This window comes from Mytilus galloprovincialis, chromosome 3 (genome assembly GCF_965363235.1).
Source record: "Mytilus galloprovincialis chromosome 3, xbMytGall1.hap1.1, whole genome shotgun sequence".
In the NCBI taxonomy this organism is placed as follows: Eukaryota; Metazoa; Mollusca; class Bivalvia; order Mytilida; family Mytilidae; genus Mytilus; species Mytilus galloprovincialis.
In genome coordinates, this window is record NC_134840.1 from 10,686,707 (window position 1) to 10,758,795 (window position 72,089).

The 72,089-nt window shown below is 34.3% G+C and overlaps 2 protein-coding genes across 2 annotated transcripts; one reads left to right on the plus strand and one right to left on the minus strand.

Moving 5' to 3' along the window:
• The first annotated feature begins 11,119 nt into the window (after positions 1–11,119).
• LOC143069866 (uncharacterized) lies at positions 11,120–27,511 on the plus strand. Its single transcript, XM_076244670.1, has 6 exons — positions 11,120–11,390; positions 15,435–15,670; positions 17,336–18,221; positions 21,189–21,436; positions 23,639–23,668; positions 27,003–27,511. Exons 1-6 carry the CDS (start codon positions 11,320–11,322, stop codon positions 27,326–27,328), a joined length of 1,797 nt encoding a protein of 598 aa, XP_076100785.1. The 5' UTR covers positions 11,120–11,319; the 3' UTR covers positions 27,329–27,511.
• Positions 27,512–29,723: 2,212 nt separating this feature from the next.
• LOC143067170 (cytochrome P450 4F1-like) lies at positions 29,724–50,775 on the minus strand. Its single transcript, XM_076240264.1, has 11 exons — positions 50,419–50,775; positions 46,745–46,892; positions 45,904–46,085; positions 44,307–44,431; positions 39,349–39,417; positions 37,946–38,069; positions 37,096–37,225; positions 34,454–34,577; positions 32,811–33,095; positions 31,715–31,780; positions 29,724–30,133 (listed from the first exon to the last, which is right to left on the minus strand). The coding sequence occupies exons 1-11, from the start codon at positions 50,611–50,613 to the stop codon at positions 30,034–30,036; spliced, it is 1,548 nt and encodes a 515-aa protein (XP_076096379.1). The 5' UTR covers positions 50,614–50,775; the 3' UTR covers positions 29,724–30,033.
• Positions 50,776–72,089: the final 21,314 nt, after the last annotated feature.

Genomic DNA, 72,089 nt, shown 5'->3' on the forward strand with positions numbered 1-72,089 from the left:
ATCATCCCTCGACCCATATCGGCCCTCGGCTAAAGCCTCGAGGCCGATATGGGAGTCTCGGGATGATACCAGGGCCAATATGGAAAAGGGCATGTTATAATCTATACATATTCACAATAAACATTTTATATAGATATTAATGAAAAAAAACCATATTAATTTCCCTATTCATGAAAATTGTAACATTTTGTTTTAAAAGATACAAGTGTACATTTATTACTCATTCTTATTTCATTTAGTGAACTGTTCCATATTTGAGAACCATTATGACCTTAAAAAAATGTCCATCGAATTAAGGATTGAATTGCAAAATTTATACATTCTCACCCTTTTTATAGTCGTTTTGCAAATTATGATATAGATCTACATATATGTCCCTCAGTCCTTTGGAACTAAAGGAGGATTCCAGCGTATTAGAAATTAACATGCAATCAGTTTTACAACGCTCTTTTTTTCTTTCTTTCAAATATAAGTATATATGGTCATCTGTCTGTCCCAGTAAGTTATTGCACTTTTATGATGATGTAGACAAATTGTATAGTGACCTTTTCATTGATAAAGACTGTACAATGTCATCAACATGTTTTGTTATGTTTGTATAGTGACCTTTTCATTGATAAAGACTGTACAATGTCATCAACCTTTTCATTGATAAAGACTGTACAATGTCATCAACATGTTTTGTTATGTTTGTATAGTGACCTTTTCATTGATAAAGACTGTACAATGTCATCAACATGTTTTGTTATGTTTGTATAGTGACCTTTTCATTGATAAAGACTGTACAATGTCATCAACCTTTTCATTGATAAAGACTGTACAATGTCATCAACATGTTTTGTTATGTTTGTATAGTGACCTTTTCATTGATAAAGACTGTACAATGTCATCAACCTTTTCATTGATAAAGACTGTACAATGTCATCAACATGTTTTGTTATGTTTGTATAGTGACCTTTTCATTGATAAAGACTGTACAATGTCATCAACATGTTTTGTTATGTTTGTATAGTGACCTTTTCATTGATAAAGACTGTACAATGTCATCAACATGTTTTGTTATGTTTGTATAGTGACCTTTTCATTGATAAAGACTGTACAATGTCATCAACCTTTTCATTGATAAAGACTGTACAATGTCATCAACATGTTTTGTTATGTTTGTATAGTGACCTTTTCATTGATAAAGACTGTACAATTTCATCAACATGTTTTGTTATGTTTGTATAGTGACCTTTTCATTGATAAAGACTGTACAATGTCATCAACCTTTTCATTGATAAAGACTGTACAATGTCATCAACATGTTTTGTTATGTTTGTATAGTGACCTTTTCATTGATAAAGACTGTACAATGTCATCAACCTTTTCATTGATAAAGACTGTACAATGTCATCAACCTTTTCATTGATAAAGACTGTACAATGTCATCAACATGTTTTGTTATGTTTGTATAGTGACCTTTTCATTGATAAAGACTGTACAATGTCATCAACATGTTTTGTTATGTTTGTATAGTGACCTTTTCATTGATAAAGACTGTACAATGTCATCAACATGTTTTGTTATGTTTGTATAGTGACCTTTTCATTGATAAAGACTGTACAATGTCATCAACCTTTTCATTGATAAAGACTGTACAATGTCATCAACATGTTTTGTTATGTTTGTATAGTGACCTTTTCATTGATAAAGACTGTACAATGTCATCAACCTTTTCATTGATAAAGACTGTACAATGTCATCAACATGTTTTGTTATGTTTGTATAGTGACCTTTTCATTGATAAAGACTGTACAATGTCATCAACCTTTTCATTGATAAAGACTGTACAATGTCATCAACATGTTTTGTTATGTTTGTATAGTGACCTTTTCATTGATAAAGACTGTACAATGTCATCAACCTTTTCATTGATAAAGACTGTACAATGTCATCAACATGTTTTGTTATGTTTGTATAGTGACCTTTTCATTGATAAAGACTGTACAATGTCATCAACATGTTTTGTTATGTTTGTATAGTGACCTTTTCATTGATAAAGACTGTACAATGTCATCAACCTTTTCATTGATAAAGACTGTACAATGTCATCAACATGTTTTGTTATGTTTGTATAGTGACCTTTTCATTGATAAAGACTGTACAATGTCATCAACCTTTTCATTGATAAAGACTGTACAATGTCATCAACCTTTTCATTGATAAAGACTGTACAATGTCATCAACATGTTTTGTTATGTTTGTATAGTGACCTTTTCATTGATAAAGACTGTACAATGTCATCAACATGTTTTGTTATGTTTGTATAGTGACCTTTTCATTGATAAAGACTGTACAATGTCATCAACATGTTTTGTTATGTTTGTATAGTGACCTTTTCATTGATAAAGACTGTACAATGTCATCAACCTTTTCATTGATAAAGACTGTACAATGTCATCAACATGTTTTGTTATGTTTGTATAGTGACCTTTTCATTGATAAAGACTGTACAATGTCATCAACATGTTTTGTTATGTTTGTATAGTGACCTTTTCATTGATAAAGACTGTACAATGTCATCAACATGTTTTTTTATGTTTGTATAGTGACCTTTTCATTGATAAAGACTGTACAATGTCATCAACATGTTTTGTTATGTTTGTATAGTGACCTTTTCATTGATAAAGACTGTACAATGTCATCAACATGTTTTGTTATGTTTGTATAGTGACCTTTTCATTGATAAAGACTGTACAATGTCATCAACCTTTTCATTGATAAAGACTGTACAATGTCATCAACATGTTTTGTTATGTTTGTATAGTGACCTTTTCATTGATAAAGACTGTACAATGTCATCAACATGTTTTGTTATGTTTGTATAGTGACCTTTTCATTGATAAAGACTGTACAATGTCATCAACCTTTTCATTGATAAAGACTGTACAATGTCATCAACATGTTTTGTTATGTTTGTATAGTGACCTTTTCATTGATAAAGACTGTACAATGTCATCAACATGTTTTGTTATGTTTGTATAGTGACCTTTTCATTGATAAAGACTGTACAATGTCATCAACATGTTTTGTTATGTTTGTATAGTGACCTTTTCATTGATAAAGACTGTACAATGTCATCAACCTTTTCATTGATAAAGACTGTACAATGTCATCAACATGTTTTGTTATGTTTGTATAGTGACCTTTTCATTGATAAAGACTGTACAATGTCATCAACCTTTTCATTGATAAAGACTGTACAATGTCATCAACATGTTTTGTTATGTTTGTATAGTGACCTTTTCATTGATAAAGACTGTACAATGTCATCAACATGTTTTGTTATGTTTGTATAGTGACCTTTTCATTGATAAAGACTGTACAATGTCATCAACCTTTTCATTGATAAAGACTGTACAATGTCATCAACATGTTTTGTTATGTTTGTATAGTGACCTTTTCATTGATAAAGACTGTACAATGTCATCAACATGTTTTGTTATGTTTGTATAGTGACCTTTTCATTGATAAAGACTGTACAATGTCATCAACCTTTTCATTGATAAAGACTGTACAATGTCATCAACATGTTTTGTTATGTTTGTATAGTGACCTTTTCATTGATAAAGACTGTACAACGTCATCAACCTTTTCATTGATAAAGACTGTACAATGTCATCAACCTTTTCATTGATAAAGACTGTACAATGTCATCAACATGTTTTGTTATGTTTGTATAGTGACCTTTTCATTGATAAAGACTGTACAATGTCATCAACCTTTTCATTGATAAAGACTGTACAATGTCATCAACATGTTTTGTTATGTTTGTATAGTGACTTTTTCATTGATAAAGACTGTACAATGTCATCAACATGTTTTGTTATGTTTGTATAGTGACCTTTTCATTGATAAAGACTGTACAATGTCATCAACATGTTTTGTTATGTTTGTATAGTGACCTTTTCATTGATAAAGACTGTACAATGTCATCAACATGTTTTGTTATGTTTGTATAGTGACCTTTTCATTGATAAAGACTGTACAATGTCATCAACCTTTTCATTGATAAAGACTGTACAATGTCATCAACCTTTTCATTGATAAAGACTGTACAATGTCATCAACATGTTTTGTTATGTTTGTATAGTGACCTTTTCATTGATAAAGACTGTACAATGTCATCAACCTTTTAATTGATAAAGACTGTACAATGTCATCAACATGTTTTGTTATGTTTGTATAGTGACCTTTTCATTGATAAAGACTGTACAATGTCATCAACATGTTTTGTTATGTTTGTATAGTGACCTTTTCATTGATAAAGACTGTACAATGTCATCAACATGTTTTGTTATGTTTGTATAGTGACCTTTTCATTGATAAAGACTGTACAATGTCATCAACCTTTTCATTGATAAAGACTGTACAATGTCATCAACATGTTTTGTTATGTTTGTATAGTGACCTTTTCATTGATAAAGACTGTACAATTTCATCAACATGTTTTGTTATGTTTGTATAGTGACCTTTTCATTGATAAAGACTGTACAATGTCATCAACCTTTTCATTGATAAAGACTGTACAATGTCATCAACATGTTTTGTTATGTTTGTATAGTGACCTTTTCATTGATAAAGACTGTACAATGTCATCAACATGTTTTGTTATGTTTGTATAGTGACCTTTTCATTGATAAAGACTGTACAATGTCATCAACATGTTTTGTTATGTTTGTATAGTGACCTTTTCATTGATAAAGACTGTACAATGTCATCAACATGTTTTGTTATGTTTGTATAGTGACCTTTTCATTGATAAAGACTGTACAATGTCATCAACCTTTTCATTGATAAAGACTGTACAATGTCATCAACATGTTTTGTTATGTTTGTATAGTGACCTTTTCATTGATAAAGACTGTACAACGTCATCAACCTTTTCATTGATAAAGACTGTACAATGTCATCAACCTTTTCATTGATAAAGACTGTACAATGTCATCAACATGTTTTGTTATGTTTGTATAGTGACCTTTTCATTGATAAAGACTGTACAATGTCATCAACCTTTTCATTGATAAAGACTGTACAATGTCATCAACCTTTTCATTGATAAAGACTGTACAATGTCATCAACCTTTTCATTGATAAAGACTGTACAATGTCATCAACATGTTTTGTTATGTTTGTATAGTGACCTTTTCATTGATAAAGACTGTACAATGTCATCAACCTTTTCATTGATAAAGACTGTACAATGTCATCAACATGTTTTGTTATGTTTGTATAGTGACCTTTTCATTGATAAAGACTGTACAATGTCATCAACATGTTTTGTTATGTTTGTATAGTGACCTTTTCATTGATAAAGACTGTACAATGTCATCAACATGTTTTGTTATGTTTGTATAGTGACCTTTTCATTGATAAAGACTGTACAATGTCATCAACCTTTTCATTGATAAAGACTGTACAATGTCATCAACATGTTTTGTTATGTTTGTATAGTGACCTTTTCATTGATAAAGACTGTACAATTTCATCAACATGTTTTGTTATGTTTGTATAGTGACCTTTTCATTGATAAAGACTGTACAATGTCATCAACCTTTTCATTGATAAAGACTGTACAATGTCATCAACATGTTTTGTTATGTTTGTATAGTGACCTTTTCATTGATAAAGACTGTACAATGTCATCAACATGTTTTGTTATGTTTGTATAGTGACCTTTTCATTGATAAAGACTGTACAATGTCATCAACATGTTTTGTTATGTTTGTATAGTGACCTTTTCATTGATAAAGACTGTACAATGTCATCAACATGTTTTGTTATGTTTGTATAGTGACCTTTTCATTGATAAAGACTGTACAATGTCATCAACCTTTTCATTGATAAAGACTGTACAATGTCATCAACATGTTTTGTTATGTTTGTATAGTGACCTTTTCATTGATAACGACTGTACAATGTCATCAACATGTTTTGTTATGTTTGTATAGTGACCTTTTCATTGATAAAGACTGTACAATGTCATCAACATGTTTTGTTATGTTTGTATAGTGACCTTTTCATTGATAAAGACTGTACAATGTCATCAACCTTTTCATTGATAAAGACTGTACAATGTCATCAACATGTTTTGTTATGTTTGTATAGTGACCTTTTCATTGATAAAGACTGTACAATGTCATCAACATGTTTTGTTATGTTTGTATAGTGACCTTTTCATTGATAAAGACTGTACAATGTCATCAACATGTTTTGTTATGTTTGTATAGTGACCTTTTCATTGATAAAGACTGTACAATGTCATCAACATGTTTTGTATAGTGACCTTTTCATTGATAAAGACTGTACAATGTCATCAACATGTTTTGTTATGTTTGTATAGTGACCTTTTCATTGATAAAGACTGTACAATGTCATCAACATGTTTTGTTATGTTTGTATAGTGACCTTTTCATTGATAAAGACTGTACAATGTCATCAACCTTTTCATTGATAAAGACTGTACAATGTCATCAACATGTTTTGTTATGTTTGTATAGTGACCTTTTCATTGATAAAGACTGTACAATGTCATCAACCTTTTCATTGATAAAGACTGTACAATGTCATCAACATGTTTTGTTATGTTTGTATAGTGACCTTTTCATTGATAAAGACTGTACAATGTCGTCAACATGTTTTGTTATGTTTGTATAGTGACCTTTTCATTGATAAAGACTGTACAATGTCATCAACATGTTTTGTTATGTTTGTATAGTGACCTTTTCATTGATAAAGACTGTACAATGTCATCAACATGTTTTGTTATGTTTGTATAGTGACCTTTTCATTGATAAAGACTGTACAATGTCATCAACCTTTTCATTGATAAAGACTGTACAATGTCATCAACATGTTTTGTTATGTTTGTATAGTGACCTTTTCATTGATAAAGACTGTACAATGTCATCAACATGTTTTGTTATGTTTGTATAGTGACCTTTTCATTGATAAAGACTGTACAATGTCATCAACATGTTTTGTTATGTTTGTATAGTGACCTTTTCATTGATAAAGACTGTACAATGTCATCAACATGTTTTGTTATGTTTGTATAGTAACCTTTTCATTGATAAAGACTGTACAATGTCATCAACCTTTTCATTGATAAAGACTGTACAATGTCATCAACATGTTTTGTTATGTTTGTATAGTGACCTTTTCATTGATAAAGACTGTACAATGTCATCAACATGTTTTGTTATGTTTGTATAGTGACCTTTTCATTGATAAAGACTGTACAATGTCATCAACATGTTTTGTTATGTTTGTATAGTGACCTTTTCATTGATAAAGACTGTACAATGTCATCAACCTTTTCATTGATAAAGACTGTACAATGTCATCAACATGTTTTGTTATGTTTGTATAGTGACCTTTTCATTGATAAAGACTGTACAATGTCATCAACATGTTTTGTTATGTTTGTATAGTGACCTTTTCATTGATAAAGACTGTACAATGTCATCAACCTTTTCATTGATAAAGACTGTACAATGTCATCAACATGTTTTGTTATGTTTGTATAGTGACCTTTTCATTGATAAAGACTGTCCAATGTCATCAACATGTTTTGTTATGTTTGTATAGTGACCTTTTCATTGATAAAGACTGTACAATGTCATCAACCTTTTCATTGATAAAGACTGTACAATGTCATCAACATGTTTTGTTATGTTTGTATAGTGACCTTATCATTGATAAAGACTGTACAATGTCATCAACCTTTTCATTGATAAAGACTGTACAATGTCATCAACATGTTTTGTTATGTTTGTATAGTGACCTTTTCATTGATAAAGACTGTACAATGTCATCAACATGTTTTGATGTTTGTATAGTGACCTTTTCATTGATAAAGACTGTACAATGTCATCAACATGTTTTGTTATGTTTGTATAGTGACATTTTCATTGATAAAGACTGTACAATGTCATCAACCTTTTCATTGATAAAGACTGTACAATGTCATCAACATGTTTTGTTATGTTTGTATAGTGACCTTTTCATTGATAAAGACTGTACAATGTCATCAACCTTTTCATTGATAAAGACTGTACAATGTCATCAACATGTTTTGTTATGTTTGTATAGTGACCTTTTCATTGATAAAGACTGTACAATGTCATCAACCTTTTCATTGATAAAGACTGTACAATCTCATCAACCTTTTCATTGATAAAGACTGTACAATGTCATCAACATGTTTTGTTATGTTTGTATAGTGACCTTTTCATTGATAAAGACTGTACAATGTCATCAACATGTTTTGTTATGTTTGTATAGTGACCTTTTCATTGATAAAGACTGTACAATGTCATCAACCTTTTCATTGATAAAGACTGTACAATGTCATCAACATGTTTTGTTATGTTTGTATAGTGACCTTTTCATTGATAAAGACTGTACAATGTCATCAACATGTTTTGTTATGTTTGTATAGTGACCTTTTCATTGATAAAGACTGTACAATGTCATCAACATGTTTTGTTATGTTTGTATAGTGACCTTTTCATTGATAAAGACTGTACAATGTCATCAACATGTTTTGTTATGTTTGTATAGTGACCTTTTCATTGATAAAGACTGTACAATGTCATCAACATGTTTTGTTATGTTTGTATAGTGACCTTTTCATTGATAAAGACTGTACAATGTCATCAACATGTTTTGTTATGTTTGTATAGTGACCTTTTCATTGATAAAGACTGTACAATGTCATCAACATGTTTTGTTATGTTTGTATAGTGACCTTTTCATTGATAAAGACTGTACAATGTCATCAACATGTTTTGTTATGTTTGTATAGTGACCTTTTCATTGATAAAGACTGTACAATGTCATCAACATGTTTTGTTATGTTTGTTGCCGCTGTCTCATTGAGACACATACTTGATCTTGAATGCTTTTGTCATTTGTTGTTAATGGCTATTTTTCGTCTCTGTTAAATTTGTTTACAAGTTTCTTTTACTTTAGACCAACCTGCACTTTGACACTTGTTCTTTTTTATGTATTGCATATCCTACTTTTAGACTTATTAAGTTTATTTTTTGCTTCATCGGGTTGCTGTTTGATTTAATCCCATCCACCTCTATTGATTATCAACTTTTGATATTTAATTAGTAGTGTTTTTAAAGCCTTGTCATTCTCGATTAATGTAGCGTCACAGAGTGTTTATGGATTGGTATGCTATACAGTCCAACTGAAGACGTGTTCAAATGGCTGGATGGTGGAGTTGCAGAAAATATACCGTGGGCTACAAGTGAACCTAATTGTGAAACCGGAAGTGATCGGAACTGTCTGAGGGGAAAAGAACATTGCGTTGCAATGAATCCAACACTGTCTATCAAGTCAAGTTTTCTTACTATCTCTTGCCAGCAGAACTGCATGGGACTTTGCCAGAAACAATGTATGCCTTTACATTAAAGAGATAACTGTATTGTATTTGAAGCTTTAAGGACGTCCATCGGTAGTTTTACTGTCGCAAATTTAGTTTACCTGGCGACGCGTAGCGGAGACAGGTAAACGGGTATTTGCGACATTAAAACTACCGATGGACGTCCTTAAAGCTTCAAATACAATACAGTTATCTCTATTATAATGCAAAACAGGTTCATATTCAAATTTCAATCATTACATTATTTCGGTGTAAAATCTTCATTAAAGAAAATTCCGCGAAAAGATGCTATCTTCTTTGGTCCCTACACTAGGTGTCGTCATAGGTATGCTTCCGGCGTCAAACATCTGGCTTCTGTGCCGCTTCAAAATGTAATAAGATTTGATAGAGAAGATTTTTAGGTGCAACATGTGAGTTTTTGGCTTATTATTGTAGAAATTACATATTTTTTGTTACATCTTCTGACATCAGACTCCGACTTCTCTTGAACTGAATTTTAATGTGCGTATTGTTATGCGTTTACTTTTCTGCATTGGCTAGGGGGTTGAGATCTCATAAACATGTTTAACCCCGCCGCATTTTTGCGCCTGTCCCATGTCAGGAGCCTCTGGCCTTTGTTAGTCTTGTATTATTTTTAATTTTAGTTTCTGGTGTACAATTTGGAGTTTAGTATGGCGTTCATTATTTACTTAACTAGTATATATATTGGTTTAAGGGCCAGCTAAAGGACGCCTCCGGTACGGGAATTTCTCCCTGCATTGAAGACCTGTTGGTGACCTTCTGCTGTTGTCTTCTCTATGGTCGGGCTGTTGTTTCTTTGACACATTCCCCATTTCCATTCTCAATGTTATTACACTAGTAATTTTTGGGGCCCTTTATAGCTTGCTGTTCGGTGTGAGCCTTGACTCCGTGTTGAAGACCGTATTTAGACCTATCATGGTTTACTTTAATTACAATCTAATTAAAATATTGATCTCTGATTACGTTATACTACATATCAGAGATCAATATTTTAATTAGATTGTTTTAATTAATTATGACTTGGATGGAGAGTTGTCTCATTGGCACTCATACCACATCTTCATGTATCTATAGAGCGACGAACGCAGTGCGGACGGTGTTGTATCGATATCTCAATAGCATTAGTTCGAATCCCGGTGAGGGAAAAACTAAAATTTGCTTTTGCAAATTTGCAGATTTAACATTGATGTGCTGTGATGTAGAGTTATTATGAATACAAAATGTTTTTTTCAGCCGTGTACCGTGGTGATCAGATTGCATTCATCGGTCGAACATTGTCACTTGTATTAAGACGTTAATATATATATATAGATTTAACCGCTGGTGCTCCTGTTTGAATTGTTTTACACTAGTAATTGTAGGACTTTTATAGTGTTGTTTGGTGTGAGCCAAGGCTCCGTATTGAAGGCTGTACTTTGACCTATAATTGTTTATTATTCACACATTGTGACTTGGATGGAGAGTTGTCTAATTGGTACTCATACCACATATTCTACCACATCTGCTTATTTCTGTAGTATGTATGACTTATAGTTGCTTACATCCATGTTCTTTAATCTCTGTTTGATTTATGTCTCATTTATAATGATATTATTTCCCTATATTACCTGTATAATACTTTTGACCTGTAAGCTGCTGTAATATTTATTTCTTAAGCAGATGACATTGACAGAGTCAAAATAACAGAACCTTCTGTAACAACCCCTTTGACAGTTGTTCCAGTGACAAGCACGGAAACCATAACCACCACCAAGACGCCTACAACTCTGTTTGAATCAAGCAACACACATCTTTTCTATCATCTTTTCTTGGGAGATGTCAGTTCTAACGAAGCTGCAGATATATGTAACTCATTCGATATGAAGATAGCAACGATAGAATCAGAACTTATCTATAACTTAGTGAAGGATTATCTCGATGGTGTTGACATGTACGTATAGACAATACCTTCATGACATGTAAGTATAGACAATACCTCCATGACATGTAAGTATAGACAATACCTCCGTGACATGTAAGTATAGACAATACCTCCATGACATGTAAGTATAAACAATACCTGTCAATTACATTGTCGCGAATATAATTGTAATCGATCTATTTCATATACACTACATATGTCACATCCCCAATTCACTACAGGTGTAACTCCACCAATTCACTACAGATGTCACACCACCAATTCACTACAGATGTCCCTCCATCAATTCACTACAAGTGGCACACAACCAATTCACTACAGGTGTAACACCATGAATTAGTTGCAGATGTAACACCATCAATTCACTACAAGTGTTACACCACTGATTCACTATCTATGTCACATCACTAATTCACTTCAGATGTTACACCACTGATTCTCTACATATATCACATCACTTATTCACTACAGGTGTTACACCAGTGATTCACTACATATGTCACATCACCAATTCACTACAGGTGTAACACCCCCAATTCACTACATATGTCACATCACCAATTCACGACAGGTGTTACTCCACCAATTCACTGCATATGTCACATCAGCAATTCACTACAGGTGTAACACCACAAATTCACCACAGGTGTCACATCACCAATTCGCTACAGAGATCATTCCATCAATTCACTACAGATGTGTTACAGATGTCCCTCCATCAATTCATTACAAGTGGCACACAACCAGTTCACTACATATGTCACATCGCCAATTCACCCTAGGTGTCACACCACCAATTCACTACAGGTGTTACACCACCAATTCAATACAGATGTCACTCCATCAATTTACTACAAGTGACACACAACCAATTCACTACATATGTCACATCACCAATTCACTACAGGTGTCACACCACCAATTCACTACAGGTGTCACTCCATCAATTCACTACAGGTGTTACATCACAAATTCACCACAGGTGTCAAACCACCAATTCGCTACAGGTGTTACACCGACAATTAACTCCAGATGTCCCTCCATCAATTCACTACAAGTGGCACACAACCAATTCACTACAGGTTTAAATCCTTCAATTCACTACAAGTGGCACACCACCAATTAACAACAGGTGTCACATCACAAATTCACTACAGGTGTCACGCCACCAATCTCTATAGGTGTCACTCCATCAATTCACTACAGATGTCCCTACAGCAATTCACTACAAGTGGCACACCACCAATTCACTACAGGTATAAATCCATCAATTCACTACAAGTGGCATACCACCAATTAACAACAGGTGTCACATTTCAAATTAACAACAGGTGTAACACCACCAATTCACTACAGATGTCCCTCCATTAATTCACTACAAGTGGCACTCCACCAATCAACAACAGGTGTCACATCACCAATTAACAACAGGTGTAACACCACCAAATCACTACAGGTGTCACTTCATCAATTCGCTACAAGTGGCACACCACCAATTAACAACAGGTGTCACATCACCAATTAACTACAGGTGTCACATCACCAATTCACTACAGTTGCAACACCACCAATTCATTACAGGTGTCACATCACTAATTAAATACAGGTGTAACACCATCAATTCACTACAGATGAACTCCACCAATTCATTACAGATGTCACACCACTAATTAACTACAGGTGTAACACCATCAATTCACTACAGGTGTAACTCCACCAATTCATTACAGGTGTCACATCACTAATTAACAACAGGTGTAACACCACCAATTCACTACAGGTGTCACTCCATCAGTTCACTTCAAGTGGCACACCACCAATTAACAACAGGTGTCACATCACCAATTAACTACAGGTGTAACATCACCAATTCACTACAGTTGCAACACCACCAATTCATTACAGGTGGCACACCACCAATTCACTACAGATGTCACACCACCAATTCACTATAGATGTCGTTCCATCCATTCACTACAAGTGTCACACCACCAATTCACTACAGGTGTCACTCCATCAATTCACTACAGATATCCCTCCATCAATTCACTACAAGTGGCACACCACCAATTCACTACAGGTGTCACTCCATCAATTCACTACAAGTTGCACACCACCAATTCACTACAGATGTCGTTCCATCAATTCACTACATGTGTCACTCCATCAATTCACTACAGATATCCCTCTATCAATTCACTACAAGTGGCACACCACTATTTCATTACAGGTGTTTCACCACCAATTCACTAAAACACATAAACAAACGACAACCACTAAATTACAGACTAATGTGGCGGGGTTAAACATGTTAGCGGGATCCCAACCCTCCAACTTACCTGTGACAGTGGTATAACAGTACAACATAAGAGCAAACTATAAAAATCTGTTGAAAAAGGCTCAACTCATCAGATGGACAAAAATACAAGTGGACGTGGCCGGGTACTTGTACAACAAAAAAACACTAGGAACAGATCTGAGAGTACTCGCAGTTATCTGATAGCTAGTTCAAAGCCACTAACAACTAATAAAAAAATAGAAAAAACATGACCTTGTGCAATGCCAAGTTACAGGTATCGACAGATTTTAGATTCATGAAAGTGTACATGTATATGTATATAACATACTAGTAATATTTTAGTTTGCTTTAAATTTACTGATCATAACAAAATCAATATTTATACCAATTAAATAAAACAATATTCAATGATCTTATTACAGTGTTGAATTGGTAACCTTTTAGAATAAGTTTATTTAAAGGAGCGATAAGTTTACAAGGATCATTTCTAAATTTCCGGACACGGTTAACAACATTTCCGTAAAAACGAGGATGTGCTATCCCGTTTGAAGTAAGTTTTCTACAGGTACAACCAAACTTCAAAACCAAATCTTTATATCTATGGAAAACTTTAGTAAAGATTTTAAGTAATTTATGGTAACGATATCCCTGGTTTAATAATTTACCAGTAATACATAGATTGCGTGCGTTAATATAAAAAACGTCACAACAGACAAGGGCATAGCGAACGAGCTGTGAAATATAAACACCGTAAGATGGCGCCAAAGGAAAATCACGATCTGAAAATGGAAATATAACAATAGTGAACGAAAAATTGTCCCTTTTGTCGTAAAATTTAGTGTGGAGTTTCCCGTTCAAAGCCGAAATATTTAAATCCAGGAAAGGACAGTTATTTCCGTATAAATTTGCTTTATTCAGAGTAAGTTCCTTGGGGTAAATTTCAGCAGTATATTGAGAACATTCTTGATTATTTAACGAACAAATATCATCAAGATAAGGGTAAGCGTAGTAGAATTTTCCAATTAATGCAATTTCGACGTGTCTTTACTGAGTTGTAAAAAATAGTCATAAACTGAGATTCGTAACAGTACAAAAACAAGTCTGCTATTAAAGTGGCTCAATTAGTGCCCATGGGGATACCTACAACCTGTCGATAAACTTTGTTGCCGAAACGTACATAAATATTATCAAGGAGAAAATTAACAGCTTCAATAATCTCATAAAGTAGTAATATTCTGATAAAACATATTTAACATGCCAGCCTTCACACAACTACGAACACATGCATCAGACCTTTAGAGGCTATGACTTAATAACTGTGTGAATGTTTTGTAGGGTTACACGTGCAAACAAATAAATTTCCTGAACAGGAACACACATTCCCGACAACCTCATGGTGATAAAACATTTACAAAAACAGAAATATGTAAGAGTTCTGTCAAAATATACGATTGATCACCGATTTATGATCCAATGAAAATACTTCTATCGCCATTTGTAATGTCCAATATAATTGCATCGAACATCGCCTTTACTCTCCCATAAAACTGCAAAACGGGCATTCATTTCTTACCAAAAAAACATGAATGTCGTTGAATTTAATGAAATAAAATAACAACGTAAGTTTCCACAATTCATTTATGAATATATTTGCTTTGTTAAATTTGCAGGTTTTTTTTATTGTTTTTTCTCGAATATGTTTCCCCATTTCAATAGGAATAACAACTTTAACTTGCCATTCATCTTGTTTTAAGGGGAAGTGGATGTATGTGGATCGGACTCTATTGGGAGCTACAAACATTACGTCACGTGTGGGACGATGGTGAACCCCTTACCTGGGCACACTGGTATACTGGTGACCCTTCTTGTACGAATCCAACGTATGATACTCACTGCAATGGTATTGAAAGAAAATGTGTGTCCTTCACTCAGGAATTTAATTTCAGAACTAAGGATTGCAATGGAATGTGTAATATGTTATGTGAAAGCAGTGAGTTTATCTTGTTTATAGTTAAAAACGTTAATATGTACAAATGCAACATATACAATTTTTATTTTACCAGTATTATCGGTATAATTGTTGTAAATATGTAACTCACAAATAGATGAACTATAATATTTTAAACGAAATCTTAACACTGATGAAATGACACAGAAACAAACACAAGAATTACTCTGAAGGTTGGATTCTACTTTCTTAAATCCCTGGCTTTTGGAAGGGTCATGTGAGTTTTTTCATATCCTTTTGCATCAGTCGTCCATAGTTTTTACAACATTTAAAGTTCTGTAACAACCGTACTTCGTTTTCGTCAACCACTAAAGCTTGCGTTAGACGGCTTGTTTATTTGATTTATCTAACAAAATCACAGACTCTCTGTATATTGGGATTCACTGTGGAAATATTTCCAGATCGGATGTATGTCGTGGATTTTTTTTAAGGTTTCTTGTAAACTGCATGTCGATATGATGGATTTAGCCTTATCCTTCTGATTCAGGGGTTGGTTAATACCTAAAACCATACCACATTCATGTGTAGTTCACAGCATAAATTATTAATTAAATGTTCAGAAATACAACATAATATTTATGCTTTGAGCTGGTACACTTTAAATTTTAAAAACGACAGTACTAGATAGTAGATAAGTCTATAAACAGAAGTTACAGTGTAATACCATGTAGTCTAACCTTTTGTGTGAGCGTAATGCTACCGGACCAGTTGAATAGAAAGAGATGTGCTGTGTGCGGTAATGGGGTAACATCCCAACTACACAAATTATCAAAAGACATATAGGGTCAACATATAGTCTACAACAAAACACAAGTCAAATTACAATTTGAAAAGTTATCAAAAGCCCCATAGTCTAACGGAACTTGTAAATAAAATTCAAATATGGTTTTGACAATCTTTTCTTCAGCAACGAATAGTTTCCAGTGCTTTGTTTTTTGACATTTTTGTCAGTTTTTAAGAAAAGACTGTAGTAGAAATATAAATAGAAAACGGAAACATTTACATACAATCGAAATCGGTGAATGAAGGATTTTCAGAAATGATTTTCTTTTCCAAACATTTCCCTGATCATGCAAACAATCCTATATAAAAAGTAGGGATAACAACCTAATCTAGATTGGGCGTGCTATCAGCTTGATACAGAGTCCTCCTGATTTACAAATTATAGAACAGACAAACAAAATCAGGGCCCTCATTTTGTATGGTAGAATTTTATCTACAAACTCTTGTCACATTACTCTTTTAAAGTGATGCAAATTAAAATAAAACACACACACCCAAAATGTGGAGGGTATTAGAATGTGGGAGTAAGGTAATTGATTTTGATGTTCTACTTTGTTGTTTTGATTGTTTAAAAAAAATTGTTCTTAATTTCTCATCGGTCTTTGGGGAACAAAATCTTTTTGCTAATAAGGACCTTGAAAAAGAAAAGTTGTTTAATTCTAAGTGTTGAACTTGAAGCATTTCAATTGTAGAGTTGTGCTCGTGAAAAAAAAATGTCAAAGTAAAAAAACCTGGTTTAAATGTTGGAATAATGTTCGGTTTGGTAGCATGTAAGGTTTGGAAGTCTATTATAAGTTTACAAATTTATTTCTGGAAATATCTGGTGTTATATTTGTTCCTGAAGACATCCTTTTTTCGTTACAGACAGGTCACGTATAGAGATAACAACAAGTAGTAATAACTTGACACTGTCGTCAGCCACACCTACAGAGATAACAACCAGTAGTAATAACTTGACACTGTCGTCAGCCACACCTACAGAGATAACAACAAGTAGTAATAACTTAACACTGTCGTCAGCCCCACCCACAGAGATAAAAGCAAGTAGTAATTTAACACTGTCGTCAGCCCCACCTACAGAGATAACAGCAAGTAGTAATAACTTAACACTGTCGTCAGCCACACCTACAGAGATAACAACAAGTAGTAATAACTTGACACTGTCGTCAGCCACACCCACAGAGAAAACAACAAGTAGTAATAACTTAACACTGTCGTCAGCCACACCTACAGAGATAACAACAAGTAGTAATAACTTGACACTGTCGTCAGCCACACCCACAGAGATAACAACAAGTAGTAATAACTTAACACTGTCGTCAGCCACACCTACAGAGATAACAACAAGTAGTAATAACTTGACACTGTCGTCAGCCACACCCACAGAGATAACAACAATTAGTAATAACTTAACACTATCGTCAGCCACACCTACAGAGATAACAACAGCGCCACCTACAGAGATAACAACAAGTAATATTAACTTAAAACTATCATCAGCCACACCTACAGAAGAATTGTCTTCGACAACAGAGATTACAAACGTTATAACAGCATCTCCGGCTTTGAACACTTTATGGAAGGTTGGAGCATGGTCATTCCATTACATTCACCTTGATAATAAAGACGTGAATTTGACCCATGCACGAAAACTATGTAAAGAGAAGAACATGGACATCGTTATGATCAAAGATGAAGGTAGATGGCAGATTATAAAAGATATCATTCAGTATCTACAACTTAATGGGATGTAAGTATTGTAATTATCATCACTGAAATATTTCCTGTTACCATTTTGTTGTTGTAAGGTGTGGTTTATATTTTCTGTAGAAATCAACCAAAGATGAAGAAACGAATCTTTTTCCCTTTACTGGATACTTTGACTATATAAGGGTCTTTCAAAAAAACACTTTAATGGTGGATCTGACAAAGGCTCCAAAAATCCTGTTTCCAATTCATTTACATTTTTTCTATTTTCGCAATTAAGACTACACTGCGGGTGATCAGAGTTGGTAGATTTATTCCAAAAGAAGTTGAGACTTGCGCAGATATGTTAGATATGACTTGTGATATACACAAAGAAATGGAATATACAATGCAAACAATGACAAATACCTTACTGGTATGCTGTACCAACAAAAACAACTCAAAACCCAAGCAACAGTATTCAAAACTGAGCAAATACACCTAAGGTATGTAAATATATCTAGTGGGATATATATTCTCAAGGTACATATGTATAAACTGTACACAATTATCATAGTAGGTATACATGTATAAACTGTACACAATTATCAAGTTAGGAATGTATGTATAAACTGTACACAATTATCAAGGTAGGTATACCATTGATGGCCTTAGGCTGTTGACTGCTCTGTGGTCGGGTTGTTGTCGCTTTGACACATTCCCCATTTCCCTTCTCAATTTTATGTATAAACCAAGAGAAGTATACATGTATAAACTGTACAACTATCGAGATAGATATACATGTATTAACGACCCAACTATCAAGGTAGGAATACATGTATAAACTGTACACAATTATCAAGGTAGGTAAACATGTATAAACTGTACAACTATCAAGAAAGGTATACATTTATAAACTACAATTAGCAATAGAAGTATTCATGTGTAATCTGTACAAACTATCAAGAGAGGTAAACATCTGCAATCTGTACAACTATCAAGTGATGTATACATGTGTAATCTGTACAACTATCAAGAAAGGTATACATTTATAAACTACAATTAGCAAGAGAAGTATTCATGTGTAATCTGTACAACTATCAAGAGAGGTATACATGTGTAATCTGTACAACTTTCAAGTTGTGCATACATGTATAAACTGTACAAATTCAATGTAATGTAGACAGTCAAACGCAGTCAAATTTTATTACTTTTTTGCGGTCGTATATTGGTATCACGTCGTCGTCATCGGCGTCGTCGTTAGCGTCGTCCGAAGACGGATGGTTTCCGGATAATAACTTAAGTATAAGTAAATAGAAATCATTAAAATTTTAACACAATGTTTATTACCACAAAAGGAAGGTTGGGATTAATTTTGGGGGTTATGGTCCCATCATTTTAGGAATTAGGGGCCCAAAACATACATTTATCTAGTTTCAGGATAATAAGTTGTGTATAAGTAATTACTCTGAAATTGTACCATAATGTTCATACCATTAAGTAGAAGGTTTGGATTTATTTTAAGGGTTATGGGGCAAACAGTCTAGGAATTAAGCTCCAAAAAAGGCCAAAAAACAAGCATTTTTGAAGTTTCGCGACAATAACTTATGTTTAAGTGTATGGATCTCTCTGACATTGTACCACAATGTTCCATATAACGAAGGAAATAATTGGTGTCAGTTTGGGGTAAATATCCCTGAACATTTAGGAATAAGGGGCAAAAAAGGGGCCAAAAAAGAAGCATTTTCTCTAGTTTACAGACAATAACTTGTGTTTAAGTGTATGGATCTCTCTGAAATTATACTACAAGGTTTTATACTACAAAGGAAAGGCTGGAATTGAGTTTTGGGGTTCTTGCTCCATGGGGGTTTCAATGAGTGAGGGGCCAAAAAAGGGGCCCAAATAAGCATTTTTGTAGTTTTCAGTCAATAACTTGTGTTTAAGTTAAATCTCTCTGACATTGTACCACAATGTTCCATATAACGAAGGAAATAATTGGTGTCAGTTTGGGGTAAATATCCCTGAACATTTAGGAATAAGGGGCAAAAAAAGGGCCAAAAAAGAAGCATTTTTTCTAGTTTACAGACAATAACTTGTGTTTAAGTGTATGGATCTCTCTGAAATTATACTACAAGGTTTTATACTACAAAGGAAAGGCTGGAATTGAGTTTTGGGGTTCTTGCTCCATGGGGGTTTCAATGAGTGAGGGGCCAAAAAAGGGGCCCAAATAAGCATTTTTGTAGTTTTCAGTCAATAACTTGTGTTTAAGTTAAATCTCTCTGAAATTATACCACAAGTTTCCATACTACAAAGGGATGGTTATAGGGGATAATGGATCAAATCATGAAGCAATTAGGGGCAAAAAAGGAGCAAAACCAGGGTTTTTCTGGTTAAAGGACAATTTAGACAATTTAAAAGCAGTGTAAGAGAGGTAATCCATTTCCAATTAAAATTTCAAGAATACTGTTATATATATGTTTGATTACTTGATTACCTCCCTTACACTGCTTTTAAATTATGTTAACGGAAGTGATAATTGTCTTGAGATGTGTAGCTGTAAATTTATTTTTAGAAGTTACTGATACTTAATATTAATTTTAACCATGACTAAGTTATTTAAATAAGTAGTTATTGTTGCCAACTTAATTAGAAATTTGAATTGAGATTATTTTTGGAATAAGGGATTGGAGGAGGTGAAAAAAAATGGGGAGGGGTGAGGGGTAATATTTTTCTCATTTCAGAAATGAAAAGAATTTTTCATTTTTCTTCAAATTTTTTTTGTTGTTGAGGGGATTCATTTTCGACAGCATAGTTTTAGCAAAACTATTATTAATTTAAGTTCATGAGACCACATTTATTCTGTGTCAGAAACCTTTGCTGTGTTAACTATTTAATCACAATCCAAAATCAGAGCTGTATCAAGCTTGAATGTTGTGTCCATGCTTGCCCCAACTGTTCAGGGTTCGACCTCTGCGGTCGTACAAAGCTGCGCCCTGCGGAGCATCTGGTTCGATAAGTATAATTATTTCAGTAATAACACTGGTTATTGGATTGGTATGGTATGGCACGAAAACCTTCAAAAGCACAAATGGCTAGACAATCACACAGTTACATGGACTAAATGGTCCGATGAAGAACCGAAATGCATGGGAGGAAGGATTACGTTGTGGTCAGCAGTGGGAGTATGTCAAGGAAAAATACAAAATTGTGTTGTTTCTAATGGCTCTTTTGTCAGGACTAGTAACTGTTCTAATCTACATAAAGTCATTTGTCAACAGTGTAAGTTATTTTTAACGTTATTTGAATTGTATGTTGTCCTTCTAGAAATATACGGTGTTCTCAGACTGCTTTAAGGAAGTTTTAACTACCAAACATCTCATCATATTCAAATGATAAAAATAAACCATTTATTATATCGACGGATGGTACATGTACCTCCCTTTTAACAAGTTAAACATGTATATTTTTTATGCCATAAAATGTAACACAATTTCAAGAATGGAATTTCATCTGAGCATAGAGTACACAGTATTGGTTACCTACATGTACCAGAAGATGCGGTTATTTGTGGTTTTGTCCATTCGTTACTAAAACTACTGTATTTTCTGTACTCTCTGGAATTACAATAATTTATGAAGTTGTAGCTCTTCGACTCAGCGAATGATTTATATAAGCGTTCTGAGATTACCAACCACCTAATGATCTCAAATTCATTTTGTGTATACACAGCTACTTTTGCATAGGTACTATTTCTGTACTAAAAATCTGTAGTACTTGAAATTTACTTTTAATATTCAGTACCATTTTGTTACTCTAAAATTATTGTAATATTTAGGTACCTGTATTTTACAGTACTTGATTTGTACTTAAAATTTAGGTACTACAGATTTTTGGTTACTACCGTTACATTTTCAGCATTTTGAAAGTTTTTCTATTTCAGATTTCTTAAAACTATGATTTTCAAACATGGAATATTGTATTATTTCTGTACCAAAATATTTAGTACAAATTAAGTACTGTAAAATACAAGTACCTAAATATTACAATAATTTTTAAAATAAAGAAATAGTACTAAATAATGAAGGTAAATTTCCAGTACTACATAATTTTAGTACAGAAATAGTACCTATGCAAAAGTAGCTGTGTATCAGGGTGTTTAGGAAATGAAGCATCAGTAGTACGTATACCGGTGTTGAAAAGTCACAAATCCGATTTCATACTAAAACCGAGGGAAACACCTCAACTATAAGATGAAGTGCAACAACAAAAAAACGCCGATATAAATAGAAACGAACTATTTGATAACAACTGCCATATTCCTGACTTGGTACAGGACATTTTAAGAAAAAATGGTGGGTTGAAACTGGTTTATGGCTAGGCAAACATCCAGCTTTTTGACAATGTTAAAAAAATATATCGCTTTTATTAAAATGACAACACTACATGACAGAAACACAGCTCAAACACACGCAAGAATATTCATCACAGAGAAAGTTAACGCACAAACAAATAATATAATAGTTGATACAACATGCATATATATAGCAAAAACGTTGAATTTGCCTCATATTAGTGGACGTCATCTTGTATTTTTTAAGTTATAACCTTTTTATCATTTCCCCCTTAACAATAAATAAGCTTTGAATTAAAAAAAAAAAAAACCTTTCAGAGAATCTTTTTACAATTACGCAATGAATAGAATTTACTTTCTTGATTCTTTAAAAAATAATAATTTTGGAGCATCAATTATAATTAAGCAATTTAAGTGTATAAACACCATTTTTCGGTTTAGTGTTCGAGTTTTTTATATCCATGTTACAAAAAAATGTCCAATCACTGAAGATCCATTAATTATAAAATTGGCATCTGATACAGTAAAACTGGTACCGTTAAAGTACTCATCGCGCACACAGACAAACGCTTTCATGTTCGATCAAACTACACAAAAAACACACGCACACACCCAAACTTTGTATCAGCCTCAAACCATAATCCTTCAGTGGATTTGATATTGTCCTATATGATATATTTTCTTTCTGTCTTATTTTACTTTCTTTTTATCTGTAATTATGAAAAAAAGGTGTGCTGTAATTTCCAATGAGACAACTCTTTACAAGAGACCAAATAATACAGAAATTAACTACTATAGGTCACCCTACGGTCTTCAACAATGAGCAATGCCCATACCACATTGCAAAATTTTTACGACGTATACATATATTAAATATCATAACAACATGACAAGGCCGCAAATATAACCAACAACTTAATACATTTTTAATTTTGAACAAAAAACTAACGAACCAGACCATAAAACATATTAAAAAAAACCTGCAAATTGAATTAAACGGCCCTCCACACCAAATAACGAACCAAATGTAACTGTGAAACGTTAGTACCCTTAAATTTATGTATGCGTAAACACATGGTTCAAATGTATATAGAAATTCAAATATAATTCTTGATATTTTAACATTACAGATATACCTTTGGTTGCAGCATCAACTGATGGTAAGAATTCTTTAAAATATATGTAGCTGATATTTCATTGAAATTGGGATTGTTAGAAAAAATGCTAATTTCAGTCATTTAAAAATGTTTTTAAGTCTTGAAATGGAAACGACCGTAAGTGCACAGTTTGTGCAGATTTTTAATATATTTGGTTATTTTTCATATTTAGAATCATATCTTATCTCTCTTCTTTCACGGCTGGTAATCTACACACGCAGAACATTTGGTTCTGCAATGAAAACCGTGAGAGGATTTTCCGGTTGTGCTTGAGTGGAGTAATTGTCACCGCTTCAAAAGGTATGTACATTTCTAAATCGCAATTTTCTTATTCGACTGATCAAAATATTTAAAATCGGAGAATGCTATGCTGTGGTGATTACTTTAACAAAGAGATACATGTATCATTTACTGTTGTACGTGGAGTTGAACTCCTAAAAAATCAGTTGCCGCACGAGAATTTGCCTAAAACAGTGCAATTAGATTTTAAAATGGTTCTATTAACAGACCTACAAGTTCAAATTTACTTTTTATTCGGTCAATGGGTATGCATGTCGTTTTTGGCGGCGTGGACGCTGTCCGGTGTTGATAGACATCTTAATAAATCTAAAAACTCATATTATCAAGTTGTCATGCGTGAGGGAATCGGTTCTGATTGAGGACATCGTGAATGCGTGAGGGGACTTGAAATCATATCTCTATATTCAAGCTATCAGTCGTTGAAAGTTGCCTCAATATGGTTAGATTGTTTATGAAAAAACAAATTTGTGTGCATAAATAAAAATTATGAGATAGAATTTTGAAATAACAATAAATGACCATGTTTTCTTTTTATGAATAAAAGTCTAACCAATAAATTTCAAATATGTGTCCAAATTCGTGGATTTGGGCAAATAATCGATATAGTTTACTACCACAATTTGATATTAATTAATATTGTAATTTTCATTGTTATTGATAAATGTTCTATCAGTATTGCAAATCTAATCCTGAATTCAGTCTATCCTATTTTTGGGATATTGTTTAAGAAATTCACATATTACGCCACTTTGGGCGTTTATGGTTTTGGCTAACTCGGCTGTGAATTTTTATGTGCTGGTTTAGGTAATTTTATGTATCCGTTTTTATTGTGTAGTTAGTCACCACTTCGATTTTATCATGTATATCTATTATATAGTCATTATATAAAACATCACTGGTTGCAAAATTATGAATTATTCGAAATAACAAGGATGTTCTTATTCCAGACAGAAACCCTAGCCGTATTAGACACAACTTTTCGGAACTTTTGGTCCTCAACGTACTTGTCTTGGCTTTCAAACTGTTTTCATCTGAGCGTCACTGGTAAGCCGTGTGTTGACGAAAGACGCGTCTGACATATAAGTGTTTTTTAAACCTGGTACCTTTTGATAGCTATAATTGGAGTGTTTCTCTGTCCTATATGTTCTATCATTTATTTGTATTGTAGTCCTGTCATTTAATGTTGTCTTTAACTGATATATTTACCATTGCCGTAGAAGCGGGAGGTTTGGCATGCCACAAAACCGGGTTCATCCCACCATTTTTTCTTAAAATGTCCTGTGCCAAGTCCGGAAAATGGCCATTGTTAAATTGTAATTCGTTTCTGTGTGTGTTAAAGTTTAAATTTATGTTGTTGTTGTGTCGTAGTTTTCCTCTTATAGTTGATGTGTTTCCCTCAGTTTTAGTTTGTAGTCCGAATTTGTTTTTTCTCAATCAATTTATGAATTTCGACAACGGTTTACTACTGTTGCCTTTATTGGAGACATATTTGCAATTTATTGGTTCTGTTTATTCATATACAGAAAACTTTGTGATGTATTGTTTAAATCAAAATATTCAACTGAATATCAAAATTTGTGTTTTAGCGATCCATTTTTAAAAAAAATACGCAATACAAGGGGAGTTAACTCTTTTCGTAAAAAATATATACTGGGCTGATATGAAATTTTTCAACTTTTATTTGTAGCTAGAAACAAATCGTTGACAAAATATTTCCTTTTATTGCTCCTAAAACCTATCTTCCCACAATGTATTTCAAAATTCTATCTCATTAATTTTGTAAATGCACACAAATGTGTTTTTTCATAAACAATCTGACCACATTTAGGCAACTTTCAAATACTCATAATTTGGATATAATATTATGATTTCACGTCCCCTCACGCATTCACGATGTCCTCAATCAGAACCGATCCCCTCACGCATGTCATAATGCAAATATGAGGTTTTTAGATTTATTAAGATGTCGATCAACACTGGACAGCGTCCACGCCTTCCAAAACGACATCCATACCCATTGACCGAATAAAAAGTAAATTTGAACTTGTGGGTCTGTAATTAGAGCCATTTTAAAATCGAAATGTCACTTTTTAGGCAAATTCTCGTGCGGCAACTGATTTTTTAGGAGTTCAACTCCACGTACAACAGTAAATGATACATGTATCTCTTCGTTAAAGTAATCACCACAGCATAGCATTCTCCGATTTTCAATATTTTGATCAGTCGAATAAGAAAATTGCGATTTAGAAATGTATATACCTTTCAAAACGGGGACAATAATTATTGCTCCACTCAAGCACAACCGAAAAATCCTCTCACGGTTTTCATTGCAGAACCAAATGTTCTGCGTGTGTAGATTACCAGCCGTGTCTTTGATGTTTGGCATTTTACCATCTTCTTATCATGCTTAGGTTGGTGTTATTCTATTAGCTGATTAATAATATAATGCTTAGCTGTAGGTATTAAAGCTGAATTACCTACATATATAAATAATAGCTTAGCATGCATTATAAATCAGCTAACTCTTACCATGTTATAATATATTAAAGTGCTACATCTTTTGTGCTTGCGCCTGCATTTGGAATTATATATTTCACAGACGATACAATATTCAGGAGCTTGCTTTTGCTATTACAATTTCCTTTTTAGAGATACTACCAACGAAGCTATTAAATTAAGAGTTCCAATTGGCGAAGTTGAAATACGAAAACGTTAAGGACACAATCACAACGTTTTATGTTTCACGTTGACAATTGTCGTAAAAATATATCTATTGTCATAATACTAGTTTACACATAATATGTGTAAATAAAAAGGCAATATATTTGTTATTTATATATATTTTCATGCCGTTGTGTTACATAAAAAAACGGCTACCAAGGAAAGACAGCATTTTTTCGCTGTGTTGAAGAACCATTAGTGGCCTTCTGATGTTTTTCTGCTCTTTGATCGGGTTTGTGTCTCTTTGACTCATTCCTTATTTCCATTTCCATTCTCAATTTTAGTTTGTATACCAATAAATTAGCAAATTGTTCAGTTGTAGAGACACGGCCAAAACTTCTCAACTGTAAATGTTCTATGCAGAAAATAAATCAGAAATGGCACTTTCTTGATGGAGCTAACATTTCGGAGACAAAAGTTGAAAACTTGGTTCAGAAAGACTTTGAAGATAATGTAAAGGGAAATATAAGTGTTAACAAGTCATCACTGTCAAGGGTAATTCAGAAAAGGAATTCTATAGATGATAAAAGACCTGAATCTAAAGCAATAGGATGGTCGGCAACACTGTTTGTAGCAATTCCAGTTACCTTTATTATAATAGTTGATGTGATAGACATGATACGATATTTACGTTCGCCATAGATTTTAATATTTAGGAATTCAAACACCATATGACAGTGTGTAGATTTAAATGGTAGGCTAGACATGCGCAAGAGACCACACAGAGAGAGAGTTTATGCTATGTAAACTATTATTTTTAAAAAATGTCATGACTTTCTTAAAAAGTATAAATCTATCTATAAAATCTTATAACAACCAAATGCATTTTGATATGAACGTCATTTGTTATGTCTGTTTAGTTCACACATCATGGCCAGCGCTCAACATGCAGGTATTAAAATTAATTAAATAAACTAAAAGAGTGGGTATACTTGAGTTACATATGTTTGACATGGGATGGGCCAGCGCTCAACATGTCATGTAGAGAGGTATTTTGAAGTAACATATTGTTCTTTGAATTATGCTTCGAGCTCTTGTAAATACTCTCTTTTAAAAGGCTCGCTTTGCTATTAGGTTCACATTGTTTGAGGTTTCATTCAATACTCTACGAGTTATGTTTCTGTTTGATGTATACTAAAGTGGCTCGTGACTTTCTCCTTAAAGTATATGGTGAAAGTTATTTGAAGTCACGGTACCACATCTACACTCTGTCGTCAAGTGCAAGTGCCGCGATAGATGCTCGAATAATGTGAATTTAATTGAGATATGTATTTTATTTTTATTTTTTAAATACATATCAATTGCTAGCATATGTTGCCCGTAACGCCAATTTTATATTATGTATTTTTTTATTATCTTATGTTTTTATTACTTTTGTATATATATTATGTCTTGAATACAAGCCTGTGTAATTATACATAATAAATATTAGTCATTCTTAATTGATTTGATTACTTTAACTTAGGTGGCAATTTGCTATACTTCATCAGTCGTTCTAATTCTGTATCTATGACAGATCTAATCTGTACCGTTACACACATTTAAATCTTGAACAGCTGGAGAAAGTTCATCGCTCGTTCAAATCTTTATCAAAAGAAACACGGCTCATAAATATAAAGGAATTTGATATTTTACATTTGAAAATGCCTGTACTAAGTCAGGAATATGACAGTTCTTGTCCACTCGTTTTTGATGTTTTTTGTCATTCGATTTTGCCATGTGATTATGGACTTTCCGATTTGATTTTCCTCTGAGTTCAGTATTTTTGTGATTTTACTTTTTATCTGACATACTCCCTTCATTAATTTACTTACAGAACAAGTTTGCAGTATTGCATTCTCCACTGAGTATAGTATTTTTACTTACAGAACAAGTTTGCAGTATTGCATTCTCCACTGAGTATAGTATTTTTACTTACAGAACAAGTTTGCAGTATTGCATTCTCCACTGAGTATAGTATTTTTACTTACAGAACAAGTTTGCAGTATTGCATTCTCCACTGAGTATAGTATTTTTACTTACAGAACAAGTTTGCAGTATTGCATTCTCCACTGAGTATAGTATTTTTACTTACAGAACAAGTTTGCAGTATTGCATTCTCCACTGAGTATAGTATTTTTACTTACAGAACAAGTTTGCAGTATTGCATTCTCCACTGAGTATAGTATTTTTACTTACAAAACAAGTTTGCAGCATTGCATTCTCCACTGAGTATAGTATTTTTACTTACAGAACAAGTTTGCAGTATTGCATTCTCCACTGAGTATAGTATTTTTACTTACAGAACAAGTTTGCAGTATTGCATTCTCCACTGAGTATAGCATTTTTACTTACAGAACAAGTTTGCAGCATTGCATTCTCCACTGAGTATAGTATTTTTACTTACAGAACAAGTTTGCAGTATTGCATTCTCCACTGAGTATAGTTGATTATGGTGTAAATGTGACCACCGTTCGACTAGATCAATCTTCAATGGTTTTCTAATATCAGAGAAAAATAAACCATGCATCTCTGATGATACCGAAAACAGTGCAATTTCACACCCAATACATTTGACATACCATAAGTGGTTGCCCATAAACTGACATAAAAATAAACTTTAAAATTCAAAAACTCCATAATATATAAACCATAACTGTGGGGCGGTGCCAAACAATATTCATGTATTTGTAATATGTCAATGATTATGCAAATGCATACCAATTACCATTGACCAACAACTAGTTGTTCTTCTTGACTTACTTATTAACTAATAAATTGCTGACGTTACCGCTGCCGACGCATCTCCTCCTGAAGAGAATGGATCGGATATAACCCTTGGCGTGGCAAAGAAGAGGTAGACAGAGAGTTGCATAGCTTTCTATATAATTTTTAAAACAAAAAAGCAAGAATTCGTTTATAAAAAAAAATCTATTTTAATCAGGCAATGAATCTTGGCACAAACGTGTTCAACAAAAGAGGTGTTATTAGAACTAGAATATAATAATAGTAAATATGAATCAATTAGACCAAAAAAGAACGAATACCACAAGTTTGCTTTCTTTTTTTTACTTGTTTATTAAAAAAAAAATGTCAATAAGATAGGCAAACTACAGATAAAAAAACAACAATGGTATAAAATAGCGGGAAAGAATCCATCAATCTAAAATGATTCTGTTGTTAAATTTTCATTATAGCTATAATAGTTGATGTGATATTTTTGTAATAATCATATAGTAAATGGTCCTTCAATGAATCTTTTAAATACAACTTCAGATTTTGTTCTTAATAAGTTACCATTTTAAACGTTATAATTTACATTGGTTATACAGTTTTTCTGTGTCTTTGAGTTGAATCATTGGATGTCATCATCGCCTTTTGGCAAACATTTTTATCCCATTTTTAGCTCTTCTAACTGCAGCACCTATTCTTTCTACTGTATGATCTGGATCAACTGTCAATTCATACCTTTAATGTAGTGATAATCATTAATAGATGTTTATGAGGAGTAAAACGTAGATATGACAGCAGAATTTAACCAACAACAAACGAAAACAGACATCTGGATGTCACCATATGGTCTGGGTTGTAAAACAAACAAAAACAATTGCATTGCAACATTTAAACCTCTTTATCAGAACTAAACATTTAATGATGAGAAAAAAATATATAACGGGAGGACCATGAAAATAAAATCAAGCTATACGACAATGATCACTTCACCGAAAGATATTCATGAGAAAACAAGCAACGTGACCAGAAAGCCTGTCATTAAACATATAAGAACATTATAAAAAAGAATTATATAAAACAAGTTTAGTTTAACTATAGTAATCCTGCGTATTAATAACATCAAACAACATCAGTTTTGCTTATTGTGTTTGTAACTGTTATGTTGACATTATTCGTTTGAACTTAAACAATTAATATTGATCTGCATGTTGCCATTTATCAAAATATACTTTCAATCTATTGTTGGTATCCTCAAACTATTAAAAAACCGTATTTGCTGCACTTACTTTGGCCAATTTTTATAAATGTGACCTTGGCATAGTATCCTAAGAATAAAAAAAGTGTTCACACGATTTTATATGACAATATGTTCAAACAAACTAAGGTTGTAGAGCTATTATATGACAATCCCCTTTCTCTCAAAGGTTTTATTTTTTGTTACTTTGACTTTTAAAACGATGTGTTATTAAAATCAATGCACATCTTTGTAAATACAACGTCCTGCAAACCATTCTCTTATCAAAGAGAGGCAGAAGATGTGAGTGAAAAAATGGCATGGCAATTGCAAACAAACAAAAAAACGACACAAAGACAACAACAGTTGTTTTCCAACTCTGAAATATGACCGAATGTGAAATACTTAAATTGAAACACGTTTTTCATGACAATGTATTAATAAGAATGTTATCGCTATAAACAACACAGACATTGCAAACGTTCAGTAGCACAAATAACACTTAAAACTATTGCAAGAGCAACAGGATGCTCTTAGATAGTAGGGAGCTAAACAATCGAGCAAATCGAAATCAGTTTAATAAGTAAACACGATCATATCAAAAACTGGATCAGTGAAGTAAAAAAAGAACATATGTGAACATAGAATTCAGAAAGTGTGGATCACGCATAAAAGTAAAATAACCTGTTCATGACCAAGATACCGGACTCCAAGGAAAATTCAAAATGAAAATTCCCTTATCAAATGGCAAAATCAAACGCTCAACCCATATCAAACGAATGGAAAACAACTGTCTTATTCCCAACTTGGTATAGGCATTTTCTTATGTTGAAAATGATGGATTGAACCTGGTTTTAAAGCATAGATTTTCATAACATTTCCTATAATTATTGTTAATCTGTTGGTGCTAGGACAAACTATTAGAACACTCGCTTCATACTGCTCTTTCCCAATAATAAATTCGTGGCACTAAATGTATGTTTTGCTATTTACCCTTTTACATTAAAAGTGTCAAGACTTATTAACTTAATGCCATATCATTTTCAATCTAGTCCCCTCTATTTAGTAGTAAATGGTCTTACCGCTTTAATATTCTTGTAAGAACTGTTTTTTCCTCATTCATAGCAAAGTTCTGTCCTATACAGTTCCTGGTAAATAGATTATCCATATAAATCAAACGATATATAAACAGCAATCCCATACTCTACTTAGTAGTAAATCTATACTTTCAAATACTGTCTGTTGAAAACATACATTGGCAATCATTCCACAACTTCTTGATTTTTTATGTATGCTTGTTGTTTTCTATTTTAGCGATGTTCAAAAAGTAAGTCGAAAATAAACTAACAACGCCATGGCTAAATAAAGGCGACAGTAGTATACCGCTGTTCGAAATTCATAAATCCTGGTTACAAACCAAAAGAGTAATATCACATATCAATTGAGAAAAAGACAAATCAAGGGAGATAATCAAAACAGGGGAAATCGGTTGAACCTCGAGTGCCTTCTTTTATAACCCGCCATGCTATCCCTCTACTAGAAGGTTGTTCCTGATATACAATATGGTTGGGGTTTTATTTCTGTGTGGTAAATTGTGTCCTATATTATGAACTTTATGCAGTCTTTGTCGTATGCTATTGTTTGAATAGATTTTGTTTTGTTATCTATGATGAGTATTAATCACGAACCTGTCTTTAGCGCGATTTGCCATGTTGATGTAACGTTAGATTTTGGTAGAATGTGGCAAACAATTTACGAAGTATGTAGTTGTGCTGTGTTGTAGATGATATTTTTGGTATTATTTGATTTGAGATGTCAAACGAGAATGTATATTTATAAATAATCATAGACTACCACTATACAGATAAACTAACAATGAAACAGTCCCTGATTTCTTTGAATATATCTAATGCGTGTACTTTCAAGAACTGAACTATAGAAATAAGTAGAAGAGAACCAACACGTACATGCTAAATGTATGCACGTTCTAGTAATTATTTATACAAACTTCCCATCAAAAATGAAAAAATACAAAGACTTTATTGGTATCGGAACACCTCTCTTTTATGTACGTCTTAATCTAGAACGTTAACAGTGAAAGCATGGAAACATTTTTTAGATTAGATCACTGACTGGAGCTGTAAACTTTTTTCCAAGTTTCCTTACAGTGACTCTTACCTTGGACCAGCTGAGAAAGGCACAAATGAATAAGTATATCCTTTATTGTTCATAATATTTTCCTTAGAAAATCTCTCTGGGTCATACTTGTTTGGCTCTTTCCAAACTGTTGGATTAATATGTACAGAGCTCAGACTTATAGAGAAGTTTGTCCCAGGTGGAATTCGGTGGCCATCAATTTCAACTTCTTTGGTGCTTCGTCTTTGTATAAACGGTACAGGACTGTGAAGTCTCATCCCTTCCTTGATACACATAGTAAGGTACTCGAACTTGGACAAATCATCCCTTTAAAACATTATCAATAAAAAAGATGTATTTATACTTCTTGTCTACTGAAAATGAACAAGTGGGCTATAGTCGAGACCAAAGAGACATTTAAAATCATACGTCAAACCCAAACTGATATAATTGTTTAGACGACATTGCATCTAACTTGCTGTGGAGGCTCTTACAGCATACTATGAATTTAGCAATTTTTAAGGCTGTTCTGCAAACTGTAGTTGTTGTATGCTTGTCCTTTGGTCTTTGCACTACATATGTTTTCATAGCACCATACATGTCTTTATGTTTAAACTACGTAAGATGGTACGATATGGTGCTTAATCAATATAAATTTATTAGCTCTCATATGCAGAATTCAATATTTAGTTCATGCAAACAAAGCTTTTTTGTTTGAAATATTTTCATTTGGTGAACAGCAATGCAATTACAGTTTTCTGTACTTCAGCGAACATACATTTGTTTCGTGCATTGTAAAACAATAATTTTAAAGCACCTCCATGCCAAAACATGTTGGGCTAACAGAAAATGTATTTTGTGGCTATCTACTCGCTAAAAGAAATACTCGATGCGATGTGCTTGCTCTTTATAAATAATATTTCATACCGGTATCACTTTAACTGCACAACATGCGCAATCACGACAAATGATATCTCTTCAGTTATGATTGAAGCCAAAATAAATAAAAAGAAAAAAATTATACAAAAACAATTTTTATGTATTTTTCTATCCTGAGTGTATTGCATTTATTTGTACTGTATTCCTGTTACGTGATGTTGTAATTTTAACGGTATTTTTAACATTGTCATGTAAGCGGGAGATTTCGCTAATTATAAAACCAGGTTGAACCCACCATTGTTTCTCACCATTTTTTCTTAAAAAGTTCTATACCAAGTCAGGAATATGGCAGATGTTATCAAATAGTTTGTTTCTATGTATGTTGCATTGGCGTTTGATTTTGTTGCACTTCAGTGTTTCTGTTCTTCTGTATGTGTTTCCCTCGGTTTTAGTGTGTAACCTGGATTTGTTATCGTTTAATCAGTTGTGAGCTCAGGTATATCAAGAAAATTGAGTATTGTTGTTACATGTTATGTGTAATTTGTTGATAATGTAAGCCTATATAAATCCAAAAGCTTGGCTTTCAGGATTCATTTCTACATTTTGAAATACAATCATGTTGGCATATAAAAGTCAAGCATGTGAACTTATAGATGGGCATATTCTAGTATTCAATGAAAAAATACCAAGTACCATTCACAACAGGTAAAAAAATTAGTCATATTCATGTATTTACACATCCTTGGACACATATAGTTAAATCAATTACAGTATTCGAATTTTCGTCTGTAATATAAAACACTTACCATTTAACAAAGTTATTATTTCTGAGTACTGAGTCTACTTCTTCTTGACATTTGTTTTGATAATCCTTTTCCTTGGACAATGAGTATAAAATCCAGGATATTGCACTTGCAGTTGTATCATGACCTGATTTAAAAGAAAATAACAAACAATAAGAAAACAATCCCTTTTCTATAAGCAATCACATGTCGACTTGATTTGAAACTAGATACTCAAACTCATAAGTCATAAATCTAAAACAATTTGACAAGTACAATGGCAATAACGAAAAACGATCAAATGACAAACATTAATATAAAACATAAAAAAACATTGAAAACAAAGAACTGCATATGTTGTTGATAAGATTCAAAAGTAAGAGATTTTCAATTCCAAAAATAGAAATATTTTCAATCTGACTGCTTGATTTTGTTTATTATTTTTCGAACTAAATGTTATATAACAAGACAAAAAGTGTCTGAAATTGCGCCTCCTCATACAATTAATTGAGGTAACATATATATATACTAAATAATCATCTGAAAATTGCCTTTCGTTGAAACAAAGTAAACTTTGACGAACATTTCCGTGTGCAATGAGTCGTAAAATTACACGCTATTGGCAAACATGAAGTGACTGCAATGCAGATGTAACAAAAAGAAAACGCTGCAAATCTACATTATTAAGCTGCAAACCCCATAAAAAGGAATTTCTTTTCATCGAAAAAAAATAAATTTCAGACGGATAGACTCGAGCGGTTCATATACCTGCTATCACCGTTAGCGACAAAAGTTAACATGAAACAATATTTCGTTAAACTATTTCAGAATTGAATGCTTAGTACAACTTCATTGGGATGTTAAAGCGTTGCTCGAAGCACAACAACGTTTTTTTTGCCATTCATACTTACAATGTCAAGGCTTTAACAACCCTATAAATTCATAAAAACAAGAATTCAATTCTTATAATGACATTTTGTGGCGACATTCATGCAATTCCGAATTGTTTCAAGCTGTTAGTTTTTTTCTTTGCATTATTTTAGCATTGTAATGGATAGTATGTGCAGTCATAGTTGTATTTTATACGGTAATATAAAAAAAATATTGGAGTGTCTTTACAGATTTTAATAAAAGGTAAAATCACAAAAATACCGAACTCCGAGGAAAATTCAAAATCACAAAAATACCGAACTCCGAGGAAAATTCAAAACTGATAGTTCTTAATCAAATGGCAAAATCAAAAGCTCAAACACACAAAACGAATGGATAACAACTGTCATATTCCTGTCTTGGTTTAGGCATTTGCTTAAGTATCAAGTGGTGGATTAAGGTAGATAGGGTGTCTTCCTCCATATTGGATTTTGAAATACCAGAAACCAAGGATTAGATCTTTAATAGAATGTGCAAATTTTTAGAGTAGTAGTTAATTCATGTGTTAGAACTTCCACTTCTATATAGAAAATGACATGTTTTATCATATGTATGGTTGTATTTTACAAAAAAAACAGAAAACTTTTGTTTGATCAATTTTTTTCCAACTTTGCCACATAAGGGGAGGCAACTCAAATGCAAGGGCAGATAATTCAGATTAAGGTACTTTTACAATAGAATGTGTTAGGAATTTCTCTATTTTATTATGTAGCAAGAAAACGGGTCCGGTGACCCCATTTTTTCTTTTTCTTAACTAAAAGATTACTAATAAAGCTATCTTCTCATATGTTATCTCAAAATTCTATGGTGTAGTTTACGGTTTATTGCAGAAAATTGGGTTTTCCATGCATAATCTATACAAAATTTGTCAATTTTGAACACCGTGTAGCATGAAAATAAATTCGGTGACCCATTCTTTTTATTACTTTTTTTTTAAAAGCATAATATAAACTACATTTTGGCAAATTATAAAAAAGTTCTATGGATTATAATTTAGACACCCCATCTACTTAATTAAACCTGTTTTATAGCTAGCTTAACCTCTCACTTGTATGACAGTTGCATAAATAAAGTCAACAGTAGTATACCGTTGTTCGAAAGTCATACATCTATTAAGAGAAAACAAATCCAGGGCACAAACTAAAACCGAGGGAAACGCATCAACAATATGAGGAAAACACCGAAACAACAGAAACACTGAAGTGGAACAAAAACAAATGACAAAGTAAAACATATTCCATTAAAATGACAACGATGTGTGAACAAAACAAACAGACATAATTGGAAAAAAAGGTTAAAAATAGGGGTACAGAAGTCAACATTGTTCTATAATCTTAAACACTATAAAAACAATTGTTGGCCGTTTCAATGCATTTTGTTTTTATGTTTAATTTCCAAGTGAAGGAATTTAAGAACTCAATAAGCTATTTGAATGCAGTCAAATGTCAGTCGCATCTTTGCTCTAGATCTTTATCTGTTTCGAACCCTTGTTAAACTCTTTTTATAATTGTCTAACTTCCAGGGGTTAGAGCTTGTCGCTGTCTGGTCATTTAGTAATATAGACGCCTATTTGTAGCTCTTACATATTTCCATACTAATCCGTAGCTTTGTATCTGTGCATTAACATACACTTGAGTCCATAAACTTTCGACATAAAGAGCAATAGACATGGAATTTGTTTTTAATGTGTACTTGTAATGGATAAAGTTAAATTCTTCAAATGTTAATATAAATACCTTCGAATAGAAATGTGTCGACTTCATTTCTAATTTCTTGTTCTGTTAGACCTTTGCCGTCATCGTCTTTTGCAGTCAATAAAATATCTAGGAAATCTAAACATTTCTTTTTACTAATATCCTCTGTTTCCTGGTACAAATAAAACGACAAAATTTCATCACTATACATTAAATAGTATTTTAAAATAAGAAGATGTGGTATGAGTACTAATGATACAACTGTCCATCCAAGTTAACAATTATTAATTAAAGTACGGCCTTCAACACGGAGCATTGGCTCATACGGAACAAGAAATTACAAAGGGCCCTAAAATGACTAGTGTAAAAATATGCAAACAGGAAAACCAACGGTCTAATCTATTTATTACTATATAATAAACGAGAAATGAGAAACACTTATGAACCACACCTTCACAATTGACAATCACTTAACAAAAGGCTTCAATAGTTTTAAATATGGTTGGAAATGACCATGATGATTTGAATGCGATCTACCTTAGTTGATTATCCAATAAAAATTCTAAAAACGATTTCACTCAAAAACCTGGCCTATTTAGCATCTTGAATCATCATGGTTACTTAACTACATATCGTGTATAAGAATTATTTATATTCTACCAGTTGATTTATTATAAAATTGTTCGTTTCCTGAATCTATGTGAAGTCTTGAATGATAGTGAAACATTAGCCACTTTCAAAAACAACAAGTGAATAAATGTTAATAATTTGTGTTTCATTTGAATTGTTTTCTTGTTGGGACCATTTGGAATAAATACAGGTCAATATATACATGTGCATGAATTACGTGTCCATTACATGCAACAGCTTACTAAATATCATTAATACTAACCAATACTTTTCTTCTGGCTTTTATAATGTCATCTGCCACTTTATGTACATAATCACAATTCTTTGAAAACTCTCTACCAATGGAAGTCAAGTAAAATATTGTATCTGGAAACAACCATGGTGATCTGTGTAACAAAAAAAATTTCTCAAAACATTAACAAGCTTGGAAAAAAATAACATCACCACTAAAAACATTAAATATTAATACATACTAAATTAACTAAAAAAAAAACATATGAAGTATATTGATACTCGTATATTATCGGCTACAGAAAGGTAAATAAGACAGATAATATGCTTGGATACTAGGTAAAAATTAAGGCCACGGTAATTTAAAATCTGGGTTTAATCAAAAAAAGAAGAAAAAGCAAGGTAAGAAAACAAAAGAATCGAATGGACTCCAATAACACATAGACAAGGTGAGTCGACGTGTTTAAATGTCTACTGTCCAGCATGTATTACAAGGCATACAAATTCACATTCAAGTCAAAACGTCAAAATATCACAGTTAACAAAATAACCACAAGCGGTAACATTACAGGTAGGACGATTATCATGGTTTCTAAAAATCGAAGACTGCAAAAAGTATCTCGCTGGTGAGTTTAGACATACTAGATATATCATATCGGTAAAAAAAATCGTAATTGTGGTCGTTAAACTTATGTAGTGTTGATTACAGTCTTACTCCAGAAGGCTCCTTATTCATAGTGTTGAATTAAGCGATAAAAGTATATGATTTTAAACTCAGAAAATAATGGAAACAACATTCTATGAATTTCATGCGTCCAAAGCGCTCTCCTTGATATACCTTCTTTATCAGGAACAACTTTGATCAAAGCCGAATATTTAAAAGCCAATAATGACCAAAAACAGACCAGATAATTTCAAGGGAGAAATCAGATACCATATTCGAATAAAAACAGACAAAACCGCGAGAAAAAGGACAAGTCATCAAAAAGAATGATCAACAAAACACTTCACAGAAAATTTTAAGTTGATTTTATTTTGCAACAGATCAAATGCCTATAACTGCATTTAAAAATTCTTAATTTGAACAAAATGTATCGTTTAGAAAGACGCCATTTCAATGGTAAATATAAACTGAAACAGCTTTGATATGTTTTAGTTCAGCGTGTAACCCTGGTATCTGTAAAATCTTCTTCAGTTATTTTCACACAGTTAATTTAAATTATCTTACCAATTTATGATAATTTCGACTGCTACTGGAGAGCGGTATCTAAATTATATCTCGATGCAAATTACTTCCACTACATAAGTTCAGATTCCTCTCATACCTCTGTTCTACTTAAATCAAACACAAATAGTTTTAATATAATTCAAACCGCTTTCGTTTTGTTCAAATCGAGAACATTTGTCCTTATATGGGACATATATTTATCATACCTGCTTCTTGCTGCCCAACACTTTGAAATAATACCAACAGCCTTACAATATGGATGAGATTCTCCACTTCTGCAATTTGAAAAGAAAAATTACATTATTCATCATATGCACATACCAGGCATCGGTAATATACAGTAACTACATATTTAACTTTCATAAGTAGTGCATAATACTAACACTTAATTAGAAACATTGTGTCTAGAAAAAGAAATCAGTAAAGTTATTGTATATACATGTATGCTGTAGTGTTTCTAAAAACCTAACGAAGCCATTGACAAAAAAAATGCAAACCATAATATTGCATTCATTACGGATAGGAAACATCCAATTCGATATAATCTGATATCAGCCAAGCTATGTATGTTAAGCTATTTCCTACATTCTGCACCTTAATCTATAATTCCGCTAAATCAGAGTGACAGACGGTCAGAATATAGGATGACATTGATGAAAACATCAGATTTTGTACACGAGTTTGACTTTGGTTACGGATTATCTTTCAAACGTATTGCATAATACAACCATGTTGAACGTGTCTATTCCATCTAACTTGAGATAAAGGATACAACAGATACAGATAAGTCTGTCTCGTTTTAACATTGTCACAAAAGTGAGAGGTTTAGCTTGCCATAAAACCAAGTTCAACACATCATTTTTGTACCAAGTCAGGAATATGACAGTTGGTATCAAATAATTCGTTTCTATGTATGTTGGCGTTTATTTTTTGTTGCACGTTAGTGTTTTTGTTGTTTCTTTAGTTTACTCTAATAGTTGATGTGTTTCCCTATGTTTTAGTTTTTAACCCGGATTTTTTCTCTCTCAATCGATTTATGACTATCGAACAGTGTAATACTACTGTTGCCTTTATTATTCATATATTGACTTACGTCTGGAAACTAACAATAAAGTTCGGTTAAAATAAAAACTTTACAACAAAAGAGATGATTTCAGTTTTCCAATTGCGAGCTTTCCATTTCTATAATATATACGGAGTATTATCTCCTAATTGATACGACATTCTCGGGTTTTTATTTCCTATCATGATTTCGCCGATAGAGCGTTGCTGCTCACAAGAATGTAATTTAAGAACTAAGAGTTCCAATGGTGAAGTTGAAATCATATCTTCGCAAATATTGCGTTATATGGAATATCCGTTTCAGTTGATAGCGGATATGTTTCTAATGTCGTTACTACAACCCCGTCCCCTTTCCACGAAAGTGTACTACCGAATAAAACTTGTTACCGAGTTTGCACTATCATGAGCAACACGATGGGTGCCACGTGTGGAGCAAGATCTGTTTATCCTTTCGGGGATCACCCCAAAGTTTTTGGTGGGGTTCGTGTTTCTTAGTCTTTAGTTTTCTATGATTTTTTGTGTACTATTGTTTGTCTGTTTGTCTTTCCTTTTTTGCATGGGGTTGTCAGTTTATTTTCAATTAATGATTTTCAATGTCCCTCTTGTATTTTTCGCCCAAATTTTAAAGACTTAACCAGAAACATGGGTCGGGATAATTGAAATCAGTGAAGTTATTTTGTATACATGTTGACTTTAATGTTTCTAAAAACCGAACGTAGCCATTGAAAGGGATATGAAACCGTTTTAATGTATGATTTGAAGAAAATGTAAACCATGAACTTTCATTCATAACGGATATGGAATATCCAATTGTATCTAATCTTATATCAGCAAAGATATTTAGCCTACAAGGTTTAGCCACTTCCTACATTCTGCAACTTTATCTATAATACCGCTAAATCAGAGTGACACACTGTCAGAATGTAGGACGACATTGATGATAACTTAGATTATGTACACGAGTTTGGAATACAGGTAAATCTGAGTAACAAACTGGCCCAATGTAAGAAGACAGGCGCTAAATCAGAGAAACAAACCGTCAGAATGTAGGACGACAGGCGCTAAATCAGAGTAACAAACTGTCAGAATGTAGGACGGCAGGCGCTAAATCAGAGTAACAAACTGTCAGAATGTAGGACGACAGGCGCTAAATCAGAGTCACAAACTGTCAGAATGTATAACGACAGGCGCTAAATTAGAGTAATACCCCAGTCCCACTAGGCCACGATCGCACTACGATCTGCGAAAAAAATGCAAATTTTGATGATCGTAGTACGATCGGGTAGATCGCAGTAAGGTCGTAGCACGGTCGTGGTGAGGTCTTCAAGATCGTGATGAGCGTGGTCAACTTTGAATATGTTCAAAACAAGACTGGTGCGGTTGTGATGAAAACAGGTCGTAGTAGAAGCGTAATGAGAGCGCACTTAGGTCGTGGAAAGATCGCAAAGGTCGCTGTGCCATCGTAGCGAGAGCGTAGCGAAAGCGTGATTCTATTCGGAGAGACTGCGCTACGATCTCACAGCGACGTTATAACGACCTCACTACGACCATCACGTTCTCAACGCGACCTAACTACGCTTCCACTACGACCATACCACGTTTACACCACGCTGTTCAAGACCACAGTACGCCGGATTCTAGCACGCCCTTGTCGTTCTCATCACGATCTTCTTACGACCTCACTACTTTCATACTACGACTGTCATTCTTATTGTCATTTTCACATAAAATAAATAAAATCTCTCAAGGTTTTGTTTGTCTGTTTGTAATAAGGACTTCATGTCCATTTTACAAACCATGCTTCTCGTTTTTATATAGATTAGACCGTTGGGTTTCCCGTTTGAATGGTTTTACACTAGTAATTTTGGGGCCCTTTATAGTTTGCTGTTCGATGTGAGCCAATGTTCCGTGTTGAAGGCCGTACCTTGACCTAGAATGGTTTACTTTTATAAACTGTTAAGCTGAGGTCACACATTCACGATTTTTACTGCCGTCCTTGACAGGACCATTCCCGATTAAAATTTATCAAAAGTCTGATCAAGATCCTATGAATCGTGGATGTAAATTCAAACTTTAAAAATTTAATCACGACAACAATCAGATATTGTTCAGGAAGCGTCGATATTCAACCGTTTCCAAGCGAATTTATCCCGATAATCCCGTTCTAAATCCGCTTCTAATCCGATTTTTATCTTTCGCCAGGTAAAATTCGACCGAGTCTGTCACGACTGCGTCCCGATTCTACCGAATATAATCCGACAGAGATCAGATAGTGACAAGACAGTGAACCGACGCTGACGGAAGTTATCCGTTCGAACAAATTTCTCCAGATCATTCCCGTTCCACAGGACACTGTCCCGAATACACAGAACATTGTTAGGAATTCGATCCGATACAGCAGAATCTGTCACGACATAGGCACGATTGTAATACGACTAGAGAAAATCGGCTGAGTTTCCCCGAATGTTACGGGACGCACCTAACTGTCGGGGTGCTTTGCCGAACTATTCGGACCCTTCACGACCAGTAGGAATCTGTTACGAACTAAAACGACTGCGTTCAGACAATAATAGGACATTCCAGATAATTGAGGATACTAATCCGACTTTTTCACTTTTCGTGTCGTATCGCTGTCTGATCTCAAACGGGAGTAATAATCGGCAATGTGTGAACCCCGCATTACTTGGATGGAGAGTTGTCTCATTGACTCATACCATATCTTCCTGTATCTACTAATATTGACACATGTGTGTCATCTCTGCTATCGTTCACTAAAATATCGTCATTTGAGCTTGAAGAACCAACAATAGGTTGTAATTTAGGTTGCATTGATCGGCCCGTCATCTCTGCTGGATCAGGATTCGTTACTATCAGAACTCCCTTTGCCTCTACATCAACCCCTACCACCACGCCCATGTGTTCTAGTAGGTTTTGGTGGCATGACCGTATTGTTTCAGAGAAATCTACGTATTGATCAGAAACAGAAGGAATGGAACTGTATTGATATGGAACACGATGTTGACGTTTTTGCTAAGAACGTAGTAAGATCGCAGTTTGAACGTAGTATAATCGTGGTAAGAACGTGCTATAAGCGCAGTAGAAACGTGGTAAGATCGTGTTGCAATCGGATAACTCGTGGTATGGTCGTAGTGAGAACGTGATGAGCGTAGAAAGATCTTGATAAGCGTAGTAAGGTCGCAGAATAAGCGCGGTCAAAACGTCGTATAATCGTAGCGGGATCGTTGTAGAAGCGTTCTGAGGACGTAGTAGCATCGTGAAAGCAATGGAAATTCACATTTTCATGCCGCTCATACTGCGACCTCACCACGATCTGAATCTATTTTAGATCGCGGTGAGCGTGGTGCGATCGTGGTCTAGTGGGACTGGAGCTTTATAAACTGTCAGAATGTAAGACGACAGGCGCTAAATCAGAGTAACAAACTGTCAGAACGTAGGACGACAGGCGCTAAATCAGAGTGACAAACTGTCAGAATGTAGTATTGCCATAGATGATAACTTCAGATTATGTACATGAGTTTGGCTTTGGATACTAATTATCTTACAAACGTATTACTCATATTTAAAGACTTAATCAGAAACATGTGTCGGGAAGTTGAAATCGGTTTAAAAAAATATTATATACAAGTAAACTGTAATATTTCTAAAAATTTAACGTAGCGATTAAAAGGAACATGAAGCTATGTCAATGCCAGAATTGAAGAAAGTAAAAAACCATGATATGTCATTCATGACGGATGAGAATATCCAGTTCGATATCATCTGATATCTGCGAAGATAATAGGTTAAGCTATTTCCTACATTCTGCTTCTTAATCTATAATACCGCTAAACCAGAGTGACACACTGTCAGAATGTAGGACCACATAAATAATAATATCATATTGTGTGCATGAGTTTGACTTCAGTTACTCTTAATAGTAGACGAACATTACAGTCCCTGAAAGTAACTTTATGATCTCCGGCTGAATATTGCCTTTAACTTAAACAATGTCACCGAAGCCAATGTTAAGTGTGACATATGGTTGGTATACCATTTACTCAAGACGTACAATGACAACACGATAACAAAATTCTATACATACATATTTTTCTGACAGTCTGTTTCATATGAGAAAGCACATCTAAGCATCACATCTAAGGTGTAAGCACTTATCAACTGGAATACTTCAAAACTGTCACCCGTCGCAGCATATTTATCAATATTTGCCTAAAATTACAATACGATAATTTTCAAAGCTTCCACCGTTTGAGCAAAACGTTAAATCACAAAAATACTGAACTCCAAAGAAAATTTAAAACGCAAAGTCCCTAATTAAATGGCAAGATCAAAAGCGCAAACACATCAAACGAATGGAAAACAACTGTCATATTCCTGCCTTGGTACAGCAATTTTTTTCATTTATTTTTTACATCGATTGAGTAATTTCATACTTCCTCATGGCTGGACCATTTATAGCTAACTATACGGTTTGGGTTTTGCCGAGATGTTAAAGATGGTAATGCGATCTATCGTTGCTAACATCAATGTAATGGTGTGTCCTTGTTAATTTCTTATTTACTACTATCATTTGTTAAATACAATTAATATTGTATGATTTTTTAAGAGCCCATTGACGCAAAATGGTAAACACGAAATATTAACGTTTGCGGTTATATTTTCCATGCATAATATAGTTATGAATTTTTAGCAAATGAAACCTAGCGTAATATCAATATGAATAATATATGTACAATGATTTCACTATCAACATCAAGTATCAAGAAAATCAAAACAATAATGTTTATCAAGGCTTAACATTTATGCTTAAATAATTGATAAAGTAATATACAATCTTTTAGATATTATAAGACTTTTTCACATCTTTTATCCTAAAATGTGACATACCGAATTATCATCGGGTTGGTGCTGATACCAGCAACACCACTGACAGGTGTCATTTTGGGAGAGCAGAATCTTCTCACCCTTCTGAAGCACCTGAGATCAAGTTCACCAACCTTAGTTTTGCTTAGAAGGGGTTTGTGTTGATATTGCTTTTTTTGTTTTATGTAAAATTGTTCTTTGCGTTTTTATTTTCTTAAATGTCACTGCTGTTTATACCGGTAACGGTATTGTATATCCTTTAAAACCTGTTTCAATCTCTAAATTTCACATTCAGTTATGTTTTTTGTTAGAAAATTAAATTGACCGCTCGTTTAATAATTTGGTTATGTCTTAGGGTTAGATAAGAGCCAATTATCATGCCATCCGATATAGCGTCATGACATAACTTATCGTATAGAAGTAATAAGACGGGTGTCACATGTGGAGCATGATTCCCTTTCGGAATTACTGAGGTTATCATGGTTTGATAGGGTACGTGTGTCTCAGTCTTTAGTTTTCTGTGTTGTGTTTTATATACTGTTGTTGGTCTTGTGGTCGTTTTCATTTTCGCCATGGCATTGACAGTTCGTTTTTTCTACTCATCAGTTTGGATATCCTATCGGTATATTTTGCCTACCTTCTACATCGAATGACATTCAAAGAAATATTTTTTGTAACTGAGAATCAATTTGCAGTTTGCAATTTCGATAGATTTTTTTTTGTTAATTTCCCTCTTGAGCAATTTGAAGATTGCAATTTGAAGACATTTATAGCTTTTTTTCCTCCTTATTTCTCTATTAACAATACTATTAACATACCAACAACAAGTCAGCCGCCTCGTTATAAATATTTTGGTATGGACGAAGAATATCGAAATGGAAGGCTGGTGTTAGTAATCGTCTTGATCTAGCCCATTTGGCACCTCCAGCTAATAACAATCCTTCTCCAAGCCAAGGTAAGGCATGTCTGTATGCTCCTCCCCACTGAACTGGTTTAGGTTCTAAACAACAATGAAAGTTACGCAGATTTGAGAGTTCTCATTGGTTTAAATGTTAGTCGTACAATTAGATAAGGTCGACTGAAAAGGAAGTTCCACGATTAAAGAATCTTGATCCTTTGTTAATGTGTACCAAAATCATATCCTTAAAACGAACAACCGGATAAAATATCAGACTAAAATTCATGCGTATCATTCTTTTTCTTTATTGCCTTTTTTAATTTCACTCTGTCCTAAGACGTAGTCTCAACTCTGTCCAGCTTTGTAAATTTGAATAGATGTATCATATGGACATATAGGCATAAACGCGACAAGACTATTGCCCTTTGGTGTCTTTCTATAATTATTGTCGCATACTGAACAAGTGTCTCATCATGGCGAGTTTAGTCATAAAACTTCCCTTAGTTACCTTATCTAAAAGATCTATTAAAAAAAAACTCTTGAAACGCTTCGGAAAATCTTCGAAAACTCCTACATAAAGGCAACAGTAGTATACCGCTGTTCCAAATTCATAAATCGAGTGAGAGATAACCAATCCGAGCTACAAACTAAAACTGAGGGAAACACATCAAATATAAGAGAAAAAAACGACGCAATTAACAGAAACACTAAAATGCAACACACACAGGATATTTCCTGACCTTTTAGGTTGTAACTTTTACCTGCAGTCTTTAGAAGAACACTAGCAGTTTCTGGATGGTTCAACATTACACTCGGCCTTAATGGCCCTGTCCAAAAACAGTATATACGTGGTAACCTTCCAGTTGTTTCTTGTGCCCATCTTATCAATTTCTCTCCAGGTTCTGGAAGCTAAAAAATCACCAAACATACAATTCTATATCAGGTATAGTATACATTATTTGGCCGGTATCAACTTCGTCATTAATTCGGGTAAAGTATACGTGTGTATTAACTTTTGGTAAAGTATTCCTTATTTGACTAGTACAAATTACCAATACAGAATTTGGTAAAATTGTGTTGTTTGACTGTATTACATCTACATGTGTGTTGTTTGACTGTCTGACATCTACTAGTGTCTGTTTCCATGATCAAAAAGGTATCCAAATACACAGTTTAAATCAAACAAACAGTCGATTTGAAGATAATCAAAGTCTTACATTTTCTACTCGCAACATTTACCAAAAAAAATCCAATTTAAAAAAAAAAAAAAAATATTTTACTTTTTCTTACCTTGAAGTATGCAAGAGGAAGTTGAAACTAATAGATGGGGTTTACCAAATATATAAATAACAATGGATAATATACAGCATATACAGATTAATGGGGTGCCAATTAATAAAGAATGGCTAGAAAATATACAGAACAGAGGAAAATTGTCTAAAGCATTTAAAAATTAAAGAATATAAAAACTCAACTTATCCCTTATTATATCAACCGGACCCTCATACATGAAGTATGTGTAATATTTTATTTTAAAGTACAATTTATAACCTTTAAACTATAAAATTTTATTGGTCCTATTAAATCACATGTTTTAAGTAGACTGCCAATACATAAAATAAAAATAGCAATGAGATTTATGATAAGACGAATAATGAACCCTTGTAAGACTAGATTCATAAACTTCATAGTACAAGTGATGACAAACAAATTTGCAGTGTCATAAGGTCGAATTAGAATATACAAACTTGCGGTGTCATGAGGTCGAATCAGAATATACAAATTTGCGGTGTCATGAGGTCGAATCAGTCTGAGAATATACAAATTTGCGGTGTCATGAGGTCGAATCATAATATACAAATTTGCGGTGTCATGAGTCGAATGTTCTATAAAAGAGGGACGGAAGATACCAAAGGGACAGTCAAACTCATAAATCTAAAACAAACTGACAACGCCATGGCTAAAAATGAAAAGGACAAATAAACAACAGCACACACAACACAACATAGAAAACTAAAGAATAAACAACACGAACCCCACCAAAAAACTAGGGGTGATCTCAGGTGCTCTGGAAGGGTAAGCAGATCCTGCTCCACATGGGGCACCCGTCGTGTTGCTTATGTGATAACTAAATAGTCTAATTCGGTAGGTCACATTCATGAAAGGGAAGGGGATTGTAGTTACGACGTAAGGAACATATCCGATATCATTTGTGAAACGGTTATTCCATAACGGTCAACCAAGTCGTGATGGCGTCCGTAAAATTTACGAAGGGATGATTTCAACTTCAACATTTGGAACTCTTGGTTTAATAGCTTCCTTGTAAGCAGCAACCCTCTATCAAGAAAATCATGATAGGAAATGCAAGCACGGGAATATCGTATCAATTGGGAGATATATACCCCGTATGCAGGTGCTGCTGGAATGTTGCTACTTAGAAATGGAAAGTTCACAATTGGAAAGCTGAAAAGATCTCTTTTGTCGTAAAGTTTTGTTTTCAACCAATCCTCATTGTCAATTTCTAGATGTTAGTCAAGATATGAGGCCGACTTACATGTAAAATTGAGAATGAAAATGGGGAATGTGTCAAAGAGACAACAACCCGACCAAATAAAAAACAACAGCAGAGGGTCACCAACAGGTCTTCAATGTAGCGAGAAATTCCATGTAACTGTATCTGTAGTATCCTTTATCTCTAGCTCGATTTGATAGATGCGTTCCACATAGTCACCAAATTTTGAATTATTTAGTGAAAGAACATCATCTATGTAGCGAAAAGTAGAGTTAAAAGATATTGCTAACTTCTTATCTTTCTTCCTAAGAAGTTCCTGCATGAAGTCAGCCTCATAATGACAAAGAAACAAGTCGGCAAGTAGAGGGGCACAGTTTGTTCCCATTGGAATGCCGACAGTCTGTTGAAAAACCCGTCCTCCGAATGTAACAAATATGTTGTCAATCAAGAAATCAAGCACCTTGATAATATCAGTTTCAGAGAATTTTTTGATCGAATCAGAATGATCCTTTACAAAGTAGGATTTATCCCTCCCTAAGACAAGATACTTGTATCTACGTTGGCCAGTCATTTTTACGAAGCAAAGCAATACCAACTCTTTCAATTTGTCTTTTAGTTTGGAATGTGGAATACTAGTGTAAAGAGTAGAAAAGTCAAATGTTTTAATACTGTTACAAGATGAAAGAGAGTTAGATAATACATGACTTGTGATGCAGTTGGACTTGATTTGTGTCAAGGTGGATAAAATTAATCATTGGATTGTTTCGAACTACAGACATCTTCATGGTCATTTTGATTAAGTTGTCGGAGTGCAGGGTCCATCAAAAACTATTCAAAAATATAGACTATAGTCCATTATCATCAGTAGTATGTATAGGAATCGTCGCTACTTCCCAATTTTTACAATGCAGAGGTTCTCATTTTAATCAGCTCAGGATCTGCAAATAATCAGTAACGATTTCCCCCGAATGATGCAAAGCAGCAAGAAAATTGGTCATTGTCACTCGGCTAGACAAAGCTTTAGAACCTATTAAAGTTTAAAATAGTTTAACTTCTACTTCTACCAAAGTGATTGAACCACAATCACCAGGTTAACTTTTCTGTCACGTAAGGGTGTTCGAATGAACAAGCCAAACAAAAAAAAAAAAAAAAAAAAATGATATACATGAATCTATCAGTAAGGGTTAAAACCTGGTGATCAAAGATTTTTTTAATCAGTCTGGAGTCTCTGACTTATGTACTGATGGATACGTCACTGAGTAGAGTAAGGCGTTCCAATCCCAAAAGTTTCTTGGGTAGAACGAGTGTTGTGCTGTTACACGTTATGATTTGGATAAAGTTGTTATGCCAAACGTATGCCCCATTAAGGGGCAATATCCTTTTCGCTCGGTGCGTCTGTTCATTTCTCCGTCGTCTGTCTATTCGTCTGTCCCGAATCATGTTATTTTTTGGTCGAGGTTGTTTTTGATGAAGTTGGAAGTTCAATCAACTTGAAACTTTATACACATGTTCCCTATGATATCGAGTTTTTAACCCATTTTTAAGGTCCACTGAACATAGAAAATGATAGTGCGGCAGGGCATCCGTGTACTATGGACACATTCTTGATGACTATATTTTGAGAGGGTCTGTGTGATGGTACATTAATTTTACGACTTGCTGCGATTTTACTTACTGGTTCAGTGCTGATATTATAAATCTAAACATGGTTTTCTTATTTACTGTAACGATGTCAGTCCAATTTAGATGAAAAAATAGCGATTAAAGATGATCTGCTTCAGAACTGGTGTGTAACAAATCTTGATGATATACTTTGTATCATATCTTAATGTTACAACATTTATATTTATTAGCAATAAATTATTAGTAACATATGAAATAAGTGTCGATGTGAAAAGGGGGTAATACTATTAATATACTTACCAAGTGAAGATGACCATACAACCAGTGCCTTTTTCCTGGTTCTGGTAAACCACTAAATGTTTTCCGTAAATTAATAAATCCAATAATTTCTCGCAGTACAACAGTTAAAATGTAAACAACTAACCCAACCAGTAAAGTGGCAGTGACAGATCCAGGGCTAACACTCATTCGCTCAAAATATTCGGAAGAAAACATTTCTTTTTTTTGTTGTTAGTTAGCTAACTGAGCAGATCTATTCTTTTTAGTCATTTATAATCATGTTTATGTTATATAGTTGTCAAATGTAATCAGCTTGAATAAATAAACTAAACACAAGTCTAATGTCAACAATGTCAAAATTTAGAACAACGGACTGGACTTAATCATTTTGTAGTTGTCTCCCTTTGAATAAGCTATTGTAAAATTTTGTATTCTTGGCATTACATTTTTGCTAAATAATATAAATGTGCATTGTCTGACTTAAACTGTATACCTTTTTATGCTTCTTTGTTTTAATTTGTTGTGTTTTATAGGATTAAGATTAGTATATTAACACAATGTTGACTGCTGTACCACAGGCACTTGTCTCAGATCCCCCCCCCCCTAATATACCTTATTATAACAGGCACTTGTCTCAGAATTTTTTTTCCTATATACCTTATTATAACACAAGGTACTTAAGTTCTATTCATACGAAAACTAACAGTTTTTTTTAAACAATTTTTATAATAAATCAGTTACTGCGGACGTGTATTGCCAATTCTTCAGCGGTTTGCAAAATTATTACGATTGACATACTTTGGTAGGATTGCTACGGATGATTCAAACAACAAATGTAGGCATGTTTAGTTATACACAATTGTAAAGATAAATCAATTACGATTTACGATATAACAAGTTTTAGTGGGGTTGACAGCCTATAAAGCGGCATATAACGGAATTTCGTCACCACCTGATATTTTTTTCTAAAATGCAAGTTAATAAAAGTACCTTGTGTTATAATAAGGTATACAGGAATTTTTTTCTGAGACAAGTGCCTGTGCCTGTGTTATAATAAGGTATATATAGGAAAAAATTTCTGAGACAAGTGTCTGTGCCTGTGTTATAATAAGGTATATAAATTTTTTCTGAGACAAGTGCCTGTGTGTTATAATAAGGTATATAGGAAATTTTTTCTGAGACAAGTGCCTGTGCCTGTGTTATAATAAGGTATATATAGGAAAAAATTTCTGAGACAAGTGCCTGTGTCTGTGTTATAATAAGGTATATAGGAATTTTTTTCTGAGACAAGTGCCTGTGTGCTGTACCCCAATTTGTGAATTTCCACCTATTATTTCTGTTTTATTTTGTTCAGTCACACATCGTTGTTAATATAATGGAATGGAGTTGAATGTGTTGCGACTGTCACACAAGTCAGAGGTTTAGCCAGCTTTATAACCAGTTTCTACATTAGAAAATGCATGTACCTAGTCAGGAATATGACAGATTTTATCCATTGGTTTGATGTTTTTTAGCTTTAATTTGCTTTTGCCCGAGCTTTTGCCATTTGAATAGGAACTTTATGTTTAGAATTTTCCTCGGAGTTCAGTATTTTTGTGATTTTACTTTTTTCTTAATATTCTAAAACAAAATCGGGACTTTCAAATATAATAAAAATCGATGGCCGCGTGATTATTGGCAGAAATGGATTAAGGGGGGCAGGGGGCCCGCCCCCCCCCTTTTTGGGAAAAAATTGTTAGTTTGAAGTTGCTTAAATAGGGAACCATTGAAGCGTGACTGGAGCGGGCCCCCTCTTTGGTCAGTCAGTGGGCCCCCACTTATGTAAATTTCTGGATCCGCCACTGATTGGAGTTTCAGGGAAAAGAAGTTCCTTCATAATATAAATTCCAAGAAGAAGAAATATTCTGTAAGAATATTTCCATTGGAACAAATATACCATAAATATAACATTATTTGTTGCTTACGGAATAAAGGGTATATATAATATTTATTCCAACAGGAACATAGATAATGACATTGTTTATAACAAAGTTTCTAGTGGACCCTCTGTTAGGTGGAACAAATATACGTTGACAGGCGCTTGGGAACTGGGTATTAATTATTTTTTTCATATATTTTTTTTTTAAATCTCATTTCTCAATTTTTGAAATATTTTGTTGGACTGCTAAATTTTTATTTAATTAACTTGAAGAGAAGTCAAAGTGAGTTTTTTAATATCATGCTTACAAAAGGTATTTGCCAAACATATTGGATGAGAGGTAAACAAACTTCCTAAGTCGTTAGTTACAGACAGCTCGATAGAGGATTTTACTGTTCAGAACCATTGATACAAAATGATTGCATTCGGTTCCAAAACTAACGGTGAAACTTTTCAAATACATTTTGAACTGACTGTCATTCCTATTCAAATCAAATACTCTAAAAAAAATTCAAACATTTCAAATATTCTGTTAACGGTCAACCAATTTGTTTTGGTGTCTTTAGATGGTGTAGTCGTATTAAAACTGTAATTAGAACGACACCAAGTGCATGGTGACATTGTCTGAATGCATCACCACAGGCACTTGTCTCAAACAGAAAATTTCCTATATACTTTAATATGGGGGGGAAAAAATAAAAGACAATTGCCAGTGTGCATCACACATCATGCGATTTCAATTTGACAAGAAAGGAACAAGTTTCCTGACCAGGGACCTTTTGTAAAAGAGTCTGATTTACAGTAAGATCATATCTAAAGAGTCTGATTTACAGTAAGATCATATTTAAAGAGTCTGATTTACAGTAAGATCATATTTAAAGAGTCTGATTTACAGTAAGATCATATTTAAAGAGTCTGCTTTACAGTAAGATCATATGTCATTGTCCCCTTCTCCATATTTTTGATAGATGATTTAAAATTGCGAAATCAGTAAAATACCATGATATGCGGGATAATTGTCCACGCTAAAATTTCCAGCATAAGTGACAACTAGTTAGGTTCCTTTTGCTATATTGTGGTTAGGATTCAGACCTGTTGATTTACTTTTACCACTACTTTTATAATAGTTTTCTGTTTTGATCTGTTTAATATCAGAAAAACAAATCTTACTGGTCAGTTGGCCAGAAGCCCTTTAAGATAAAATGAGTGTTTTTTAACTATGTATTCTGTCTGTACTTACTTTGATAACCAGATCTAGAGTAATGACATTTTTAAATGATTTTCTATATCATGCAACAGTTTACTACCAGTAGAACACAAATAAGTCGTGAGTTAAAGCAGATCATTCAAGGATAATAAATATATTTACCGATTAACAAATGGCACACCTAGTTTCATTATAAATTGCACTATAATACTGTCAGATGAACTTACGTCTTTTTTCGAGATCTCGTTTTATTTATTGTTATAAATATTATACAATTAATGTCTTTTGATGTAAAATCGGATATTCACGTAGACAAACTACGTATTGCGCAGTGAATATACGTTTTCCTTAGGTTAGTATGTTCTGGTCAAAATCTAGTTAATATACTGTCGTACTGACAAAACTTATAAAATTCTATCAATATGGAATAAATACATTTATTGCTTTACATGCGCTTTTGACGTTTGGTATCGGTTTGGTACTGGGCATCAAAGATCAAAGCGTTCAACAGCGTATTGAGCGAAAAAACTTTCAAACGATTGTTGACGTTTTAAAATCATTTGATTCCGAAATTGACAAGAGAGGAGCTGAAATTATAGCCAAGCGTTATGTTAACCACCAACAGTCAAGACGAGAAGGTCATTTTAATAGAGACATGCAAAGTTCACGTAATGAACAAAGTAACAGCCGCCATCATCGCGCTGGAAATAGGAGTCAGCGTGACATGCACAATAACACTCATACTGGAAGACGTAACGACTACAACAGCGACACCAGACGAGAACAAAGAGACAGAAATGGTGAACAACAAAGGCACACGACACAGGGTAGATGGTAGATTGCAGCCGGGTTTTGGAATGTGAATAATTGGAATAAAAACACTTTTTCTGAAAATAATAAACTTAGAACTGATTGTATAAACATGTTGAATTTAGATATTGTAGGTGTATGTGAAACACATTTAAAGTATGATGACGTTTTACATGTAAATAGTTATAACTGGATTGGTCTCGAATGTACAACAAAGGTAGAATCTTTTTGTAAAATATTGATGGCCCTGATATGGGTTAGATTGAAACAATCTTTATTTTTAGTTTTACAAATTGTTGTATTGATAATTTGTTACAATTAGATAGATAAAATGAACAAACGAACAATTGAAATTAGGTATTTGTTTAATTGTATATATGAATCCTATTTTGGTACTCTCGCCCAAGGTGACACAATTCAAGTAACGTAATATTTTTAGCAATTTCATGTATGCAGTTCATGCATGTTCTTTTGCATTTTTTATTTTTTTGGTAAAGTTGATAAATATTTTAAAACAATTGAACTCCCACTTTATGTTTACTTCTGATATCTTCAATTTCAGCGTCCATAATACAATTAATGTACTACTGATCGACATGCTTAATACAAGAGATTAGCATATTTAATTAGCGTGAATTAAAAACAAGTTAGAATATAAAGTTTTAGTTTCAATTACAATTGAACTTTTTTATATTAATTTGATAGTTGAGTTATGTTGATCTGCTATATGCGTTAATTTGTATCTAATAAACTTGACCAACTTTTTAATAATAGTCAGACCGTACGCGTTCGGTCCAAATACTCATACGGTCTGGAACATATACATAATTCGATTTACGTATATACAAAACTAATTACGTATATACGTTAATCCAATTATGTATATACAGAAATAATTCCGTATACACAGAAATAGAATTACGTATATACAAAATTAATTCCGTATACACAGAAATCGAATAACGTATATACAGAAATCGAATTACGTATATACAGAAATAATTCCGTATATACAGAAATATTTATGTATAGACAGAAAGATAGTATTTCTGTATATACGGAATTCGATTTACGTATATACGTAAATCGAATTCTGTATATACGTTAATTGAATTTCGTATATACGTAAATCGAATTTCGTATATACATAATTATTTCTGTATATTTACGTATATACATAATTATTTTTGTATATACGGAATTCGATTTATGTATATACAGAATTCAATTTACGTATATACGTAATTATTTCTGTATATACAGAATTCGATTAACGTATATACGGAATTCGATTTACGTATATACATAAATCGAATTCCGTATATACAGAAATAATTATGTTTATACGTAAATAAGTATTTTTGACCCTGATTCCGCGCCATAGATTATACATGTGTATCAACAAAAGGCTGTTCAGTGGTAGACTATTGTATTGTACCATATGATTATTTATTATTTAGCAATTTTGCAGTGATAAGAGCCAATGACCTGGTGACCTTGGCGGGCTATGATTTATCAGGGGTGGATTTAAAGTTGATTTCTGATCATTCATTGATTAAATGGAATTTTGATCTGAGCTCATTTATTTCAGTAGAATTGCTAAAAAAAGAAGAATTAGAACTGTCTAGTTTTAATAAATATGATTGTAAGAACATACCAACGGATTTTATGAATACTGATTATATATATTTAGAAATTAATTCTTTTATAGAAAAGTTTGATATGATTAAACAAGAACAAAGTTGTGTAAATGATATATTTTCATCGTTTTGTAAAACTGTAGAAGGTGAAATGAATGACAAACTAACATGTAAAACTGTATGTATAGGTGGTAGTAGTCTTACAAACAAGAAACATAGAATCAAGAAACCTTGGTGGAATGATGATTTAAACAAGTTATGGGTTGATATGTGCAAGGCCGAAAAAAACGTGGAATAAATTTAATAATAGTTCACGTGCTTCTGAATTGAAGTCGGTTTATGTACAGAAGAGAAAATATTTTGACAGGGAGGTTCAAAAATGTAAGCGAAAGTATTGGTTTAGTATGCAGCAGGACTTGTTGTTGGAATCAAAAAGAAACCAACAGCAGTTCTGGAAAAAAATTGGTAAAATTGGGGTAGCGGAAAACCGGAAGTCAGTAATTCCCATGGAGGTCATAGATCAAGATGGGAATGTTAATTCAAATCTGACAGCTGTTTTAGATAAATGGAAGTCGGAATATAGTAATTTGTTGAATCAAAAGATTTCAACCAAGGTTTCTGAAACGCAAAATCATGCATATACGAAAAATACTTTTAATGACTTTTTATTGACGGGACCCATTTCGTTTGCTGAAACAGCTAGCGTCATTGACAAAGCAAAAAAAGGCAAATCTGCTGGTTTTGATAATTTACCAGTTGAAGTTTTGCAAAATAATTGCTCAACTTTGTTTTTGTACCATTTATTTGATTTTTGCTTTAGGTTCCAAAAAACGCCAGAATTATGGAACAAAATTATTATCAATCCTATATCTAAAGCAAACATGACAGATCCGCGCGACCCTTTGTCTTACAGAGGAATTGCATTAGCTTGTGTTTCCTATAAGCTTTATTGTAATATTTTAAACGAAGGCTTGTGCAATGGATAGATGACAATAACATATTAGTCGACGAACAAAATGGTTACCGTCAAAATCGAAGCACTATAGACCAATTGCCTTCTCTTACAAACATAATTGAAGTCAGAAAGAAGCTTCGTAAATCTACTTTTTGTGCGTTTATTGATTTTAAAAAGGCATATGATATCATCAATAGAAATATACTATGGTCCAAGTTAAATGTAATGGTGGTGGCTGAAAATTTTTGTGCTGCTATACAGTCTATTTATTCAAATATATTATGTTCAATACGATTAAACGGCCATTTATCAGAATGGTTTAATGTTAACAGTGGTCTTAAACAAGGATGCCCATTATCTCCCTTGTTATTTAATTTATATATTAATGACCTAGTTTCATTCTTGAAATCATATGAGTGTGGTATTGATATTGATGATGAAACAGTTTGTATTTTGCTTTATGCTGATGATGTGGTTTTACTTGCAAACGATGAAAAAGAATTACAAATTCTGTTAAATGCATTAGATATACGGTGTGGAGATAATTGTATGACCATTAATTCCAAAAAGTGTAATATTGTTCATTTTAGAACACCTTCTGTTGATAAGTCACATGTTGAATTTAAATGTGGGAATGATATCATTGAATATTCTACTACTTATACATATTTAGGTTTAGTTTTAAGTGAATTTTTAGATTATAATGTAACTGCTAAAGCTGTTGCAGCTTCTGCAAATAGAGCACTTGGCCTTGTTATAGCCAAGTGCAAAATCTTAGGTGGTGTTACTCATAATGTCTTTTCAAAATTGATATGAGAGTTTGGTGCTTCCAATTGTTGAATATGTTGCTGGTATTTGGGGTTGCAAAAATTTTTCTTTTATAAATGCCATCCATAATAGAGCTTGCAGATTTTTTTCTTGGAGTGGGTAAATATACTCCTAATGCTGCAGTTGCAGGGGATATGGGGTGGATACCTATCTTTCAAAAACAATGGCAATGCTTAATTCGACTATGGTGCCGTTTGAACAATATGAGTTCTAATCGTTTAAACAGAAAAATTTTCATATGGGCAGACATTATGAGTAAAAAACATAAGTGTGTAAAAAATTGGGAATTTTTATGTAAGGAAAACGTGTTCTGAGTATAATGCAGAACATTTGTGTATTATTACAGATTATGTTGATAGTACCTCAGTTGTCAATACTGTTATGTCTAAAATGTTTAGTAAATATGTCGAACAGTGGCAAGGCAATTTACAATCAGAGAAAGCTTTATCTGGTAAAGGTGGTAACAAACTTCGTACATATAATCTATTTAAGAACAGTTTTGAAACGGAAACTTATTGTAAAATTCCAATGCCATTTTCGCAAAGGAGTTCTTTTGCCAAATTTCGATGTGGTGTAGCACCACTAAGAATAGAAACGGGGAGATTTGAAAAAGTAATTTTAAAAGATCGAGTCTGTGATAATTGTATGAATATTTTAGAAGATGAAGCCCATGTTATTTTATCGTGTCCTTTGTATGATGATTTTAGAAAAAAAATATTTGATGAAGCAACACATTTTAATAGTGATTTTATGTCTTATGATGATAAACAGAAATTAGTGTTTTTATTTACAGATAATAATATGATTCGTAGCTGTGCCAAAGCCTGTAATCTTATTTTAAATAGACGTAGAAATGTTTTATACTGTAAATAATGTTAATGTCAATATGTTTTATAATAGATGCATTCTTTATATAATTTTTAATGTTATAGTCTCTTGTAATTCTGTACAGAATGGCTCTCCTTTTATATTTATATATTTTTACATTTAATGTAATGTTTTTTTAACCAACTAAGTGCATTATTGCCAAAAGTGACTGTTTATTAAAAATTACATATTTTCTGTAATGGCCCTGTTTTTTCTGTAATGGCCCTGTTTTTCTGTAATGGCCCTGTTTTTTCTGTAATGGCCCTGTTTTTCTGTAATGGCCCTGTATTAATGCCCAGTTTGTCTGTATTAAGCCCTGTTAGGGTTTTTAATAAAGTTAATAAAACTAGGTTGTAAAGAGTATAATACCTTTTAGTATTTTATTTAATTTAGTAACCAGCAACCAACATTAAAGAACCATATAAAGGGATCACTGTTCATCCTGTTTTTTAACACATATCTCTTTCAACTTAATATCTTGGATATTTGGTATATCTAAAGCTTTATAATGGTGAAGTACAAATTACTTTGTTCAAACTAAACTGTCATTAAAAGAGTAAGACAGTACATCAAGTTAGCAACAACACATACACTTTTGTTCAGTTGGTTAATAAATGTATTAAGAAATGGGTGTTTTTATAATGGCCCTGTTATATGTCCTCGGTCAGTAATAATGGCCTCGGATGTCTGTAATAGCCCTCGGCGTTGCCTCGGGCCATTATAGACTTCCTCGACCATTATTACTGACCTTGGACATATAACAGGGCCATTATAAAAACACCCATTCATTAATACTATAGTATTATATATTATTGAGAGATGAGACTTAAATAAAATATTGAATTGAATTGAATTGCAACAGTTTACTACCAGTAGAACACAAATAAGTCGCGAGTTAAAGCAGATCATTCAAGGATAATAAATATATTTACCGATTAACAAATGGCACACCTAGTTTCATTATAAATTGCACTATAATACTGTCAGATGAACTAACGTCTTTTTTCGAGATCTCGTTTTATTTATTGTTATAAATATTAAACAATTTATGTCTTTTGATGTAAAATCGGATATTCACGTAGACTAACTACGTATTGCGCAGTGAATATACGTTTTCCTTAGGTTAGTATGTTCTGGTCAAAATCTAGTTAATATACTGTCGTACTGACAAAACTTATAAAATTCTATCAATATGGAATAAATACATTTATTGCTTTACATGCGCTTTTGACGTTTGGTATCGGACATTCTTCAAGGTTACATACTTTATGGTACTTTATTAGCAATTTAACAATAAGTATAAATGTGAGCCAAAATTTGTTCCTGTGAAAAAAGTTCCAGTGGAACTAATATCACAGGAAATATGTTCTGGGAGAACTTTTTTCATAGATAATTTCAATATAATTTGTTCCATCTCTATGAAATAAGTTCCACACTTTACCTGGTGAAATAAGTACCGGGTTGGTGATATTTGTTCCTTACCTGGTGAAATAAGTTCTGGGTTTGTGAAATTTGTTCCTCACCTGGTAAAATAAGTTCCTAGTCTGTGAAATATGTTCCACTGGTTAAACAGGTTATCTTATATACTGAACATTTGTCATCAATGAGTTTAAAGTTATCATTCAAGGGCATTATAAAAATAAGTATAATATATTGATAATATAATAAATGAGAAATGTAATTCATCCAATAAGAATCTTAAGGACTATAGCAAATGTTTAATTATAAACGTAAAAAATATCAAAATGACAGTCCCACTTTAAGCAGAAAAGAGTAGGATAAGAAAAATCTTTTAGAAAAAATTAAAGTCAAAGAACATGAACATATGAACTTATTTGGAAAGGACGAAATAACTGATTAATGATTGTAAAAGACATGAAGAAACAAAAGACACACTCTTTTGAAACTGTTCCATGACAAGTACATGTATGACTTGAAACAGGGCCATGACAGTTAACAAGAACCAAGACGGAATACAACATAAAACATAGGTACAAATTATGATAAATTACCACCACTTTATCCTGTAGAACTTTACAGTCATGCCTAAAATTGCACATGTATCCCATGCCAGCACACTCAGTACAGCATTTAGCTTGCTTTATAATTTAAGTGTAACAAGAAAATGTTTCGCTGTGCAATATGTTGCAAAGGTACATGTTCTTATTTCAGTGAAAATAGGTTTGAAAAGAACTTATTCATTGGTTTCTTTGAAATATGTACATATTGGTCTTAAACTAATATCACAGGAACTTATTTTAAACTTTTAATATTAACTGGAACAAAATTCATGGAGCTATGATATTTGTTCCAGAACTTATTTCATATTTGGTCAAAAAATTAGTTCCGGAACAAATTATACAGTGCTGGAACATATTTTCTGTGATATAAGTTCCGGCGGTACATATTTCCTTTGAAATTTGTTCCAGCGGAACAAATGTCACGCCGGAACATATTTTTTGTTACATAAACATTAGATATCGCCTCAATACAGTACCATATTGCAAAGGCACAATTAAGGTTAATAAGGGGAAAATGACCTGAGAAAAGATAAGAGACGTTCTGTTTTCGAAATCCACCTTTCACGTCGTTCTGTTCTGACAATTGGATCCCTTCATTAATATTCATATTTTTACTAAAATTATTAATAAACAAAACGATTGAAGTCAAAAATGAAACATGAAATAAAAAAATCATTTGCATCTCCCTAATAAAGAAAAATTAAATCTAAGCATACACAAGAGAATATGTGTTCATCAGACACCATGCATATTTCTTACTTTAGGATATTTCCATACTGTCAAATTCGAGTTCTGACAATAAAAGAAACCATAATTTGGCATATATTTTCACATCATAAATACCATGTTATCTAAGTATCGTGTTGAAACAACTGTATATCAGTCATTTCAAAAAAATGTACATTTTTCGGTTATTGTCTATTGTCTGTTTTATTTGTAAGTTTGACATATTTTTTTAATTTAAGATAAGAGTTTACATATTGTGCAAGATAGTACATGCAAATATTAGTGTGCAAAAAGTTTCATATTTTTTTTATATTCGTTGAAGTATGAAAATTCGCCAATTTCCATGCGTTCATTTTTGATAAACAACATTTGCATTCAAATTATCTGTACATAAAACTGCATTTAAAGGTAAACAGAATGGTTTTTCTTCATTTAGTAACATCATAATTGAAAATAAATGACTTTCCATGTTTCAAATCATGACAACTTTTATTCCACAGTCACTGGAATGTCTGTTCATCAATATTTGTCCTTCCTGTTACTATTTTTTTGTTTACGGAATAAAACTAGTTTCTCCCTCAAATAACGGCGGTTTTTTATGGTGACGTCGTAGGCTTGGATACAGGACGTAACGACATGGTATAATTTTTTATGTGGAAAGATTTTGGTCATCAGAATCAAAAGATCGGTAAGTATTGATGTATGCGTACCTTTTTATAATGTCTTTAATGTTACCAGTTGATAGATAGTTTTTAATTGTATAAGACTAATGAAACGCCTGTTGCCGTAACTTAGGCATGGGCCGGAAGTATAAAAACACTACATCAATTATCAGGGAGCGACTATTTTAAAACCAATTTAAGTTGTGTACTAATTTTTCCATCCTGTTACTGTCCTTCCTGTTACAAAGACAGTGGTAACAGGAGGGACAAACATGGTAACAGGATAGACATACTTTGTCAGATAACTCAAAATGCCTCTTACATTATCGTAAATAAATTGTATTACCGTACGGTATATTAATGTGATATTAATTCATAAAATGTACATTTGTATTGAGGTATTTCTAGAACAAGTCAAGTGCTACCTTGACTGGTAACAGGATGGACAAAATTATTAATTGTGCAACTATTATTTAGAATTCAGTTGCCGATATTACTGTACAGCTTTTATTCAAGCGTGTCATATAGAATACGCATTGTTTCTTTTCAATACTCTTTGAATGCTTTACCCTTTGCGATTAGTACTTAAATGTTTTCTTTAGTACATGTACCTGAACCTAATTTGGTTCATTTTGTTCCTTGATGTGTTATTTTGTTCTGCTTGGGTTGTAAAACTATCATCATATTTTGCCAACTTTTGTACTGGTTTCTTAGAGACATGAAACTTTCTCGTTACAGGCAAATAGAGATACAGACCTTGCGAGACGACAGCAACACTTATTAAAAACAAAAGAATGCCTTTTATTCCAAAAAAAGGGGGGTTGCACAACATATAAATGTGGGTATATTATACCTCCTGTTGTGGTTTGAACTCCACTGCCCTATTCATAAAATAACAATGTGAAAAACCCTTCTCCGTCACATACATATTTCACAGCTACCACTATCACACTTAAATGAGATGATATTAGGAGATACAAATATTAGAATACCAATTTTAGTCTACAGTAGGTGCACATTATGTACGTATGGGTCGACCCATTAATTGATATAAGAATTTCTACCAATTGATTTATTGCCTTATTAAAGTTGCAGGTCATTGATATATTTGCCATTCCAAATATAAATACGCACACCAGCGGCAAATCTGTGTGTATTATTCATTTTTGTAATTTTTATAATGACATAACTTCCCCCCCCCCCCTTTTTTTTACGCCTCCGTGCTTTTCTTTGCCAAAATAATTGAGAGACGCTGCTACAAATTCCAGAATATTGGCTATCATTCCGATTCCAAATAAAATCAGAACCTCTTCGTGAACTTATGGAGATGATCCAAAAATCCAAGAATGACAAGCCTTCAGTGTTAAAATGTGTCAGAAACTAGATACATGTATATCAGAATCATTGACAATAAGAAAAAAAATATTTTGGATTTCCGTTCATTTGTATTGTTGTGTTCTTTAGCATGTCCTCCTGTTTATAACATATGAAATTAGTTTTGCTTTTTACGCCTACATCTTCAACCTTCTCTAAGACGGTACGATGGGTGGTTGTTCTGGTGATTGGGTAGCCTCCAGTGGACACTTTTATAAAAAGGCATATTCAGGAAGAGAATATGATAAATGAATAAGAACCAACATGCTGAACTTGGTCTTAAAAGTGGTAGTTCACAGAAAGGCATGTCATCTTATGTACTGATTTTTACGACTTGCGGCAACCAAATCTTACTTCATACTTAGCGAAAAAACAAAAAAACACCAATACCAATTTTTTTATTTGTTTTTGTTTTGTTTTGTTTGTTTGACCCGGACAGGGTTGATACACGTATAAATGGTTCGTGTATAATGTTTAGATACTTATATCTCCCGTTCGTATCCCTATGAAATTCAAAATCCAGTTTTTTGTTGACCCAAATTATGTTTTGTCTCTACTGTTACCACTTTGTCCTCCCTGTTACTGCCTTTGTTCGTTCCTGTTACCCCATAAAATGTGTAAAATAATTTTTACAATCAACATAACTGATCTATTGACTAAGTTTCCAGTTAGTATAATTGAAAAGGGACATAATAATAAATTTTCAATGCCACTGTCTCCACAATATTTTTTTACTAGTGTGGATCTAGCCGTCGATAGCAGCCGGCGTTAATATTCATGAGGCCAGCCTTCAATAATATTCATGAGCCGGCAATAATATTCATGAGGTGACTTGCGTTCGAAGAAGTGTTGTTAGAAACTATGAACGATAACTATGATTAAATAACGTTCCTATTTATATGTGATATTACTTCAAACAGGCATGTCAATGGGTGTCTTCTTCGAGGTCCGCGTTTACTAAATTAACTTTTGGTCTTCTTCAAGGACTTCTAGGTCTGCGTCTTTAAATAACATTGTAAATGTAATAAAAACAATGCAAATGCTTCCATCAATATAAAACAAAGTAATGGTCTTTTAACATTCTGTGATAAGAGAAATAATGTAAACTGAAGCAATAACAAGTTGAAATAAATATAATTAAATATAGAAATTTAATGGGACATTACAACAAACAAATAAAGTAAAAAACAGTTCTTATTAAAATTTTGTGATTGTTGAATTAATGTAAGCTACAATAAATAAAAAAAATGATTGAATACTAGTATAGAAATTTAGGAATTACAGAGAATTGATGGTCATATGGGCATTCCATAATTTGTTCGTTGTTCGTTGTCCAATCATGAAACTAAAACATACAATACAGATAGTATTTTCTATTTAAACAGATCAGAAAAAATAGAAACATAGTTAATTGCAGAAATAAAAACAACAGAAAAATAAAAACTGTCACGTACTATTTCAATGACATATAATTCTTCAAAATTACGGAGACCAATCTCAGTCATTAATCTTAACATTAACAATTTATATCATTGCCTTTAAACCCGTACGAGTTAGTCAGGAAAGGATAAGGGGGGGGGGGGGGGGGGGGGGGTACCCTGGTATATCACAAATTCGAAAATGAACTATTGCCGGCTGGCAAAACGAAGAGATTCTCCACGTGGGCAATAATACCAGAGGAAGAGGTACTTATTGCCTTTAAAATGGCTCTTAGCACTTGTACCCTAGACCCGTACGAGTTTGTCAGTAGAGGGTTAAAAGGGGGGATATGGTATTCCGGTTTACAACGAATTCGAACTGAACTATTGCCGGCTGGCCAAACTAAGAGATTCTCCACATCGACCATCATACCAGAGGTAGAGGTTGGTATTGCCTATAAAATGGCCCAGAGCACTTATGCCCTAGACCCGTACGAGTTAGTCTGGAAAGGATAAGGGGGGTACTCTGGTATATCACAAATTCGAAAATGAACTATTGCGGCTGGCCAAATAAAGAGATTCTCCACGTGGGCAATGATACCAGAGGAAGATGTACTTATTGCCTTTAAAATGGCTCATAGCACTTGTACCCTAGACCCGTACGAGTTTGTCAGTAGAGGGTTAAAAGGGGGGATATGGTATTCCGGTTTACAACGAATTCGAACTGAACTATTGCCGGCTGGTCAAACTAAGAGATTCTCCACATCAACCATCATACCAGAGGTAGAGGTTGGTATTGCCTATAAAATGGCTTATAGCACTTATGCCCTAGACCCGTACGAGTTAGTCAGGAAAGGATAAGGGGGGTACCCTGGTATATCACAAATTCTAAAATGAACTATTGCCGGCTGGCCAAACGAAGAGATTCTCCACGTGGGCAATGATACCAGAGGAAGAAGTACTTATTGCCTTTAAAATGGCCCAAAGCACTTGTACCCTAGACCCGTACGAGTTTGTCAGTAGAAGGTTAAAAGGGGGGATATGGTATTCCGGTTTACAACGAATTCGAACTGAACTATTGCCGGCTGGCCAAACTAAGAGATTCTCCACATCAACCATCATACCAGAGGTAAAGGTTGGTATTGCCTATAAAATGGCTCATAGCACTTATGCCCTAGACCCGTACGAGTTAGTCAGGAAAGGATAAGGGGGTACCCTGGTATATCACAAATTCGAAAATGAACTATTGCCGGCTGGTCAAACGAAGATATTCTCCACGTGGGCAATGATACCAGAGGAAGAGGTACTTATTACCTTTAAAATTGCTCATAGCACTTGTACCCTAGACCCGTACGAGTTTGTCAGTAGAAGGCTAAAAGGGGAGATATGGTATTCCGGTTTACAACGAATTCGAACTGAACTATTGCCGGCTGGCCAAACTAAGAGATTCTCCACATCGACCATCATACCAGAGGTAGAGGTTGGTATTGTCTATAAAATGGCTCAGAGCACTTATGCCCTAGACCCGTACGAATTAGTCAGAAAAGGATAAGGGGGGTACCCTGGTATATCACAAATTCCAAAATGAACTTTTGCCGGCTGGCCAAACGAAGAGATTCTCCACGTGGGCAATGATACCAGAGAAAGAGGTACTTATTGCTTTTAAAATGGCCTATAGCACTTGTACCCTAGACCCGTACGAGTTTGTCAGTATAGGGTTCAAAGGGGGGGGATATGGTATCCCGGATACAACGAATTCGAACTGAACTATTGCCGGCTGGCCAAACTAAGAGATTCTCCACATCGGCCATTATACCAGAGGTAGAGGTTGGTATTGCCTCTAAAATGGCCCATAGCACTTATGCCCTAGACCCGTACGAGTTAGTCAGAAAAGGATAAGGGGGGTACCCTGGTATATCACAAATTCGAAAATGAACTATTGCAGGCTGGCCAAACGAAGAGATTCTCCACGTGGGCAATGATACCAGAGGAAGAGGTACTTATTGCCTTTAAAATGGCCCATAGCACTTATACCCTAGACCCGTACGAGTTTGTCAGTAGAGGGTTCAAAGGGAGTATATGGTATCCCGGATACAACGAATTCGAACTGAACTATTGCCGGCTGGCCAAACTAAGAGATTCTCCACATCGGCCATTATACCAGAGGTAGAGGTTGGTATTGCCTCTAAAATGGCCCATAGCACTTATGCCCTAGACCCGTACGAGTTAGTCAGAAAAGGATAAGGGGGCTACCCTGGTATATCACAAATTCGAAAATGAACTATTGCCGGCTGGCCAAACGAAGAGATTCCCCACGTGGATAATGATACCAGAGGAAGAGGTACTTATTGCCTTTAAAATGGCCCATAGCACTTATACCCTAGACCCGTACGAGTTTGTCAGTAGAGGGTTCAAAGGGGGGATATGGTATCCTGGATACAACGATTTCGAAAATGAACTATTGCCGGCTGGCCAAACTAAGAGATTCTCCACATCGGCCATTATACCAGAGGTAGAGGTTGGTATTGCCTCTAAAATGGCCCATAGCACTTATGCCCTAGACCCGTACGAGTTAGTCAGAAAAGGATAAGGGGGGTACCCTGGTATATCACAAATTCGAAAATGAACTATTGCCGGCTGGCCAAACGAATAGATTCTCCACGTGGGCAATGATACGAGAGGAAGAGGTACTTATTGCCTTTAAAATGGCCCATAGCACTTATACCCTAGACCCGTACGAGTTTGTCAGTAGAGGGTTCAAAGGGAGGATATGGTATCCCGGATACAACGAATTCGAACTGAACTATTGCCGGCTGGCCAAACTAAGAGATTCTCCACATCGGCCATTATACCAGAGGTAGAGGTTGGTATTGCCTCTAAAATGGCCCATAGCACTTATGCCCTAGACCCGTACGAGTTAGTCAGAAAAGGATAAGGGGGCTACCCTGGTATATCACAAATTCGAAAATGAACTATTGCCGGCTGGCCAAACGAAGAGATTCCCCACGTGGATAATGATACCAGAGGAAGAGGTACTTATTGCCTTCAAAATGGCCCATAGCACTTATACCCTAGACCCGTACGAGTTTGTCAGCAGAGGGTTCAAAGGGGGGATATGGTATCCCGGATACAACGAATTCGAAAATGAACTATTGCCGGCTGGCCAAACTAAGAGATTCTCCACATCGGCCATTATACCAGAGGTAGAGGTTGGTATTGCCTCTAAAATGGCCCATAGCACTTATGCCCTAGACCCGTACGAGTTAGTCAGAAAAGGATAAGGGGGGTACCCTGGTATATCACAAATTCGAAAATGAACTATTGCCGGCTGGCCAAATGAAGAGATTCTCCACGTGGGCAATGATACCAGAGGAAGAGGTACTTATTGCCTTTAAAATGGCCCATAGGACTTATACCCTAGACCCGTACGAGTTTGTCAGTAGAGGGTTCAAAGGGGGGATATGGTATCCCGGATACAACGAATTCGAACTGAACTATTGCCGGCTGGCCAAACTAAGAGATTTTCCACATCGGCCATTATACTAGAGGTAGAGGTTGGTATTGCCTCTAAAATGGCTCATAGCACTTATGCCCAAGACCCGTACGAGTTAGTCAGAAAAGGATAAGGGGGGTACCCTGGTATATCACAAATTCGAAAATGAACTATTGCCGGCTGGCCAAATGAAGAGATTCTCCACGTGGGCAATGATACCAGAGGAAGAGGTACTTATTGCCTTTAAAATGGCCCATAGGACTTATACCCTAGACCAGTACGAGTTTGTCAGTAGAGGGTTCAAAGGGGGGGATATGGTATCCCGGATACAACGAATTCGAACTGAACTATTGCCGGCTGGCCAAACTAAGAGATTTTCCACATCGGCCATTATACCAGAGGTAGAGGTTGGTATTGCCTCTAAAATGGCTCATAGCACTTATGCCCAAGACCCGTACGAGTTAGTCAGAAAAGGATAAGGGGGTACCCTGGTATATCACAAATTCGAAAATGAACTATTGCCGGCTGGCCAAATGAAGAGATTTTCCACGTGGGCAATGATACCAGAGGAAGAGGTACTTATTGCCTTTAAAATGGCCCATAGCACTTATACCCTAGACCCGTACGAGTTTGTCAGTAGAGGGTTCAAAGGGGGGATATGGTATCCCGGATACAACGAATTCGAACTGAACTATTGCCGGCTGGCCAAACTAAGAGATTCTCCACATCGACCATTATATCAGAGGTAGAGGTTGGTATTGCCTCTATAATGGCTCATAGCACTTATGCCCTAGACCCGTACGAGTTAGTCAGAAAAGGATAAGGGGGGTACCCTGGTATATCACAAATTCGAAAATGAACTATTGCCGGCTGGTCAAACGAAGAGATTCTCCACGTGGGCAATGATACCAGAGGAAGAGGTACTTATTGCCTTTAAAATGGCCCATAGCACTTATACCCTAGACCCGTACAAGTTTGTCAGTAGAGGGTTCAAAGGGGGGATATGGTATCCCGGATACAACGAATTCGAACTGAACTATTGCCGGCTGGCCAAACTAGGAGATTCTCCACATCGGCCATTATACCAGAGGTAGAGGTTGGTATTGCCTCTAAAATGGCCCATAGCACTTATGCCCTTGACCCGTACGAGTTACTCAGAAAAGGATAAGGGGGCTACCCTGGTATATCACAAATTCGAAAATGAACTATTGCCGGCTGGCCAAACGAAGAGATTCTCCACGTGGGCAATGATACCAGAAGAAGAGGTAATTATTGCCTTTAAAATGGCCCATAGCACTTATACCTTAGACCCGTACGAGTTTGTCAGTAGAGGGTTCAAAGGGGGGGATATGGTATCCCGGATACAACAAATTCGAACTGAACTATTGCCGGCTGGCCAAACTAAGAGATTCTCCACATCGACCATTATACCAGAGGTAGAGGTTGGTATTGCCTCTAAAATGGCCCATAGCACTTATGCCCTAGACCCGTACGAGTTAGTCAGAAAAGGATAAGGGGGGTACCATGGTATATCACAAATTCGAAAATGAACTATTGCCGGCTGGCCAAACGAAGAGATGCTCCACGTGGGCAATGATACCAGAGGAAGAGGTACTTATTGCCTTTAAAATGGCCCATAGCACTTGTACCCTAGACCCGTACGAGTTTGTCAGTAGAGGGTTCAAAGGGGGATATGGTATCTCAGATACAACGAATTCGAACTGAACTATTGCCGGCTGGCCAAACTAAGAGATTCTCCACATCGGCCATTATACCAGAGGTAGAGGTTGGTATTGCCTCTAAAATGGCCTATAGCACTTATGCCCTAGACCCGTACGAGTTAGTCAGAAAAGGATAAGGGGGCTACCCTGGTATATCACAAATTCGAAAATGAACTATTGCCGGCTGGCCAAACGAAGAGATTCTCCACGTGGGCAATGCTACCAGAGGAAGAGGTAATTATTGCCTTTAAAATGGCCCATAGCACTTATACCCTAGACCCGTACGAGTTTGTCAGTAGAGGGTTCAAAGGGGGGATATGGTATCCCGGATACAACGAATTCGAACTGAACTATTGCCGGCTGGCCAAACTAAGAGATTCTCCACATCGACCATTATACCAGAGGTAGAGGTTGGTATTACCTCTAAAATGGCTCATAGCACTTATGCCCTAGACCCGTACGAGTTAGTCAGAAAAGGATAAGGGGGTACCCTGGTATATCCCAAATTCGAAAATGAACTATTGCCGGCTGGCCAAACGAAGAGATTCTCCACGTGGGCAATGATACAAGAGGAAGAGGTACTTATTGCCTTTAAAATGGCCCATAGCACTTATACCCTAGACCCGTACGAGTTTGTCAGTAGAGGGTTCAAAGGGGGGGATATGGTATCCCGGATACAACGAATTCAAACTGAACTATTGCCGGCTGGCCAAATTAAGAGATTCTCCACATCGACCTTTATACCAGAGGTAGAGGTTGGTATTGCCTCTAAAATGGCCCGTAGCACTTATGCTCTAGACCCGTACGAGTTAGTCAGAAAAGGATAAGGGGGGTAACCTGGTATATCACAAATTCGAAAATGAACTATTGCCGGCTGGCCAAACGAAGAGATTCTCCACGTGGGCAATGATACCAGAGGAAGAGGTACTTATTGCCTTTAAAATGGCCCAGAGCACTTATATCCTTGACCCGTACGAGTTTGTCAGTAGAGGGTTCAAAGGGGGGATATGGTATCTCGGATACAACGAATTCGAACTGAACTATTGCCGGCTGGCCAAACTAAGAGATTCTCCACATCGGCCATTATACCAGAGGTAGAGGTTGGTATTGCCTCTAAAATGGCCCATAGCACTTATGCCCTAGACCCGTACGAGTTAGTCAGAAAAGGATAAGATGGCTACCCTGGTATATCCCAAATTCGAAAATGAACTATTGCCGGCTGGCCAAACGAAGAGATTCTCCAAGTGGGCAATGCTACCAGAGGAAGAGGTAATTATTACCTTTAAAATGGCCCATAGCACTTATACCCTAGACCCGTACGAGTTTGTCAGTAGAGGGTTCAAAGGGGGGATATGGTATCCCGGATACAACAAATTCGAACTGAACTATTGCTGGCTGGCCAAACTAAGAGATTCTCCACATCGACCATTATACCAGAGGTAGAGGTTGGTATTGCCTCTAAAATGGTCCATAGCACTTATGCCCTAGACCCGTACGAGTTAGTCAGAAAAGGATAAGAGGGTACCCTGGTATATCACAAATTCGAAAATGAACTATTGCCGGCTGTCCAAACGAAGAGATTCTCCACGTGGGCAATGATACCAGAGGAAGACGTACTTATTGCCTTTAAAATGGCCCATAGCACTTATACCCTAGACCCGTACGAGTTTGTCAGTAGAGGGTTCAAAGGGGGGGGATATGGTATCCCGGATACAACGAATTCGAAATGAACTGTTGCCGGCTGGCCAAATTAAGAGATTCTCCACATCGACCATTATACCAGAGGTAGAAGTTGGTATTGCCTCTAAAATGGCCCATAGCACTTATGCCCTAGACCCGTACGAGTTAGTCAGAAAAGGATAAGGGGGGTAACCTGGTATATCACAAATTCGAAAATGAACTATTGCCGGCTGGCCAAACGAAGAGATTCTCCACGTGGGCAATGATACCAGAGGAAGAGGTACTTATTGCCTTTAAAATGGCCCAGAGCACTTATACCCTTGACCCGTACGAGTTTGTCAGTAGAGGGTTCAAAGGGGGATATGGTATCCC

Bases quoted from the DNA above. Each gene is read 5' to 3' on its own strand.
- LOC143069866 (XM_076244670.1), top strand. From the start codon at position 11,320: ATGAAGATAGCAACGATAGAATCAGAACTTATCTATAACTTAGTGAAG. The intron at 11,391-15,434 runs GTACGTATAGAC...TCTTGTTTTAAG, and splicing joins TATCTCGATGGTGTTGACAT to GGGAAGTGGATGTATGTGGA. The intron at 23,669-27,002 runs GTAAGAATTCTT...CAAATTGTTCAG, and splicing joins GGTTGCAGCATCAACTGATG to TTGTAGAGACACGGCCAAAA.
- LOC143067170 (XM_076240264.1), bottom strand. From the start codon at position 50,613: ATGTTTTCTTCCGAATATTTTGAGCGAATGAGTGTTAGCCCTGGATCT. The intron at 38,070-39,348 runs GTATGATAAATA...TTTGTTACACAG, and splicing joins TGTTGGGCAGCAAGAAGCAG to ATCACCATGGTTGTTTCCAG. The intron at 30,134-31,714 runs GTAAGACCATTT...ACTACATTAAAG, and splicing joins CTTACAAGAATATTAAAGCG to GTATGAATTGACAGTTGATC.